Consider the following 72,089-nt stretch of genomic DNA (forward strand, 5'->3'; position numbering starts at 1 on the left):
TGCTTAATGTGTTGCGTTCTTTTATAGTCAATGGTTTTGGAGTAAAGACAACATCACTATTTACTCACCCTCTGCTTTCTGATTCTGGCTAAGTAAAGTAAAGTCAGAAGAAATAAATTAAGGTACCTTCGTGTCTACGAAAATGGACACTCATCATCTTTATTTTTATTATTATTATTTTTATAAAAATCAGAAACTCCACGTTTCAATGTTTCATTATATGACACGAAACCCAGTTCTTATCAGTAAACTGTGCACCGAATCGTCTCACAAATTTGCCATTACTAGTTGTTGGGATTTTGAAACTGCATCCGCAATATTAACATTAACAAGCCTCTTTCACTACATGTTCGTCGTTCAGTTATGCAGGTCTTGCTTGACCTTGACCATAGGAGAATTTAGCTATTGACGCGTATTGTTACCCTCTTCCCTCTTTTTTATTCGAACAACTGACTCACATATTAATTGATTTTACTCTTTTACAGAAGAACATTTTTCTTTTAAGTTTGTAACATGTCTAACTATTCTTCTTTGAGTGTTTTTTAAGAGTTTAATTTTCATAAATATTTTATTAATACAATAATTTATGATTAAATGATAATACATTTAAATTAATTAAAAACAACTTTGACCTCAGTTCACTTAATTTACGATTGAGTTGATGGTGCACAATTCTTATATTTCTGCTACCATCAAAAGTTGAAAAAGTGAAAGAAAAAAAAAATTACAATTCTGAGGATAGAATTAGAGGCTGTAGTGTTGGAGTTTTGCATATAAATTCACACCTTCTGCATCAACAATTATATTCTAATTTTGTAAAGAAAAAAGTGTGTCTTTTAGTGTATTCTCTTATCATATTATTATTTTCTCTTTATTTATAAAGAAAACTTATCTCTTCATTTTATATAGTAAATTTTTATATTTTTTTCTCATAATTTTTTTGTCGTGATAAATTCTAGATCTGTTTTTATTTTGGGAATAGTTTTTTTTTCTCTTTTAATAAATAATATTAGTATGGAAACTATTTTTTATAGATTATTTCTCTATTTAATTTTTTTTTTACTTTATTTTAAGTTTTGCACCTTACAAAAACAAAACCTATCTTGTGTCTATTAGTCTTGAATAATTTTATTATGTCTAATTTCTTTACAATTTTGGCATGAGTATGACCCTGCAACCTTAAGTGAAAAAGTTATTGGACAGGTTATGTCTCTCATCATATTATTAATTTTATATTTGACAAGTATTTATTGTAAAATTCAACAATTTATTTGATTAAATATCTTTTAGTAATATACCACTCTAGTTAACTTCTATTCTTTATATATCTTTTTAAAATCTTTATATATAATTCAATAAGATACATCCATGCAATTTTGTTTTCTTAAATAAATGGGTGAATGAACCGTGACATTAAAGAAAAAAAAAGGTAGAAAATACATTTCATTTGGAAGTTTTTGACAAATGGTTTACCAAAGATCTAATCTCATAATTTTCACACAATTTTGTTATGATATGCTTAACCTCTTCAATGATCTAATCTTATTTTTTCAAATAAAGACATCATCGCTCTTCAGAACTTTCATTAAAAGCTCTTTTCATACTTCTAAAAGAATAACATTCTTTTGACAATATTCTAATCTAATATAATATATTTTTCACAACATTTCAGACATGCACATTATTCTTGTATGTTATATCTCAATAAATTGTCATATGCTAAAAAATCATTAATTATACCATATAATATTGTCTTTAATGTGAAAATTTCTTCCTTGAACTCATCATATACTTATATGTCAATTTTTCATAAGAACTTCAAATCTTCAACTAAAAGAGATAAATATACATTAATGTTATTTCTAAGTTGTTTGGGACCACATATCAACAATCAAAGCATCATATATTTTCTCTTCATGCAAAGCCATGAAGATAAGTTATAAATTATTAAAGTCACAAGTCATTTAATATGAGTGCTACTTTGCATCCCATAGGGATTCATTCCATTGGTTCTTAAAGAAAAAAGTACATTTTTTTGTTTCTATTGCAAATTTTTCATATTCATCATCAGATTCTTTTACTAAGGAGAATCTATTGGACGCCTAAGCTTCTCATCTCGATTCATTCCTTTCACATGCCATGTCAAATGTTTTTCATTTTATGCAATGTGAAACATGAGCATTAATCTCAGTATACTGGAAAATACAATATCACCTTCATTGGTGTAGATTCTTTCTATAGGTAGTGTGACACATTACACTTTAGGCATTATCTTAGTTATGTATAACCATTTTGAAACAAAATACAGTTGTTAAGACAAACATGTATCTTCTTATGGGTCAATCCAATGAAAGCAAGTATTTGTTTAGCAACATGTGTTCTTCAAGGAAGAATGTTACCCTCTAGTAGCATGTCATTCAATAAACTTAGTAAAAAGGAATGAGACAAAGGCTAATATAGTATGAAGCCAATGGTTGTAAGAATATTCACTATGTATTGATGAATTCAATGAATACATTTATATATAAAGTTGTGACCTAAAAGGATAAGAACAAAAGATAAAATAGAGAAAATAGAAAATAAAAAATATATAGATCAACATATTCTAGAACCAAACATATATTTATTGGTCATTTCTAGTCTATTTCATTATTGTAAAATTGTACGTTGTTGTACAATTACTATGATGGCCGATTGGACTTGTCTTCTTGTACCTCCCCCTTCCCCTCAAGTTGGCAGTAGGAAAATGTCAATTAACTTCAGCTTAGATATATTGGAGAAAAACAACCATGGAAAGGGAGCTTTGGTAAATATATCAGCAAGTTAGTGTGAAAAAAAGATATGGGGCAAGTGCACTAGACCAACTTGAGACTTTTTTCAAACAAGATAACAATCAATCTCTAAATGTTTGATATGTTCATGAAAAATTGAGTTTATAACAATATGAAACCCACTTTGAGTACAACTTATTTAGAACAAGAAATATGCAAGTCACTAAGCAAGTGTGAGAGTCATTGCACATGTAGCAAAGGCAAGTGCATAATTCTTGACTTCAAAAGAGGACTAAGAAAGGGTTTGTTTCTTGGTCTTCCAAGAAATCAAAGAATTGTCAATGAAGAAATAGTAATTAGTGATAGATCAACATTAATCAACACATGTGGCTCAATTAGCATCAAAGAGTAATCCCTTACCAGGACAACCTTTGAGACACCAAATAACCTTCATTACAGTGCAAAGATGAGCTTGAGTGGGTTTGGCCATAAATTGGCTAAGTTGCTAAGTGGAAAAAATAATGTTAGGACAGGTACTAGTGAGGTATACCTATCGACCAACCAAGTGTCTATATGACACAAGATTAGCAAGAGGTGTACTTGAGTCATGATGCAAGCACAGAGAGTTGTCCATAGGTGTGGATGATGGCTTAGAGCCCATCATTCCTAAATTAGCAAGCAAATCTAAACAATATTTTTGCAGACATAATAAAAATCTTGCATCTGAATGAGCAACTTCTATCCCTAAAAAATATTTCAATAGCTGAAGATCCTTAATATGAAAATGTTTATGAAGAATGTGTTTGACATTTGTAATTTTAGAGACAGAATTTCCATTCAATATAGTATCATTAATATAAACAATCAAAGCAATGATTTCATTATTAGTAACATTTATAGATAAACATAGGCCTGTTAATACCCATCAAATAATAGCAACACATATCATTTTTCATACCATTTATGGCTAAATTATTTTTTTTATTATACAAAGACTTTTGAAGCTTGCAACATTATGATGGACTATGACCAATAACACCATGAGGGATGGTCATGTATAAAGGTCCCCCTTGTAGGAAAGCGTTGCTAACATCAAGTTGTTACAGTTGCTAACGATTGAACAAAGCTAGAGCAAGAACAAACACGGATTGTGACCATCTTTATAATAGGGGAGAAAGTTTCAAAATAACTCCCCTTAATTTGATAAAAAAAATTTCTACAGTTCAAGCTTTGTAGCATTCCAATATTCCATTAGGTCTTTGTTTGATTTTATACACTCATTTCCAACCAATGAATTTGACATTCAAGAGAGTATCAACAATGTCCCATGTTTTTATTTAAGACCAGGGCCTGTATTTTGCTTTCATGTTGTTTTGTCAGCAACTATATTTGATGAGTTCCTGATAGCTAGTGGATTCAAGCTTAGAAGACAAGCACATCAGGTAATGACGATGAGAAGAAGACAGTTAAGAATAATCGAGAATCGATTGAACAGGATAGGAGCACTTTGTGAATGACTAGTTTGGTAATGTTGAACAAGTGTTGCATGTGTAATCAAAGAGGTAAGCACAACAGGCAATAACCCAAGTTGAGAATCAGAGAGGTGAAGCTTCAGATGGGGATGAAGATAGTGATGATGTCAAAGTAAATTAGGGCATCTTGAGTAGGTTACTGTGAGAAGATTTTGAGTCCAAATTTGGTTGTGTTTCATTTGAATTTGTGAGAGGTGGATCATGTGAGATGAGCCCATGATGTTGGGAAGATTTGAGGGAGTCTTGGTTATTAAGTTCAAAGAGAAAACTTTCAGAGAGTGATGGGCTAAATTGGATTGTGGGTGTGATGGTAAAGGTGAGCTAATTGGGTGAGAAGGATTAGTGTTTTCAAAAGAATTTAGTTGTGAAAAAGAGAAGACCATTTTATGGAAAAAGACATCACAAAAGAGAAAAATTCTTTTATTTTTAAATCAAGAATAATGTATCCTTTTGTCCTCATTTAAAAACCCAAAAATGCTCCTCAGTGTGAATAAGTATCAATTTTTAACAAGAAGAATATGTGGAGACATAACATAGACAACCAAAGACCTTGAGCATTGAAAAATTTGGTGTTTATTTGTGTAATAATTCAAAAGGTGTTTTATTTTGGATGATAGGAGATAGAAAATGGTTAATGAGATAGACAACATGCTTGATAGCATAAGAACAAGAATGTTTAGGTATGTGTGATTGAAACATGAATGCATATGTCACATTAAGAATGTTTTAGTATTTTCTTTCAACCTTTCTATTTTACTAAGGGGTGTAAACATAACTTGTTTGGTGTAAAATATCCCTTGAAAACAAAAAATCTTTAACAAAAAACACAACTAATTTTCAACAAAAGTAATAATTTTTTTTTAATAAGACAACCCAGGTATATTTGATGTAATCATTAAAGTTAAAAAATATTTATGACCATTAATAGATGTCTTTGAAAAGGGACGCTAGATATTCATATAAGCCAATTCAAATATTTTGAAAGCTCTATTTTTTTGCTATGTGAGTATGGCAATTTTCTTTGTTTGGCTAAATGGAAAATATCACAAATTTCATTGACAAGTTTTAAAATAAAAGGAAATTTTTTATGAAGAAAATTGAGATGATTTCCAAAAAGTTGTCCTAACCTAAAGTGCTAAATATTGGAATTGCTAGCAGAAGGAATGGCAAGATTATTTAACAAAGGAAGGTTTAGGTGAAAACTTGCTTTTTGGTTGACTTCTAAGTGATAAAGACCTTGGTTCAAATTAGTCAAACTAATCATTCTCAATGAGTTCACTTCTTGTATTTGACAAGGGACATAAGAAAAACTAAGTGTATATTTAAGGTAATAAATTAATTTAGATATGGAAAGAAAATTAAAATTAAATTCAAGAACATAAAGCACATCATGACCTGTTCAATTTTGACAAACAAATAAGTAGTAATAGTGGCACCATTCGATAGATTAATTTTGACATGTTCAATTTTTGAATAACTTTAAAATAATTTAAGGAAGAAACAATGTGATCAGTAGCCTCTAAATCTATGATCCAAGGAACATTGTGTGAATGAGTGACTGAAAGTGAGTGTGTTAATGATTTTTGGTGTGTTGGATGTGACTTGTGCAAAAAGCAAATAAAATACTAAGACTTGAGTAAAAAAAACATGTTGGACCATTTTTGAAGACTTGAGAAAGATTAGTCCGTTTAGCTAGACCTCCACCATCATTATTACTTTGCTATTGTAGAAATAAACTCATTATGCATTGATACTGGGCTTGGGTTAAGTTAAAACTCGGTCCATTATTAAGACTCTCTTTAGGATTACCATCAGATAACCCTTTCATGAAGGCGCTATTAACAAAATAGGAACATAGGTGGGATTGTGGTATCATGGTATCATGTTTTAAGAGAAAAAACATCTTTCAAAAATAAAATATTTTCTAAAAAATTAAAAAAGACCTCACCAAAGTTTATTAAAAAAAACTTTGTAAATAACTTTTAGAACGTTATAATATTTGAAACCAAAAATAAGTTTGAGAATTGTTTACGTATAGAGAAGTTATTAGTACCTATAACACCTGTTTAAATAACGATTACCTTAAATTAATTGTGTATATTTATTTTAATTTAAAAAATATTTATTTAACCCCTAAACAATAAGTGTTACTATTTTTATTTTCTAAAAGAAGAAAATTTATTTATTAAAATTAATTGGTATCTTAGGAAAGATAAAAATTATTTTTTAAAATTATTTTGACTGGACGGGTCTAATTTCTGCTCCTACGTATGTCCAGGTCCAATGGAGAAATAAAAGTCATGTAGTTATATAAAAAATATTTTGAAATAGATTGATTAAATTATGTTTAGTAAAAAAAATTATTTTAAGATAAAAATTATTTTTATAAAATTATAAGGTTTAGAATTTAAGACAACGTGATCATACACGTTTACGATATAGAAGGTGAAGTAAGATAACACAACTATATTACAAATCATTAAAAAAAATGAATAATTTAAAAAATATATTATTATTTCTAAATGAAAAAGTTTGAATTTATATTTGATTTGAAGATTTATATTGAAAGAGAATTCAAAACAACGGAAGTTATACATAAATTTCTTATAATTTATTGGACAATAGAAAACAATGTAAATTACACATCAATATTGCAAAAAAAAATAGTAAAATAAAAAAAATAAGAAGTTAAATAATTAAATGTTTAGTTGTTTAATTTTAAAATATGACTTAAGAAAATTTTAAATATAAAATTAATTTCATTTAATTAAAAGAATAAATATATTTGAATTAATTAGTAAAAAGATTAAAATATCATTAGATGAGTTTATATTACATTAGACTCAAGATAACATTGGTACATAAATGTCCTAATAATTTAAAATATATAAAGGTAGAAATGTTATACAGTAATGTTATGAATCACTACATTAAAGTAATTCTTCGATGAATCAATTAATAATTTAGTAATTAAAAAAACCACCTAAAAAACTATATTTTAATTAATTTAAAAATTATTTAATTGATTCAAGTTAATATGTATTAGATTTTTATCGCGCAAGACCTAGGTAACATAAATACGCATAGATCTCAAAAAATTATAACACATGACAGTAAAGTAGTTACATGTTAGTGTTATAAATTAATGCAAATTCAATATTATTAATTTATTTAATTAAAAAACTAAAAATATAATTCATGAGTCATTAATATTTTAAAATTATACAATACGATAAAGGATAATTATGTTTTTAAAAAAATAATAACATAAATAAATGAATAGGATCTAAACAATGAAATAACATATAAATATAATAAGAAAAAATATAATATAATTGAAAGAATAAAAATTTATATTATGTTTAAATCAATTTTAATAATCTATTATTATTATTATCATTCTAATTATTATTGCTTAAAAAAAGGAAAATCAATTAATGGAATTAAGAGAATTATTTTTTTTAAATAGTAAAAATAAAAAATAAAATAAAACTAAAAATTAAAGTATGTTATTTAAGATAGGCTACATAAATAAAATAAAACATGGACAAAAAAATAACATAAATAATAATAATAATAATAATAATAATAATAATAATAATAATAATAATAATAAAGAAGATAAAAACCTCCATTTTTTAGACAAAAATAAATAAATAAAAATTAATGGGATAAATTAAAAAAATAAAAGATGAAAATTAGACTAAGACAAAACAAAATAAAAATAACATATTTGGATTAGAATATAATGAAAAGAAAAAAAGATTTCAGACAAAAGAGAAAAAAAATTCTAAAAAAAAAGTTGACGAAATCTTATTTAACTTTCTGCAAGGTAAAAAGGTTGATAAAATCTTATTTAACATTCTGCGAAGTAGCATATAACAGTAAACTTCAGTCGACCATTTTATTCAAATCAAAATTACATCAAATGAAATAATATTATATTATAAATAAAATAAAAAAGATAACAAAATTGAAAACTTTCAAGGACGTCCTTACTGTTTTTTCATTTTTTTTAATGCAACTCTTAATGATGGACAAAAGTAATTCAAAAAAGAAAAATAGCTAGAATAGTAATTTTTTTTCTTTTGATTTATAATATCTTTTTTTTTTGTTTTCTCTTTCTCTCTCTCTCTCTCTCTGATTGTACCCTCTTCTAGTTACTACTTTAGAAATTTTTTATATTTTTCATTCATTCTTTTTTTTTTTTTCTCTGATTTCTCATAACTCTCTCTTTCAAAAGAAATTTCTCTCTTCAAATTTTGTTATGGCCTTTAAAATGTTGTTGCTCTCCTTCTAAAAATTGATTTTCTCTTCTAAAATTTTTTTTACTCTTTTTTTTTCTGAATCTTTCATTTATTTATTTATAATGGTCCACTTCTTCAATTTAGGATTTCATAAAAGGACAAGTTTTCTACTTTTTTTCTTCATATATTTAAAGTTTACTCTAAGTGTTGGGTATAAGCCTCTATGGTTCAAGACTTCCATTTCCAAGAACTAAGCTTTTTTTCTAAAGTTTTCTATTTTTCTGTTAAAACTTTACTATTTTATTTTTATATTATTTTTATTTGGAGGTAATCTCTTTGTAAGACAAAAATTGGTCTTCACACTGGATAATGAGGGTGTCCTAGCGGGTACCCACGCTTGCCATAACACATGTTGATCGTGTGTCTAGTGTGACCATAGTAAGTGCACTTCTTGTTGGAAGCACCTTTGGCAACACTATTTTGGGAGGAACTGCAACCTATACCATATGAATATGAAAAGATGATGTTGTAAATGGTTGTTGGCATTCTTGTTGGATAACCATTGGGAACACGTGATTAATGGAAGACAACTGGTTCATCAGAAGGATTTGAGAATGCACTATAGAAAAACAATCATCTATGCCTTTTAGGAAGTTGGATGATGAAATTCTATTAGTGGTATGTCTTTGTAGAACGATTGCAAAGAAGAAAAAGATAATTATTGAGCTCCTTCCAAAGAGATTTAAGATCCATGTAATAATCAGAGACATTGTCGGCACCTTGTTTCAGGGCATAAATTTCTACCTGGAGCTCTACTATACACAACAAGTCACTTTGGGAGAAACACTCGCGGAGGTCAGCCTAGATGTCAATGGATCTATCAAAGTATATTGCACTTTAGGCAATGGAAAGAGACAAGGATTTGAAAAGCCATGACATGATTAAGGTGTTGCAACATTCCTAGTAAGAAAATAAGGAGTCAATAGCAAAAGGAACATGTATGAAACCAATGACAAATCTCATTTTGTTTTTGGATATAAATGTCATTTGAATGTATTTGGACCAAGAATGATAATTGTTGTCGTTTAAGACTGATGTGACAATAATAGAGATGGGGTTCTCCCTTGAGTGAATATGATAGGGGCTAAAAGGATTAAGAATAGAGTTATTGACGATATTGTCTTAGGTAGAAGTAGAATTTTCATGGTTAAATGTATTAAAGATAGTGTTTGACATTGTGTGAAAGGTTGTGTATTTGCATAGCTTTTATATGATAAAAGGAAATGAGACAAAGGTTAAGATAGTATAAATGCAATGATTATAACAATATTCATTGTGTATTGATAAAATTAAGATTTACAGGTCATATTTAGTCTATTTAAGAACTACAAAATTATGTGTTGTTGTACAATTACTGTGATGGGCCAAATTAGGCTTCTCCTTTTACTTAACAAGTTTATGAAACTTTTATCACTCTATTCACTAAAAGCTCTTAGGTTATAAAGATTTAACACAATATTCAATCTTATGAAATTAATACATCCATCATACAATGGTATTTCTGCTGAGGTCAAATGATATCAATACTAATTGTAGCTCTTAAGCTTGATTTATTAAATGGAATGAAATGGCTTTATATAGCCAATATAGAAACAGAAAAAGGAGTAAAAGAAGGACCCATGACTATATCATGGCTATTTCTACGGAAGAACAAATTAACTAAGGATCTTATCCCTAGAGAATAGGTTTATTCAAAAACAAACAACTAATTCTAAACTTGAATGAGTCAAAACATGTTCCACAAACAACTGCACTCTTCCACCAAACCCTCTGTTAAACTGAGTTGTTATTCAAGTAAATACAGTCAGTTTATCCCTTCAATACTGCACATTCTAAGTCTTTCTCTCAATTTCATGAATACTTCCAGTTTCAAGACCTTGGTCATAATGTCAGCTAGCTGATCCTTAGTAGCACAGTGTACTAATTCAACTTCTCCTTGATTTGTCAACTTCCGAAGAAAATGAAATCAAACATGAATATGCTTAATCTTACCATGCATAACAGGATTTTTTTTTACAGTTTAATCATTGAACTATTATCATAGAAAATAATGCACTTACTTTGCTTAATCCTCAACCTCTCAAGTACACGCATAATTCAAATGCTTTGAGCAGCACAAGCTGTTGCAAAAATAAATTCGGCCTTAGTAGTGGACAGTGACGCCACAGGCTACTTCTTAGAACTCTAAGCAACTAATCCATTCGACATCTTAAAAACATACCCTGAGGTACTCTTTTGGTCTTCAAGATCTTCGGCATTGTCACTATCACAGAAAGCTACTAAATTCTCATCTCTCTTTTGTAAAACAACCCCTGGTTCCTCTCAAATAGCACATGATCCTTTTCGCAGCTTGTTGATGCATAATCGTTGGAGCTTCCATGAAATGAGCCACTAGACTCACAACATACATCAGGTCCGGCCTAGTGGCAGTTAAGTACATAAGACTTCCCACCATTTGCTTATATGCAGTAGCATCAACCTTCAACCCTCAAGTATCCTTTGTGAGCTTGCACCTTGGAACGATTGGAAATTGACAGATGAGCAATTTTGTAAACCAAATCTCTCCAGTACTTCATCAGCATACTTCCTCTGACAAATAAAAATGCCATTTGAGGTTTGTGTGACTTCCACACCAACAAAATATCTCATGCATCCCAGATCAGTCATCTCAAATTCCCTTTTCATTGAGCTCTTGAATTCTTCAAACATTTTCTCACTGTTTCTTGTAAAGATGAGGTCATCTACATACAAATTCACAATAAGAATATATGCTCCCCCTTCCTTCTTTGTAAACAGAGTGTGATCACTCGTGCTTCTTTCAAAACCTTCCTTGACAAAGTATGATTCTATCTTGCTGAACCATGCTCGAGGGCCTTGTTTAAGCCCATAAAGAGTTTTCTTTAGTTTATAAACTTTGTTTTCTTTGTTATTGTATATAATTATCATTTATGTGTACAGATTATTTTTATATACTTTAAATAGGTGTAAATGCTCGATTGATTAGTTGTAATCCTTACATATTAGTTTAGGAATTAGCCTACCTAGAAATAAGCATATCCCTTTAATTTAGCCTAAATATCAGTCTTATTGTTTGTATATTGATCTATATATTGAATGGAAAATAGAAACATGACAGGCAAGTCATTCAGCCATATTTTTGATATGGTATCAAGAGCCTAAATTTTGGGTGGGGTGTTCGTGTCTTTTTTTTTCTGAGCCTTGGTTTTCTTGTTCTTTGTTCTCTTAGGGGTTTTCTTGTTTGTCAAGGTTTTTTTTTTTTTTCCATTCATTACTTTGTAATGATTGGTAGTACACCTGAATTTTGTGTCAAATTTACTGGAAAAAATTATGCAACTTGGGAATTTCAGTTTTAATTATTTGTTACTGGGAAGGAGTTATGGGGACATATAGATGACACTGTCTCAGCCCCCACAGATGCTACAGAGTTAGTTCAATGGAAATTCAAGGATGCTCGGGTTATGTCATGGCTTATAATGTCATGTGATCTTCAGATTGCTCTTCATTTACATCCACACAAAACTACCAAAACGATGTGGGACTACTTGAAGAAGGTTTATAATCAAACAAATTCAGCTAGAAGATTTCAGTTGGAGTGCGAAATTGCTAACTACTCTCAAGGAAACTTGTCTATTCAAGAATATTTTTCTGGATTTCAAAATTTATGGGCTGAATTTTTTGATATTGTTTGTGCTACTGTTTCCACAACTTCTCTTTCTGATATATTGGTTGTTCATGAAGTTAGCAAACGTGATAAGTTTCTGATGAAACTTCAACCGAATTTTGAGAATATTCGTTCTCATTTGATGAATCAGCATCCCTCTCCTACCTTGGATGATTGCTTTGGTGAGTTGATTCATGAAGAACAACGTCTCTTTACTCAAGCCTCTCTTGATCAAGACAAGTTGACTGCTGCACCTCTAGCCTTTTTGGCTCAAAGAAGAGACAAATGTAGGGATATGAGTAAAGTTCAATGTTATAGTTGTAAGAATTATGGTCACATTGCTACACAATGTACCAAAAAAATCCTGCAATTATTGCAAAAAGCCAGGACACATTCTCAAAGAGTGTTCAATTCGACCTCAAAATCGCCAGCCTATTGCCTACCAACCCACTATAGGAAATTCATCTTTTGGTCAAATTACAGATGGGACCTCACCTCCTTCTGTAGTCAATAATAGTGTTGAAACCACCTTTCTTACTACTGACATGGTGCAACAAATGATTATTTCTGCTTTCTCTGCTTTGGGGCTTCAAGGTAAACGAAAATCATCATATAATTCTTGGCTTATTGATTTTGCAGCCTCAAACCATATGACTAGCTCAGAAAATTATTTGCAAAATGTTCGCCCATACAATGGTTCCAAACAAATCCAGGTCACTAATGGACACACTATACCCATTACTGTTGTTGGAGATATCACTCCAATTTTGAACAATGCCTTTGTATCCCTTGAAATTTCTAATAATCTCATTTCAGTTGGACAATTAGTGGAAAATAATTGTGATGTACATTTTTCTCTTGATGGATGTTGTGTGCAGGATCTAGTGTCGGGGACAATGATCGCAAAGGGACCTAAAGTTGGACGTTTGTTTCCTCTGCAATTTTCTATTCTTATCATGTGGCATTTTCTACTCATGTCAATAAAAGTGAAGTATGGCATTGGCAGTTGGGACATCCCAATTTTGTCATTTTGTCTCGTTTGTTGAATTCTAGTTGTTTGGGAAACGCTAAATCCGTGTCTTTTGATTGTTCTATATGTAAACTGGGAAAAAGTAAAATACTTCTGTTTCCAATAATTGGTAGTCGTGCAGAATACTGTTTTGATACTATTCATAGTAATGTATGGGGGATCACACCTATTATTTCTCATGCCAACTATAAATATTTTGTGACATTTATTGATGACTATAGCCGGTTTATTTAGATTTATTTTCTTCGCTCTAAATCTGAGTTTCTCTCTATTTTTCAGACTTTTCTTACATATATTGAAACTCAATTCTCTACAGTTATTAAGGTACTTCGATCTGATTCTGGTGGAGAATACATGTCTAATGCACTACATGATTTTTTTGAATAAAAAAGGTATTCTCTCTCAATGTTCTTGTCCATACACACCCCAGCAGAATGGAGTGGCGGAATGGAAAAATCGTCATCTCTTAGATGTGGTTCGTACTTTGTTGCTTGAATCTTCTGTTCTACCTAATATTTGGGTAGAAACTTTATCTACTGCAGTTTATCTCATTAATCGTTTACCCTCCCAAACACTGAATTTTGACACACTATATTTTCATCTTTATCATAGTCATTCGTCCTACAAACATCTGCATACTTTTGGTTGTGTTTGTTTTTTTCATTTGCCACCTCACGAACGTCATAAGCTTTCTGCTCAATATGTTAAATGTGTATTTATGGAATATAGTGCTCATCACAAAGGTTTTGTTTTCTATGATCCTAATTCAAAAAGACTACGCGTTTCTCGGAATGTTGTTTTCTTTGAAAATCAATTTTTCTTCCCAACTCATGTTTATTCATTACTTGAGTTTGTTACTCTTCCTATTTTGATGACATGATATCTCATATAAATCGATTCAAGCTTGGATTGGTGTACACACGACGTCCTCCTTCATCACTGTCCCCTTCTGATCCAAACCTACAATCTACTGCTGCTCCATTAGTTTTAAGACGATCCAGCCGAGTTTCTCGTCCTTCGGATAAGTATAGTTCTTATCATACATCATATATTGTTGCTTTGACTTCTATTTCAGTTCCATCTTCTTACTCACATACAGCTTCTAATGAGTGTTGGCAGCGAGCGATGCAAGAGGAACTTCGTGCTCTTCAAGAAAATCAAACTTGGGACATTGTTCAATGTCCACCTCATATTAAGCCCATTGGGTGTAAATGGGTTTACTCAGTCAAACTTCATTCCGATGGGACTCTGGATCGCTATAAAGCTAGGCTGGTTGCTCTTGGAAATCGACAAGAGTAATGGGTTGACTATGAGGAGACATTTGCTCCTGTGGCAAAAATGACTACTGTTCGCACCATCATTGCCATTGTTGCCTCACAAGAATTGCTTATTTATCAACTAGATGTCAAAAATGCTTTTCTCCATGGTGATCTCAAAGAAGCTATATACATGAAGCCACCTCCTGGTATGTCTTCCTCTTCTACTAAGGAGGTTTGTAAGTTGAATCGCTCTCTTTATGGCTTAAAACAAGCACAGCGAGCATGGTTTCAGAAGTTTCGCTCCACATTGCTTAAGTTTCAGCTTGTGCAAAGCCAATATGACTCCTCCTTGTTCCTTCGTAAAACATGACAGGCAAGTTATTCAGCCATATTTTTTATATTCTTCACCTGTCACCTTATATCCCTTCGGTTGTTCCACATACACTTCCTCTGCTATCTCTCCGTGTAGGAATACACTCTTGACATTGAGTTGATAAACTTTCCATCCTCGACTAGCTGCAATGGACAAAGTTAGTTGAATGGTATCCCATCTTGCCACAGGTGTAAATACCTTAGTGTAATCAATTCTAGCTTGTTGAGCATACCCCTTTGCTACAAGACAAGCCTTACATTTGTCTACTTATCCTTTTTCGTTTATCTTAGTCCTAAATACCCACTTAACACCAATCTTCTTTGCTCCTGTTGGCAGATCTATTAGTTCACATGTTCCATTTTTCTCAATTGCTGCAATCTTATTCTCCATTGCATCCCTCAATACCTAACTTTTGGCTGCTTCCTCAAAGGTGGTGGGATCATTTGACACAAACATAGCAAGTTGTTGCATCTCCTGGGTGAGCTGCTCCACTTCTTCTTCTTCCTCTTCTCACAATCCGGCTCCAGACTCATAGTCTCTCATCCACACTGGCAGTCTTCTTCTCCTTTCAGGGACATTGCTTCTCTCATCTCCTATAGTTTCTTCTTTCTTGTCATTATCTACTTGATTTTCAGCTTTTGAATCTTCATTTTTCTTATTCTCTTCGTTTTCTTCGCACATAAGATCAAGAGAATTAGTCTCTCCTGACTTCTTCCAATCCCACTTTTTCATTTCATCAAAAACTACATCTTGACTTATGATAATCTTCTTTGTTTTCGGATCATACATAAGAAAAGCTTTGGACTCTTCACTGACTCCCATGTACACGCACTTGATGCTCTTCTCATCCAACTTCTTCCTTGTGACATCAGGAACATGAACATATCCTATGCATCCAAACACCTTGAGGTGTACCACTAATGCATGTTTGGCAAGGCTGAGGTTGGACATCTATTCAGAACATGAGTGACTAGGTTTGCTGCTTCCGGCCAATATTCCTTTGGAACATCTCATGCTGCGAACATACATCTCACCATAATCAACAAGGTTCGGTTTCTTCTTTCTGCAACTCTATTTTGCTACGATGAATAGGCAGCAGTGAGTTGTCTTGCGATTCTATTAGTGCTATAATAGTCATTGAATTCTGATGAAGTAAAATCTCCACCTCTGTCGGTGCATAAACAGATTATGTTGTATCATGTCACTTTTTCAACTAATGACTTGAACCTTTTGAATGTATCAAAAGCTTCGGACTTGGCATGTAGAAAGTAGGACCACATTTTTTTGCTATAATCATCTATAAAAGTAATGATATACTTTTTATGACTGTGAGATTTAGGAGTAATTGCACCACATATGTCTGAGTAAATGAATTGTAAAGGTCTGAATGCTCTTCAAGTGCTTTTCTTTTGAAAAGAATCACATTGTTGCTTTCCTGTCGTACATATGGTTCACAACTTGGATTGATTCTTCAATATTGGCAGGCCTTGAACCATCTTTCTATAGGCAAGAGTCTGCAGTCCTTTCATGTTATGATGGCCAAACCTTTGATGCCACAAGCTTGTGACATTTTCAGAGGTTACATTGAGATAGGCTACTTTTGATACATTAGTAGAGACAGAGGGGATAGATGTCAAAAGCACAAACATACGATTTGCAGATATCATAGTTCGTATGATCAGACCTCTAATATCATGATAGATGCTACAACATCCATTCTTAATCAGTATAGATAGATTTTGTTCTTGAAGCTGACCAATGCTAAGCAGGTTTGATTTGAGATCAGGAATGTAAACTACCTCTGTGATGACCACAACTCGTCCATCTATTTCCATTCAAATGCTGCATTTTCCCATGACATTCAATTTGGAGTCATTTCCCAGCTTAACACTATGTCTGATAGAATGATCAAGCTCAGTGAACCATTTCCTATCTCCACTCATGTGATTACTACATCCAAAGTCCAGAAACCATATTTCATCTCGTGTGGCTCCTTGCATTTCCACATATGACATAAGCAACATCTCTTCTCCTTCATCAAGCTCTGTGTGTTCTGCATAATTAGCATAAATGGGACATTCGTACTAGAAATGTCCCAGCTTGTGACATTGATAGCACTCAACTGTGGATTTTTCAAATGCTCTGCCTCTGCCTCTACCTCCACGCCCTCTGCTTCTGTTACCGAATTGTTCATCAGCATGTAGAGCAGAGCTGTCTCTTGTAACCTTCAATGCTTGTTCAATCACTTCCTTCCGTTTTATCTTGTGTTCATGTATAAGCAATGAACTGTGCAGCTCATATACTGTCATCTCATTGATATCTTTGGATTCTTTGATTGAGCATATAATATAATTGTATTTGTCAGACAGTGTGCACAGAATCTTCTCAACAATATGTCCATCATCCATGGTCTTTCCTGCTCCTCTCATGTCATTTGCAAGTATCATGACTCTAGAGATATAATCATTCACGCACTCACCATTTTGCATTTCTAGAAGTTCAAACTCTCTGCGTAGCCTTTGGAGTTGAGCTTGTTGAACTCGAGCATTCCCCTGATATTTATGCTTCATCAAATCCCAGAGTGCTTTGGAGGTGGCTTTGTTGGTGATCATTTTCAAAATATTCTTATCAATAGATTGAAACAGATAATTCTTGGCCCTCAAGTCCTTTAGCTTTTGCCCCTCCAAGGTTCGACATTCTACTCCTGTGAGTGACTCCAGTGTTTTAGGCTTTTCATAGCCTTGCTCCACCACGCTCCAGTACTCTTTTGATCTCAGCAATTTTTCCATTAGTATGGACTAGTGATCATAGTCTTCATCAAACTTTGGAATACTAAGGAAGCTATTGTCGTCAGCCATGTGTTTCACTCAACTCTTCTTCTTTTTTGTTTTTGTGCTTTCTAAGTATCAAGCCCTTGTATGGGCTCTGATACCACTGTTGAGGTCAGATGATATCAATACTAATTATAGCTCTTAAGCTTGATTTATTAAATGGAATGAAATGACTTTTTATAGCTAATACAGAAACAGAAAAAGGAGTAAAAGAAGGACCCATGACTATATCATAGCTATTTCTGTGGAAGAACAAATTAACTAAGGATCCTATCCTTAGAGAATAGGTTTATTCAAAAACAAACAACTAATTCTAAACTTGAATAAGTCAGAATGTGTTCCACAAACAACGACGCTCTTCCAACAATTTCTGCCCATTTTTCAACCTTTCAAATATCTTTAAACAATCTCTAAGATTTTTTCAACAACATTTAAAATGTCTTCAACATGATCAGTTTCATCTCTAATTAATGTCTTTGAGTATCTAACACTATACTCCATGTTATATGCACTCTCACCTTGTATCTCACCATACTTTGTCTAACAAGCATATTTTTCATCAATAACATTACATATTAGATGTTCTTTCAAATCCTTCACAGTTACTCACATCATATTAAGACAACACCAACAAGGGCATGAAATAAGATTTATATCAATATCATACTCAATCAAAAACCTAATAAATTCTTTCACTCCTTCGTATCGTTGTGTCAAACAATCAATAATCATTCAACTTCAATCCATATGCTGTTCAAACAAATATTGTATCATATGTTATAATCAATACATTATTTTATCTCACATGTAAGACTATCCCATTCGAGAAGATAGTTTTTTATATATTAATCAACATTTACTACTTAAATATAGTATTTTATACTTAGAGAAATTTTAGCATCATTTCACATTAATCTCTAAATACATAATTGAATGTGATATCATTTACCATAATTACGCATGCACCTAGAGACAATGGCAACAGTACCAAACCAAAATTTCATCACATATAACATACATCATTTTTAGAAGCATATGTTAATCAACCAATAAAAAAATTTGTTTTTAAATTGTTCAACTTGGACAATTTAAGATTCAATAGAATAAATTCTTTAATCATTATTTTAAATCTAAAACAAAATAGGAAACTAAGGTTTTTTGAATTCAAATCATAAATTTAAAGTACACTTAGATAATAATTTACATGCATATTCACAATATTTCATAAAACATAATTGTGTACAATCTTAAATTAACAAATACAAACAATTTTAATTCTAAACCCATTAAACCAAATATAATTTGACAACACTTTATAGCTTGCAGATTTTTATTCTCTGCCTAAGACGATATGCATTATTAAGTTCTATTTCGTCAAAACATAATTATTGTAGATTTCTATTTTCTGGCTAAGACTATACAGAAGGCAAAATTATAATACATTGAAGTTAAAAATTAAACTCTATTTTTGTGTTATATAAACCATATGCTCTCTGCGAGTACAATTACTAATTACGTAAATAATGCTAAGTCCACTGACCTAAAGTTCAGCATTTGCAGTATGAGGCAAAATTAAAATATATTTTTTTTTAAAAAATACATAAAAATTCAATGTCATTGACTTCAATCAAATGTACTTCCAGCTTAGGTGATGTTCACGTCATTGCCAGAGACGAGAGTGCACTATTCATTTCAAATATTAATGGTGCGTTTGAGTATAGGGAGCAGAGAGTATTATACATAATGATAAAAGAAAGAGAAGTGTATACCTTGGCAGTACAAATGCAGTGTTGCAGAAGGTAACGCAAACACATCTAATCACAGAAAACTAAGAGAAATATGAGAGTAGCCGCAGCAGAAAAAAAGCGAGAACAGAGAATAGATGACCATGTTTTGGTAATTAGTGTTCCATTTTAAAAAGTGATTTGAGTAATTAGCAGAAAATCACATTTATTTCATTGTAACATGATTTTGTATTAAAAAAACGATATTTGGGTGCTATCAATGAAAATTAATTTTCTCTTAAAAGCACATTTAAACTAAAGTGATAAATTGTAGCTTTTGTGTTGAATTGAAAAATTTATACTAATTTTTACTACAAATTTACTTTTAAAGGCAAGTTTCGAAACATAAATCACTTGATTTTAAACTCATTTTAAACAAAATCAATTCTTCTTAATCAAGTTGATTCTAACTCAATTTTACAAAACTTCACCCAAGGATAAATCCAAAAATTAGGAAAGTAAAAACTGCCACATTTCAAGGCAAGAGAAATGCTTAACAGCGATTCCGTCAGCGAGAACTATACCAAGACCTTATTGAGGAGGCTGAGTAATTCAATAAATAAACCAAAATTCATTAGTTTAATTGTATCTTACCTTATTAATTTATATAAAAGCTCACACATACCGCAGCTAAAATCAAATTAGTGCATCCTTTCCAAAAGTCACATTCATGATACTGAGTTTTTTTCCTATGCATTGAGATCAACTAAATCATTTATAATATTTAGGGATATAACAAATGATACATAACTCAGGTCATGTTGAATATTATGTATGTATTCCAAAAGTTTTAAACACAATTAATTTTACTTTAATTAATTTATTATTATTTTAGATTTCATTTTCTCTATATTTTGTTGAAATAAGATTTTGAAGGATTTTAATGGAGTTCTATTATTACTCCCATTATAACTCGTCATTTAAGATTTTTTTTATTTAAATACTATTATTATTAATTTAGTTAATCAATAAAAAAGAGTATTTTATATTAAAATTATTTTTAAAAAAGTGGTAATATACATTTTGGAGTAATAATAGACTCACCTAAAATATCTTCAGCTCTATCTTTCTCTCGTTCACACACTTTCTCTTTTTCATCTTCTTCCTTTTTTTCCTTGGTGATTACGTTAACAATATTTCTGGTTCAATGAGCTTATGAACTTGAATTTATTCAATAAGAGCCCGTTAAATTGTAAAGGATCGTCGCATGAATATATCGTTAAAGACGGCATTCGATGGCCCTGTCAGGCTGTAACTTTACAACAGGTCATACTATAGAAAACTGCATGGTATTGCTGAATCAATTCATATAATATAATAGAGTGTATTTTTATGGTGCATTACTATGCATGTCTAGAACTCAATAATTATCTTCCCAGTTGCATGACCATCAATACTCTTAGCCCAGGCATCTTCAGCCTTATTTAGAGGAAATTTGGAGTCTATAACTGATTTAAGCTTTCCTTCCTTGACCAAATCAACAAGATATTGAAGGTCCTTACCCTTTGGAAATAAAAGCAAAGGCACAAGCTGTTTTTTCGAGAACGTAAGCTTCTTCATAGCAAATGTCAACATTGAACCAGAGTTTGGAGTTATGTCCACAACCTTGGCATGCATGCTCAAGTTAGGCTCAAAGGTGGACCAAGGAAAGTGCACTGCACAGTGAAGCACAGCATCATATTTCTTACCAGATGGACTCTTCAAAGCAGTACCATCTGGGGTCTTATAGTCAATCACCTCATCAGCACCTAAGCTTTTGACCAATTCAATGTTGCGAGCTCCACAAGTGGCTGTCACATGAGTGTTTCCCAGCTTTGCCAGTTGAACTGCATAAACACCTACACCACCTGATGCAGCAGTGATCAAAATGTTCTTCCTTTCACCACTTCCATCAAGTTTGATCCCTATGGATTTTGTTAGTGCTTGAAGTGCTGTGAGACCGGCAACAGGTAAGCCAGCACATTCAGATGCTGAGATTTCTGATGGTCTTGAAGCAGTGACACACTCCTTAACAACTGCAAACTCGGCTAGTCCTCCTCCATTCTACCATAATAAAATTTCATGAATCATAAAACAAAGTCTTTTCTTTGATGAGTCTGGTTGATATTGGCATATGATAAGTAGTAATACACCACTACTGAAAATGTATTTGTAACAACTTATATTACTCATAAAAGATAAAGCTATTTAACAATATTGGTAACATCTTCCCATTACTCCACCAAGTGTAGTCAATTCAAATGCAGGAATCAGATACCTTACAAAATGTATATGGTTTTGTTTCCTGGTTATAATTTAAAATAAGACGATATGTGGATCATATGCAAAAGAAACATGATAATTATTAAGATTTAGCATATGGGCCTCGTCTAGTAGTAAGGAAGAGTGTTTGGGCCCAAGTTTGAAAGACCTCTTTATCTAAAATGCCTTAAGCAATTTTAGAGTAAAGTCATCTTACTTATATACTCTTTGATATGTTACTAACATATTAACATAAGACTTAATGCCTTAACAGTAATTAGCGATGTAAGACAGTATCTTTGGATTTAAATTAAGATAACTTCTTCCATAAATCATTTTTTTTTTGGGCTCTTAAAATGCAAGAATTCAACTTAAACATTATGATCATAGAAAATACTGTAAAGTTAAAACGGAAGATTAAGAAAATTTTGGCGCAGAGTGGAAGATCGAATTAACTTCAAAGAAATGATGTTGATAGACCTATGGAAGAGACTGGATACTAGTAGTATTCTTTTCTAATATACATGACAACTTACTAACGGGTTAACGATGGCTACAACTTTGTCACCCGGTTTGAACTTTTGGACACGTTGACCAACCTCCATGACCTCGCCTGCTACATCAGTGCCTATTACAGAATGTAGTACCTTCAACATAGTACTCTAAAGATTTGGGATACATAAGATAAAGTAAAACTGTAAATGATTCAGTAACTCAGGCTGTAAACTACATTGTAATTCAAATCCAGTTTCAACAATCGGAGAAGATTTGAGTAAAACTTGTACAATGCAAATAATTTGAAAACAATTTCATCTATTGCGCTATCTGATTCTCGATTTTTAGTAGTGCAATTGCAAAGTGAGATCTATTGCAAATTATATAAACCAATAAAATCTAATGCATGACTACATGATTTGATTAAGCAGTTACGCATTCAAAACAGTAGTAATGGACTATGAGGATGAGAGAAAGGCATTGAAACAGAAGGGATAGACAGTATTTTAAAAGAGCATAAGATCATCACACAACAAATTTTACACAGTTATAAGAAGAGACAGATATTCAACAGATTCTTGTCCAAGATAACTGCATGAAAATATTACTAAAAGAATTTGCTGTAAAGTTCTAAAGGTGAAGATGCCTGTTTAACTATGAAATACTAAAATCTCTCTAACAAAAATGAATACCTAGAGAGAGAGGTAAAGGAAAGGAAGCTACCAGGTATATATGGGAACTTCCGAGGAAGAAGTGGCCACAACATGCCTTTCTGTACTTTCCAATCAAATGGATTTATACTAGCTGCTTCCAATTTAATCAAAACCTCATCTTTACTGGGAGTGGGTACGGGAACTTCAACATGCTGAAATAAGTATAAAACATAAATTATAAAGCATCGTAATGTACTCACACTTCTTTATGTCTTTGATGCTTTCTACACACATAAGTTCAAATAAAATGCCTTCGCTGCATTAGATTGAACATTTTTTTCACAGGCAACAAGAAGGGTGCACTGATAAAGTCATAATAATGTTTTATTCTATAGATATTAGATAGAGAAATGGAGGGCAAGATTCTTAGTTATTGTTTCGAAGCTGCTAACCCCAAAAAAACTTGTATGTCACTTGATCCGGCGTAAGATACTTGACCCTGATCAAAATAGCATAACCGTCATCACTCCACTAAGATCCAAGGGCAGAAGTGAAACTCACCATGGACCACAGTCATACATTCAACCTCGCCATCACATCAGCTACTAAAACCCTTATCCACCATGGGCTAGTCCAAATTCATCTCGAATTCAGCTGCAACCCAAGTGGTCTAACTGTGATACACATACCCCACTATCTAACATTTCTGACAAATGTTAGTTTTATTGGACATGTCATGACACACCGTACAAGCACTAAATGCATGTCTTGCCTGACAATTACGACATCAAGTATAGAAAATGACAATCTCATCCTTAGGACCACCGATACCTATATAAAAAGGGAATTTCTTGACTCAGATACGCAACCTTTATGTACTAAACCCCTACTCTGGTCAATTATTCTGACTTGGACTTCGAAATATTTCTTACAAGAACACCTCCCATTGAGCTGAACAAAGCATCATGAGAGGCCACCAAGAACCTCCAAAAACCATCACTCTTAATTCACAGATAAACCATGTGTTGGATGATGACTGAGGAGCAAGGTAAACAATGCTGCTGAAGATTTATTTTTATTTTGACAATTGATAGAGACAAGCACAAAAGGATTGTCCAAAAGGGAAATTGACCCAGTTAGGATAAAATTTGCAACATGTATTCATACAAGTTTAAAATTAAGTAATAAAATAAATCAAATATTTTTCACAAGTTAATATCAACTTATACTTCTCTGTTTTTTTAAAAGTTCTTTCATTTAATTTTTTTTAAAACTTGAGAAATATAAGCTATTTTTAACTTATAAAAAAGCTTTTATTTATTTTTAATATTATTTTTTTCTCTTACAAAAGCTTACCCAATCTGGCCCATTGTATATAACAAAGGCAAAAACAACCAAGTCTTTTCTTGGTTACATGGTCCAAGGAACACCCTGTAACCCAGTAGATTTTGACAACCAAATATGTAATCTTAGGACAAGGAAGTTTCCCATTAATTATATTTTTAGTTAAATTTTATTATAATTATACTTTTTAAATAATTTTTTTCCAGAATTTCAAGTCCAATATACAATATTAGTGATATTAATAAAATATTAAAAAAAAATATTTTACTTGATAAATTTTGCTATACCTATGTCTTCATTTTTTTTATATATGTTATCATTTTTACATATCGTGTTATATCATATCAAATGTGATACTCATACTCGTGCCACATAGATTACCATGAAGAGAAGGAACATTTTTGAAGAGGGTTCAGTCTACAATGACACAGTCCTAAACAAAGAGAAGATCAAGATAGGATCGAAAGAAGTCAAGGTCCTTTCCACAAAAAGAGAAAGAAAAAATCAATTATTATAACGACATTTTATTCTCTATTTTTTAATTTTAGAATAGTCAAATTACAAAATATAATTATCAATTCATAAATCGGTCCATGAAGCCATTTTCTCAATCTCTCGCACTGTGTTCTCTGGTAAGAATCAATACTCAATTCATTTCAACAGAAACATTGTTTGAAACACAACGTCAGTGTTCGTAAAACCAAAGAATTGCCTACTTTTGTTTTGCAGTCTTGGTACAGCATAGAAGGAATTAACCAAAAGGTTTCAACAGTAAAAAAAAAAAAAAAGAGATGTGAAATATAATAGGAACCTTGATGCCAGAGGGTCCTTCACCGTAGCAATTGTACTGAACCGCATGCATGTGCTTTCCCATATCTACAGCAAATGAGCAAAGAACGTGTTGTAGTGTGTAGCACAATTTGGGGAGCAAGAATTAGAGTAGCACAGTCACAGAAAGAAGAAGAAAGAAAGAAAGCTAAAGCTAACGTGGGGATGAGAAGCCTATCAAAAAACAACGTGGGGATGAGAAGAAGACAAGTAATCGCATCGCGTGTGTCAAGGTAATTTGCCGCCACAAATAAACAATCCCACGTGTCGCATTGCTTTCACCGTAATCTATATCTATATAAAAAAAAAAGTAAAAATAAATATTACGGCATTAAATATTGTATTTGTTAAATAAACTATATAATTTATTTAAATATTATAGTCATTGTATATAAATATATTTATTAGAATTTTATTAAATGCAACTTATGTTTAATAAATATATATTTTCTAAAATTATTTAAAATATATTATTAAGATAACTAATATTAAAATTTAATAGCTAAATTTTAGAAGTGGCAAAGCGAGCTGGTCAGTCCATTTAAGTTGTCCCATGGCATGTAGTGAATTATAGTAGGTAAAGCTAAAATGAGTAAAGTCTGATTTTTTTTACAGATCTTTGTGATAAAATTAATTTTATTTATAATAATTTATGATAAAGAATTATTATAAAATATAATAAATTAAAAATTATTGATATGATAAAATATTTTTTATATTGTTATTTAACTATCATTTTAAATTTTATGCCTATTATATATTCTAATTTATTGATAATATTAAAAATTATAATCATAAATTATTTAGTTTTAATTTTTAAGACATTCATGAATATCACTTTATAATATAAAAATATTAGATAAAAATTAATTTAAATTATATTTAAAGAAATATATATTATGATATTTTTATTATCATATTTTTTATTGTAATAATAAATAATTATTTATTATTATATTTTTAATATTATAATTATAATCTAACATTATATTAATATTTTGTTAACTTTATATTATAAATTACAGTATTTTATCTAAAAAATAAGACAGATTGATTTCAGTGATGTGTGCAATTAGTTTAATTTTAACTTAATTTTTTATTTCCTTTTATATTTTAAAAATAAAATTTATTGCTTAATTTTATTATTATCTTATATATATTTTTATATTTTTTATGAATATTCATATATGAATTTATAAAAACAATATTTATTATGTTATATTTTATGATTATAGAATTAAGTTAATATTTTTTATTATATCTAATTATTTATAAAAATTAAAAAAAATTAAATATTATATATATTCTTTTATATATATATATATATATATATATATATATTATAATTGGAGGGAGGGAAAAATAAGTAAATAAAATGTGCTCTTTCCCTTAAAATACTAAAAGGCATCACAATTTAATTCATTTAAGATTTTTCATTAGAGCATCAATAATACATTTGTTACTAAAATAATTTTTTGATAAATTTTATACTTTTTTTTGTTAATTAGAAAAAAAAAAAAAACTCAATCAGCTCAATATATTTTTTGACTTAGTAAGTATTTGCTATTATTATAAGAGTTTTAAAGGCTTATCTTGAAATTAAAAATAAAAATAAAATTAGAAAAATTTTCACTTTTGATTTAAACATAAAAGATGTAAATGATTTGATAATTAAATAAAATATAGAGCATAAAAAAAAATTTAAAAATAAAAACATGCAAGTAAACATTAGACTATGTCACTACAAAAAAATACAATATTTAATATTGGTTCATCAGTCGGTTAACAATAATTACGAGCAAAATATTTAAATAATAATATTTAATATCCATTTTAGTAATTGTCGAAAAAAATTAATTTTATTAATCGTAAAAAAAATATGAAATTTAGAGACAGTTTTACTTAACTACCATAAAAAAAATTGTGAAATTTAGTGGTAATTTTGTGAGCAAAATTCTGCAATTTTTATAAAAAGAATAAATAATAAATATTTAAAAATTAAAAATAATATATTCATATATATCATTAAAAAATATTTTTAACACTGTAAAATTAAGTGAAACACACAATATTTTTATATTAAAAAAGAGGATAATATAATATTTATATCTAGCAGAGTTCATATTATAAATTTATTTCATATTAATATAATACATATTAAATAGTAAATACATACAATAATTTATGTCTTAATTTATACGTTTAGTTGTTTTTTTAAATGAACATTTTGGGTTACTCTAAATTTTAGATATTGTTATACATCAAACCATTTTCAAAATAATGCAAATTAAATGAATATTGATTTACTTAAAAAATTATATATTCATAATCTAACTTAAACATTATTTATTTTTACATATTAATTTTTTATTTTTTATAATGCATTTTTTTTACTATTTACAAAAACAACAAATTAAACCTTTAATGAACATATATAACATTTTCAAAAGGAATATCCAATGCATTATATTCAATGGAGATAGAACTTAACATTACATATTATTAAATAAATAATAATATTTAATGTTACTGTTCAGTCAATTATACTTATATATATATATATATATATATATTATAGACATGAAAGGTCATATATTTAATACTCGTATATTATATTTACCAAAAAAAAAAATTAATATAATATATTCAATGAATATAGCATCATTTCCTAATTGATAAAAGTATGATTAATTAATATAATTTTACTTAATTTGTTTAATGTTTAAAATAAAACGGAAATCATATTAAAATATTATATATCTTATAGGTTCCTTATATTTTAAAAAAACTAAATTTCATTGTTTCAAATAATATTAATAAAATGATAGGATTGAAAAAATAATTTATAAACACTAATAATAAATTCAACTTTTTTTTTTGAAAGATTCATGCTGTCTTAAAATTACTTGTTTTCAAAAAGAAAAATTAATTAAATGAACTCTTAAGTTAAAATAAACATAGGTCAAACTTGCACTATTACTAAAAAAGAAAAACCTGGCTTTGAACGCATTGGCATGTCATTTAGAGACATAGTTTTTTATACGTGAGTTAGTACCTATAATTTGTCATGTACAGTTAATATATGTTAAATTCTCAGCTATGATATCATCAAAGAGATACGAATTTTTATTAAGTACCATGAAAATAATGTAACTTGTATTAAAATTTAGTGTACATTAAAGAATTGAATAAATTGCATTGTATTGATATTTTAGTCGTATTCTTTGACTTCATAAACTGGCATATAGTATAGGATATTTAGTAAAAACTTATAGTTAACAAAACAAATAAAATAAACTAGAGCTAAGATTTTTGTTAAATTTAGATACTTATGTAATAATTTGTTGTAAAATATAAAATTAATTAGTTTAACTATTAATTCATCTTATATTATGTTTATCATTATATATATTAAATCTCATATAATTTTAAATATTTGTAGGTATGTTATTTTAAATTTAATATTTATTTATATTTTAAAAATATATATAATATCTATTAAATAAAGTAATATAGCAGGATATTTATTATTTTTATTTTTATATAAAATTTTACAAAATTAATCTATTTGATAAAAAATTTCAAACTGACATATCATTGTAACATCTAATAAAAATTATTAAGTAGGATAAGTATTAAGTTTGAAACTTACTACAATATTTTTTAACTCAATAAAATAAATTATTTTATATAAAAGTTAAATAAAAAAATTAAATTAAAAAAATTTAAAGTTGTTTAAAGATTTACCCGTTTTAAGAGTTGACACTGAATATGAATTTTTTAATATTTTAAATTTAAATTTTAATAAAAATTTTATAAAAAATTATTATAAAATGTGTTGTATTTATAAAATTAATAAAAATATTAAAAAATACAACTCATGTATTCTAGAGAACTATCTTAAAATAAAATAAAATAAAATAAAAACAAAAACAAAAAAGAAAGAAAGGAACTGTCATAAAAATTTACTATCATTTTGTTTCGACGGATTTAATAAAAATAAGTAAAAGGCTTTTAGTGCTTTGTTAAATAAGAACTCTCTCATATTTGTAAGCTTCTTCTCTATTCTCTTTCTAACATTGCCTTTTGATAGCCTTCCTCGCCTCACAGAGACGGAAGAGGCTATGAGAGATTAATAAAACAGAAAGGTTTTTACTTTCTAATGGCTTGTTTTCGGAAATAAAACACGCCTTGGCTGGACAATAAACTTTTCCTTAGCTTCTGTCAATCAAAGGTTTAGTAGCCCCTCGTATTTTCGTAAATAATTATATATATAGTAAAATTATTTTAAACAACAATTTTATTTAAAAATTATTTTAACTTAATTTTATAACTATAATATTTTTATCTTATATTGTCAAAAAACTTTTTCTACATGATACTATAATTCTTGAAATTAATTCTTTTTCCACACCAATGCTTTGATAACTAAGGAACAAGAGATGAGATTGCTTTTCTTATCTTTTTTGTTCATGACTACTGAATAACGTGCAATTACTGCAACTACCTCCTACGAACTAGGAAAATACAACTTGGGACTTTCGTTTTACCTAAGACTCAACTAAATTGAACTTCTCTGCTAAGAGAAGCTGGTTTGTGCTATTCAAATCTTTCTCTATTCTAGTTTATCGTAAATTCCAGAACAATTCATGCGCAAATACAAAATAATGTTGCAAAAAAGAAAGAAACTCTATACAACTGCAGCAATATGATTCAATTGGTGGCACCGAGCCAACTGAAAACCAGCAAGACATTAAGAAATATACATATCATTGTTACTAGCTGAAAGATAATACTAGCAAATCATGTAAAATTAACCTCAAAACTCATGCATTCTCTGTAACATAACCCACAGCATCCTTATAATTGTTCCACAATTCTGTTACCATCTTTGATGTCATGTTTGAGAATTCCTGAAACAGCTCTGGCACCTGCTTCAAAGCCTCATCAATTGAAGTCCTGAGTTTCTCTCCAAGATCTGCAGCCACAGATCCTGTCGCAGCCACTGATCCTGTGATGCTATCTTTAAGAACATCAAACACTTTAGAAATTACTAAATGTATTAAATCAATTATTAGTTTAAGGATGAACTCAAAACACCCCTTTAGGCCCTCTGCAACTTGTTGAAATATCCCAAGTGATCCTTCACCAGATCCTTTGAGACCTTGGAGTAGCAACACAATTGTGCAAGCAATAGTGTTGAATATTACACGCGTTAACAGACTCCATAAGGTTACTACAAGGAACGTTAATGGTTTCAGAAGAAGAACCAACATTTGAACAAGGAATTGAACTTGATGCAGCAAGGTTAGCAAAGAAAGCAAAATCAAAGCTCTATACACAATTATACCTCAAAATATTATAAAGTTTCAGGGAATTGAAGGTTTCAAAGTCATATTTTATATATAAGTAATTTATACAGCAAGTAAACTCTTGAAGCCTATTGGTTTGAGAAGCTTCAAGGAACAAGCTAAGGAACTAGTTTTCTCTTACGCACGCGTCATGTAAGAAACTTGCAAGGATGAAGCATTGAAATTATTATTAGTTCAGTTCTTATTTTAAAAACTTGTTCAGATCGAGGAATCTAATTATTTTATTAAAATTTATTATTCAATATTTTAAATTATCATTTATTAGTTGATCTCATTTTGGCTCTTATACTATTTAGATAATATAAATATTTTAGAGTTTTGCTAACTATGTACTTTTATTTAAAGAATTAATAAATACCAATTTTTTAATTATATTGAAAATCACGAATGTGTATTTATTTATGTATTACTTTTAATTTCTTAACCAATATCTTAAGAACAATGATTAGTATATTTCAATATTTTATTTGAAAAAAAATATTAATTAAAAAACAATAACTAATATAATTTAAAATTTCTATATAACTTTAGTCATTACTTTAGAAACAAGTTGTTTGCGATATGCTTTGAAGCAACTCCACTTAATGTATGTATTAATGAGGAAAATCTATGTGTATTGGCAATAATGAGGTCCAACACAGATATGTGTGTGATCTAATTGGTGAATGCACAATAACAATATGACCAGCTGCGGAATCAAATGTCTAACATCATAATTTGGCAGTACCTAACTTGTAGAACAGTTTAGTATGTTCTTAATTAAATGAGATTAAAAAATTTATAATTAAAGGATGAATTCTGAATCTAGTTCCTACATTGAAAGAATTAGATGGGTTAGTTGATTCAATTGCAAAAATAGTGAATCGTGGTATTTGATCTATTTAACTCAAAAAATAATTGGTTGATTTCAAAGTTGATGAAAAATAGCTTCAATTAGTCCTGAATTGATTGTAAAGAGACAAATTGGCTTAGTGATTTTTAAATATTATTATTATTATTATATTAATTAATTTTTTAAAAAAAATTGTTATATTAGCAATTTTTAAAATTTTATTATTTTTATTTTAAAATTTTGTATCTATATTAAAAATCACAATAGCAATTTTTAAATTTTATATTCTCATAATTTTTTTAAAAAATCGTATATATTATTTTTTAAATATCTTCTGTAAGAAAAATAATCCCTAAATAGTATGATTTTTTATTTTTCCAAAATGAACTGATCCGGCGTATCTGAGGCTTTTACATCTGATAGGGTCGTCTGCGATTTGGTTTTTATTTTTATTTACTTTAAAATAAAGAATTATTTTAAACGCTGTCGTTTTTGTTTTAAACAAATGAATTTGGCTTTTTCCATATAAATATTACATGCACATCTGTCAAAGCAGTCGACTTAGGATAGATGCATAAAATTTTAAATAAATAACGGTTCTTGGATGACCATCCACTTCATATATATACCTCTGTCCTACATTGTTTTTTATTTAAACAATTTTTTAATATGTATTAAAATATATGATAAAAATTAATCAATAATAATGTTTTACTTAAAATTATAATATTAATACATTAAATTATGTAATATTCTATCATTTTTAATAATTATGTATTTCGTTTTTTATCAACCTTTTTTTTCTTAAATTAGGGACTTTTTTATTAACTTAATTTATTAGAGACTACATTTTTAATGCAATAGAAAAAAACAATTTTTATAAGCCAATATTTAATTTAAGTATTCTACAATATGTTAAGATTTAAATTATATTTTAGTTTTTCAAATGTTTGTAATTTTTTTATTTAATCCATTATTTTAAATTTTGTCAAACAAATTCTCTAAAAAATGTTTTTTTATATGGTACTTTTTTAGTAATTTGCTAATGTACCTATCTAACATCCAATTTAAAATATATAATACAACATAAGTTGATGTGAATATAATATAATATATATACTTTCATTTCTTTTAAATTTCAAAATTCAATTCCATAAATTATAACTTTATAAGTTATAATTTTATTGAAACAATTCAATTTCATTTCTTAAAAAAATATTAATTACATAATAAAATAGTTTTGACAAAAAATATCCTTGTTAAAAAAAAGATTAATTGTGAATCATTTAAAGATTTAAATGAGATTCCAAAAAACGAAAAAAATTACAAAAAAATTAATTCATGCTTAATTTTTTAAATTGAGAAATATTTTTATGCAAGATACCTAAAACATGTAATAAGAGACCTAAGAAGTATTCTGCTTTTCATAAAGACATCATAACCAGCAAATATCCCAATTGTACAAACCTTAAAAAGCCATGTAATATGAAATGTAAGAAGCATTTTCTTTTTTCTGTTTTGCACAAAATTTAAACATAGATCCATATACAGTGAACAACTTTGTGTTTATTTAAACTATCAATCTCAAAAATTTCTCAGCTAATCAACCAAGCAACTAAACTGTACATTATTTAGATTTACCATACTATACAATATAAACTTAACCCAAAACTAACTCACTTTATATACACACAAAATCTCCTAACAGTGGGAATTTATTTAGCAAAACTTGCTTAATACTATACTACTTCATGATCATTAAGCTTATATATATTGTCAATGTAATCTTCTGTCTCCCAGAGGAAAGATCCAAATGCAACAGCTTCCAAAACTAGCCTCCTCAGACTAGAATATGAAGTTAAAATAACATCATGCTCTTTAAAACCAGATTCTTCTCCATTCCCAAAAAGTGCATGACTATGAGACTCTACCAAATGCACAGCTTCCTTAGATCTCAGTTTGGCGCATCTTTGCAATGATCCAGGGTGAAACCCCATAGCATAACACTTCAAATCTTCAACTCCCTCTTCATGCCTGATTAAACCATTCCACACAGATTGTATGTCACCCTTTTGGCCAAGGGCCACATGGTTGGAATTGTAACGACACATATCATGAAATGATGGGTGAGTCCTATGACCATGATGAAGATCATTAGACAAAGACAGGCTTCGTTCTAGGTGATACCTTAACGAAACTGACTTCAAAAAGTAACCATATAATATGGAGGCGACATAGACTCGGGCTAACCAGAACTGTCTGATCGAAGTCGTCGCCCAACTCTCCTTCACACTAGAATTTGGTTTCAAGCCCGTTACAGTGTTGACGTGATCCCTAATGATATCCAAGACCTCTACACAGTGAATAGACTCCAGATCCCAGTCCTTAGAAGGCAATATCTCTAGCCTTCCATTGTATAGGCAACTAGAAAGCTTTGGAACTAAATGGACCCTAATCTCAGAAAACTTGTATAAAATCAGCAAATACATAACATCTTCTATAGCAAGCATACACTCATTCTCTTTCACTTGTGCAATCCTCCTGGCATTCAGAAAACTTTTAAGTCAACACATTATTAAATGAATATCCACCAGTTTTTATAGTATTATGTATTTTCCATTATTGTTAATGCACAAAGTTCTAAGGTATGGTGTGCACTGCAGCAGATGATTCTAAAGAAACAACTTAAAATCTTGTAATCAGTTATGGCCGCTAATTTCTAAACCAAATAGCTTTCAACCAAATGTGAGGTACTGCCAAAAATACCCAACTAAGAACAGCTACATTTTGGTTAGTTGAAACACCAGGGAACAGGCTCACCAAAATAATCTACTTCCAGCAGGGGATGAAGAGAACCTTAGCACACTCAAAGAAACATTTAAATGAAGAAGAAAGTGTAAGTAAAGAAATACTGTCACTCGGAACTCCAATTTCTAGCACACATATATAAATGGAAAGTGAAAGCTATTATCAAGCCATCTAATTATTATCTAGCCATCTATCTTAGTAATTAAAAATGAAAACAATTTCTTAAGGAAAACAGCCCATTTTAAACATTATCTTTCAATTTTATCTTATATTTTTTTTTTCCTGATGAACAAGCAAATGTTGAAGAATATGAAAAGTGACAACAATCATTTATATATGAAAGTTTCAAGTGTCTTAGATCTCGATAGCAAACAAATGTATATGGAAATGATGGAATTGAAAACAAAAGCCTTCTCAAATCCTGTGCTTTTCAAAGAGTAATATTTTGATAAAACACTGATCAGACTCCTGGGTTTGAGGTCAAACATAACAGATAATACAAAATCCTATACAGAAAAAGTTAATGTTGTTATCTCTACTGATAGACCAAACGAATAATCACATAGATGAATGTAGCATTGATTACAACAAGTGATTGATGCCCAACCATTATGTCCTAATATTATATAATACATGGAAACAACGAGGAAAAACATGACAAGAATCAAGACATCTTTTACAAGCTCCTTTCAAAAGTTCTTAAAACATAGGTGACCAAAATGATCAGCAGATGAAATCCTACTTGTGCAATTGACTTTCTAAAAGAAAATCAATCTTGTTGGATGATTATAGAAAAGTTACTAATGTAAGATTCCTTTGAAATAAGGAAGAGGTGTAAACTAAATCGTTATTCTTACAATTTACAAGAATGCACTCTAATATTTTCTGAAATAGTTGGCGTGCCTTCAGTACAGTATATGGCTCAATAAAACTAGTGAGAATAATTAGGCCAATCTCTATGTCGTAAAGACAACTATCGAACATTTTAATGGTACAGGAAAACTTTATTTGTACTCATTCTAGTTCTCTAGAATTCAGAAAAGAAAATGAAATCATCCATTATATGTTTCTCTGGTTAGTAGACCAAAGCAATCCAAACTTGACATAACAAGTACAAATCTAGTTTGCAGTTATCTGCCTCAATTCTGAACACAAAACCAACTCACCATCTAATGACCATCAGTGTTTATTGAATGAACAATATCATCAAAATATGCCAATACTGTGCGAATTTATAAGATGAAATTCAAATCATCAAAAGTGTCTGTACTTGTCAACATCCTATGTGATAAGATAGTCTTAGACTTTTCTTTGGTATTCTACTCATCTCTATTTCAAGGGAGTTGTCATCTCAGATATTTGTAGGCTGCTCTTGATTCATTTTTTGTTCTTTTCTCTTTTTGGGGAAAATCTCATCCACCCTTTAGTAGTAATCTCTCTCTTTCCTCTATGATAAAAATTCCTTTCTCTCAAAAGAAAAGATTAAAAGGCACAGTAAAGGTGGCCATAAAACAAACCATATAAGCCTGTCAAGGATCATCAGAAGTTTTGTTCACCGTTTGTTAACATTCATTATCACTAGCCTCTACCAGTTTAGAGGAAAATTCAGCACAACCTTCTACCTTAAATATGAGGTCAGCCTACACAAGTAGCTTCAACCTCACATAGATACTAAGTCAAATGCCTCACATAAATACATCTACATCTAAGAACAAAAACAAAAACCCCATATAAAGATATGACAAGTTTATATATAATATATAATCAGTAGGTAGGGAGGAGTGAAATTTAAGGGACAAGACACTGACACTGAAATTTCCACACGGAATGGCCAAAATTTAACTAAATAGCAAATTTCTTCTCTAAGTCATATGCTTTATGAAAAAAAAAAAAATTACATCCCAACCAAGTGTGCAATTTGGCTTATAATTGAAAAATCAATTCTTGCTATCGAAAAACACATCTTCCAATAAAATAAATAAAAACTATCAAAAAATTAATTTTGACACATATCTCAATTACCCTCAGTAATTCAAACTTACTTATTTAAAAAACACATGCACGTGCATTTTGATTACAAACAAGATACACACACAAAAAGCAGGTTCAGAAAAACAGTATGGTGAAAAGAGAAAAAAGAAGGCATAATTGAAATTGGTGAGGAACCTGTGAAGCAAGGCTTCATCAGAGTGATGGGTGAGAAGCATGCGAGCAACAGCAGAGTCTCTGTCATCACTCAAGAGCTTGAGTTCTTCCTTGGCAACAACGTGGAACAATTGGCGGTGATTCTGAAACACACCACTGAGAAACTTCCCCACAAGTGACTTTGGCTCAAGGGGTGCGTTTATGCTGCTGAAATCGCAGTGCCTTCTTCCTCCACTCGCTCTCACCCTCATGCCTTTGCCATAACCCACATGTTTTCTGGGCAAGAATCTCAAGTGGGGTTTGAGTGATGATGATGATGACGATGATGGTGTTGGAGATGGAAAAGTGACCATAGTCCTAAGGTGGTGGTGCTGCTGCCAGACACAGTTTTCCATTGAACAAGGTTAAAAATGATGTTTTTGTTGTGTTTTGCTCTCTTTCTTGGGGTTCGGTGTGAGGGAATGTAAATGGGTTGGTTCGTGATGATGTTGCAGAGTAACTGAAAGGATAGGGTTTGAGACTTTTGAGGAACGGATGTTAGTGATGAATGATAAGTTGGTGTTCTAATATATAATTAGAAGTGGATGTATGGATGTGTATGTGATGATAATTTTAGATTCTTTTGGACTTTGAATCCTAATCTAAATATCATGCCATTCCATTCCTATAAATATCCAGCGCATAATGTAATTGTGCATATCGTTAACTTAAAATTCTAATTATTATATTACAAGATTTAAGTCAAATTTAACAATTCAAAATATTAGTAAATTTTTTAAGACTGTATAAATATTGTTGAATTAAAATAAATTTTTAAATAAAAAATAAACACATATTATATTTTATTGTTTTAAATTGAAAAATTATAAATTTAAAATATAATTTATTATTAATAATAAATATTATATTACATATTTTTATTTATCTGTCGGAGTAAAGAAATAATTATACAGACTAAAAAATTTAATCATTTTACTGAAATTAATTATTAAACTTATCCATTTACTTTTTATTAATGAAATTCTTTTTTTATTCTTGAACTACTTAAATAATATATATTATAAATAATTAAAAGGATAGTAACAGAAGAGTAGTATATTATACAAAATAATGATGATTAATATTATTTTAAATTTTTATGTCAACAGATAAAAAAAATCTTTAGATAGATAAATGAGAATAAAAATAATATTAAATAAGATTAAATTAAAAAGATAAAAAAAAAATTAAAGCAACCAACTACTCAATGCAGTAATAAGAAAAATAGCTGTTAAAAGCATTCTTATTTAAAATAACTTTAAAAATATCATTATTTAAGAATAAAGATTGATTTAATATATAGAAGTAGGAATTTTTTGATTAAGCAGATAATTTAATTCAAAAAATTTGTACCATTATTTAATCATTCATTATTTAAAAATATTTAAAAATCTATTTTATAAATATTCTTAATGATAACTTTTTTAGTAACGAAATGATTATTGGTAATAAATGTTTAAACAGATTGAAATATAATTAATTAATAATCATCGACATTTGGTTTGGATATGAATTTAGGATATTTTAGTGAGTATTAAAGTATATCTTAGTCCATGGACGAAGTTTACTTTTTAAGAATGTAAAAATTATTGAGGTGAGTTTTACTTTGAGAGATCATGTTCTGATTAAAAAAAAAGTATAAATTATAAATTGTTCATTAATTTATTTATTTTGAAAAAATAAAAAATGATTAAGTTATCAAAATTATGATATCCCATAAAACATTAATACATTTTGGAATTGATGAAGTGTGGATCAATGGGGTTTAATGTAAAATAATAGTTCATTGTTGAAAATGATGATTTCTAGATGAGGGATGAGTGCAAAAGCACAGGTGGAAGCTGCAGGAATTGAATTGAATTGAAAAGAATAGAAAAGAAAATAGAAGAGGCCGGCCGAGGAAACACCGTAACCTTTGGGAAAGGTCACCTTTCCAAGAACAGATAAGATTTTGTTTTCGTCCCAAGATAAGATCCAATTGTATTCATCAAAATTCATATTTTATATTCAATAAGTACTTTAATAAATTAAATATTTAAGTTTATTCTAAATTTGAGTTGAGATTTTTCATGTCAATTATAATTATTCTTTCTTATTTGAGTCAGATAAATTTTTTTATATTAATTTTTTATTTATTAAATATCATTTTTTAAATTTAATATTTTAAATTTTAAATTTAAGCACTTTTTATCTTTAAAAAAATAGAGAATTCATGATTTCATCATTATTTAAGAATATTTTTTAGGTTTAAATACCTTATAACTATCTTCAAATAGAGTTTATTTCAAAAAACTACCTCAGAATTTTTTTTATTTTAATATTTAACTAATTTTTTTTTAATTTTATACCTAACGTTAATCTCTGTCAATTAAATGGTGACATGGCTAACAGTTTGTCACATCATCGTCAATCTCTCTAATTCACTTTACCATTAAGCCACATCATCAGGATTTCACATCAATATTTTTAAATTTTAATCTAAACGTTGCGTTTTAGGTGATGTGAGGGAAAAAGAGCTAAATCTAAAGCCCTAATTAAAGAAGAAGCACATAATGAAGACGTTGAAGACAAACTTGAAAGGAAGAAGAAACTGAAAAGGAAAAAGAAGGTTAGGATTTTCTATCGTGTGTTGTCGTTATCCATCTCGGGTTCTATTTTGATTCTTTGTCTTGACGAAATGAGTAGTGTGAATGGTTTATCGTGCTCATCTTCTTCACAAGTTGTAACTTGTAAATGTAAGAAGCCCGCTATAATTTTGACTTCACAAAGCAAGAATAATCCAGGTAGAAGGTTTTGGAAATACTCTGGTTGGAATGTAAGTTCAACTGGTTGTATTTGTTCTGGATTTGTGATTATGTTTACAAATTTGTTTGTATTTAGTTTGCAAGAACCTAATTCTTGCAATTATTTTCGTTGGGTTGAAGATCTTGTAGATGAGGATAATGAGTCTGTTATGTCAAAAAAAAAATTATACAATTTAAGAGTTGAAGGCAAGAATGTCATGATCTCTATCAACAACTTGCATTAATGAAGCTTAAAATATCCCACAAAAAGAAAAAGATTGTTGTTGAGAGGAATAGGGTAAAGATTTTAGGATGTTTAGTGATTGTACTTTGGTTTTTCATTACCATTGTGAGGATTATAGTAGCAATGAATGTTGTTGGTAGGAAAGTTTTAAATGTTGATAGTTTGTAATTCAATGGAGTGAAAGTTGTTTTGAATATGATTTAATGAATTCAATGACATAAGATTGGTGTATAAAAATCGAGTATTGGGCAAGTGCACCCATTGTCAGAGTAATATTACAAAAAAAAGAAAAAAGTAGAGTACCAAGTGTCGTATCCACAAGGACTATTACTAAGATTTACTTCCTTCATTATCAAGGGATCATTTTCTCACAAAAGTTTAATTCTGACGTACATTAAAAGTACACGCCCAATATACATGGCCATGTACTTTGACCATGTACATCTTTAGTCTCTAATATTTACCCTTCACAGCTTTTCTGAAAAGTATACGGCCATATACACAGTCATGTACTTCGATCGTGTATATCTCTCGTTTTAATGATGTGCTTCAATTGACGTGACCAGTGAGGTACACGTTTATATACAAGGGCGTCTACTTGCCCGTATATATCTCTGGTCTGATTATGTGCTTCAATTGATGGGACCAGTGAGGTACACATTCATATACACGGGCGTGTACTTACCCGTGTATATCTCTGGTTCTTCTCTTACTTCAATTTTCAATATCTTTTAAGCTCCCACTGCTTGATCCTTTTTCCTAAAATATGAATAAAATGTACTTAATAACAAATTCTCTCACTGAATAGCTCAAAAATCTCAATTATCATTCATGAATTACATTATAGGATCAAGTATAGAAGGCATTTATCAAAGATTTCTGCTCGTGACTTTGTTCACTGTGTTTTTTGTTCTGTTCAGCCTGTTGAATTTGATTGTATTTACTGTAAAAATTGATTATGATTTGACAACAATTCACAATCAATGTACTGTTGTGATTACTTATTAACTACCTCCATAAATTGAGTGTTGTATAACATTACGTATAAATATGAACCATTTATGTTTAACTACCTCTATAATTCAATTTTTTCATATTACTACCTTAAATTTCTAAATTTGGTAAATAACTACCCTATTTTTGTAATGAGTAACAGATTAGAAAATGTGTGAAAATAAGACATCAACATACAAAACAATGGTCTCAAAAGGTGCGCATGCTGCACATTGCTTAATGTAATCAAAAGGTACATAAAGTGGTCCATAAAAGGGTTCTCATTCACATGAATGCTAACTTAAAGTAAGCTGTTGCACATTGTTTAAAATAAAGTTACATTACTCCCAATACAATATAACATAAAGTATTATTCTCCCTCCCAAAATGGTTCCCAAAAAACACAGTCTTCATTCAAATTTGGTTGGTTGACTTAGTGGAGTTGATAAAGGTGGTGGAGTTGGCCCTTTATTCAGATCTGTAGCAATGGCTTGATTCATCTTTGCAGTAGTAGATGTTCCCTATGCTCTTGCACTAGATCTTGTGGTTGGTCCCATACATGGTCTTGTTGGCACCATTTTTTCTTGTAAAGGTAAATCATTAACAATTTTACTAAAGCTATGAAATGATGAGGCTAATACATATATTTTTTTTCAGATTGGTAAAGATGGTTGTGCATCTGCTGTTACAGGTGGAGAAGGTACTGAGCTTTCAACATTTGTCTCAGTCGTTTCAGTGTGTTGGTTGTGGATTGGTTGGCTGTGGACATGTTCTTGTGTTATGACCATGTACACCACATCTTTTACACTTATATTTATCAATATCTCTTGTCAATCTTGTCAGATTTAGATTAATCTCATCAGGTTCCTTTCTTCTCAATTTTTTAGGTCTTCCAGGACCCCTTTTATTTTTTTTGGGGTGGGGGGGGGTTCATCAAATTCAGTTTCAGGCCACATGTCGTGGCCATTTGTGATGATAATCTTGTGTACATAACACATGACATAAGTATCCCAAGAATAATGGTCATCGACATACTTTATCAAGTCCAATTTTTTGAATTGCAGGGTAGTCACAACATGCCTACATGGAATGCCCACTAGATCCCAGAAATTACAACTACAGTAGTTCCTATTGATATCTATTATAAACTTCTCACCAGAATGTAAATGGGTCACTTCCAATGTTATCAATGGCAGATGGCGGCTCATGGCGGAAACCAAAAAATCTACCATAAAGTTATGATAGTTGTCATGGCAGGTTATGGCGGATTTAATAAAATATATAAAAAGTATTATAATATGCATATATAATATCTATGTACACATAAATTTAATATAAATGCTCAAAAAATTCTTAAGATTACATCATCATTCCAAGTAACAATAACAATGTAAAAGAGAAAAACAATGCAGCGTAGATGTTATATTAAACAAAAAATGCTAAACAAAGCTTGAATAACAAAATAGAGGATGAATAGCAAAACAGATCTTGAACAGAAAAGCAAGAATGATCAGTGAATAGTAAAATAGAGCTCAAACAGAAAAGCAAAGTAGATACCGGAAAAACTGATTTTTCCAGCGAAATGGAGTGGGTGACCCTCTGGACTAGCTGATTTTTTCGGCGAAATGGGGTGGGTGAGTCGATGAGGATGAGAGAAATTGCTATGTTGAGGTTTTGGCTTTTCATGCAGAGAGGAAGAGTGTGGAGGAAGATGAAATATATGTTTTATCAAGGGCAAATAACCTTTCGACCCTTACAAATAATCAAAACGGTGTGTTTTAAGAAAAATAGAAAATGGTTTCTTCCTTTCCCCAAAATCGTATCCAGTTGGTGACTCACTTCAAAGTCTTCATGCCTTCTCCAACTTGCTACCCAAGTCTCTGACTTCTCAACCTCCATATCCAGTCATTTTAAAGGCTTAGGCATAATTCGTCCCTTGTATGCACTAACTTTCTCCCTAAGGCTAGAAAACTTATTCATCAAATACATCCTTATTCCCTCAAACATTGTAATAATTATTTTGTCCCTTGCAATCAGATATGTGCTATTAAATGCTTCACTCAAATTATTCAATAGTATATCACATTTTGGATAACTTGAAAATTTATGCTTACACCATGCTCTCTTGTCCATTAAACATCCACCAGCAGGCAGTCTCATTCAAATCTCTGATCTGCTGCATGTAAGCCCTCCAAAGTTGTTCATATGTTCTCCTCCAAAATTCTTCTTAAAATTATTGTATCGGTGCCTCAAATAGAATCTATGCTCAACAGGAACAGAAAATTCTTCAAACACTTGCATCAAGCCCTGTTAAAAATGAACCAAAAACTCAGCAAAAATATTGAATGAAAATGAACCAACACCTCAAAACGAACCAATATCTGAAAATGGACACTTACTTTTTGTTAGTCACTCATAAAGACCCACTTGTTTTCCTCAATGGAGCCAATATCTTCTAAGAGCAAATTCAAAAACCATCTCCAAGTATCATTTGTCTCAGTCTCCACCACAGTAAAAGCTAAAAGAAGGTATTGATCATTTGGGTCTCTCGCAACAGCAATGAAAAGTTGGCCACCAAGTTTGTCTTTTAAGTGACATCCATGCACCCCTATCAATGGTCGACATGCCTTCTTAAAGGCTAATTTTGGACCTTCAAGGCACATGTAGAAACTCCTAAACCTTGGCAAAATCTCCAAAGAAGGCCTAAAAACCCGAATCACACAGGTATTGCCTGCACTTCTTTGTTTAAGTTCAGCTGCATATCTCCATAGTAATCCATATTGTTTGTCAAAGTCACCATCAATCACACTTTTAGCTATCTGTTTAGCCTTGAATGCTCTTGATAGTGTTATCCCAGTGGAATAGTTAGATTTAATTTCTCCAACAATATCCTTTAATGTCATGTCAGTGGTCCTGACCTTCATCTTGTTAATCAAAACCTTGGCAACCTAAGCTGACTTCACACTCTTATTGTGGAAGACCCTTCCACATGTGTGTTTGTCAACTAGAGTGTTCACCATATAACTCTTTGAATTGCTGACCTTACTAACATACATAAAGTATTCAACACAATGCGTACATCTTGCCTTTGCACTCCTTTTGTCATTTAAATCGAATCTGATTTTCTTTCCATTCAGCACATTCTACTCTTGAATTGCGTCCTTAAACTCCTTGATAGAACCAAACTCTAAACCCAACTTCCACTTGTAATCCTTATTAATTCATCAGCATTAAATCTGGAATATTTCCTTCTGTAACCATCTTCCTTAGAGTCACCATTGAGCAGCTCTTCACTTGTATAACCATGTTTAATGTCATCAGCTTGTACTTCTTGTACCTTATAAAAATCATCTTGTAAACCTAGGCTACTCTGACAAAAAAACATTCACTCTTTTTGATTGCCTCTTCCTACCACCCTTTTTTTTATTTTTTTTCCCACCTCCCGATTTCTCAATAGCAACATCACTCCCAACATCATCATCATCATCCCCACCCCTAACAGCACCATCACCACTCCCATGTTTAGCATCCCCACCCCCAACAACAGCATCCCCACCCCCAACACTTGCAACACCACCACCAATAGCCACCCTTCTTTTAGACTGACCATCACTCTGAAGCGCACTTAGAAAGTCTCCTTCAGAGGTTGACTTTTCAATAGAATCTTTATCCCCAAAATGCAGACAAACTCTACACAAACATTGACTTTGTCAGGCTGATGAACACTCTAAGCAACATCTACCTCATCAGCCTCAACATCTTCATTCACTTTCTTTGCAAATGACTTCTTCCTTCTGCATTTTACTCACTCAAATTCTGGAATGTTTCTGTCAAATCCATCATCTATGTCACCAGCCTTATCCTCCTCACTTTCATCTAAATAAATTTCATTTAGAGATTCCTCCTCACTACTGAAAAAATTGTCCCAAACAACACCCTCGTTGCCTCTTCCACAAATAGCATATATTTCAACCTACACACTGTTACACATGGCAAAATTAGCCATGTCCAGGGCTACACTATCACAATTGATTTCCTTGAAGTTAGAAAGATCAAATTTCCACCATATCCTCACAGGGTGCTCTCCGTAACCTAAGTCTTCTTTTAAAATCTTAAGTGCTTTAAAGTACGACCACCTGTCTATATTAATATTCTTCACAGGAACAGCCTCTTTGCCCCCAACATAGTGCATCACAAGGTCAAGTTCAAAATGACCCCCGTGATGAATTATAGCATTGAAAGCCATCTACATACAAAAAGGAACAAATATTTATGTCAGGTAAAGCAAAAATTTACAAAAGAAAACCCTAACCTACAATAATCTAATCAAATAACACTTGCCTTCAACAATGTCGACAATGTCCACAACGTCACCTCTGTTAACAACTACAGTGCTTGAGAAACAAGAAAAAAACAACAACGCCGATGTTTGTTTCGAAAAATAGCAAAAGTGAAGATGCAGATGAGAAACAAACTATAATGTCAGATAAGGGGTTCAACGATTTTTTGCTTTCTATTTGGAAATATTTCACTTGAAGATTAAGAATGAGTAACTGTCCAATGGTAGTTTAAGCTTTCCTTCTTCAACATTTCCCAAAGTGTTAATACTGCATGCTTAAATTTCAAATTTTTGTTTTTTTCTTTTTTAAATTAAAAAATACTAATATGGAATCCTAATGTGGTAGTTTAATGATGAGGTGGATGAGAGAGATTGACGGTGACATGACAAACTATTAGTCACATCACTATTTAATTGAGAGAGGTTAACGTCAAGTATAAAATTGGAAAAAAAAATTAGTTAGGCATTAAAATGAAAAAAAAAATTCTCAGAAGTAGTTTTTTGAAATAAATCTTATATAAAAATAGTTAAAAGGTATTTAAACCTAGTTTTTATCATTTTAATTTATATTTACACTTTTTCAATTTTTATTAAATTTAAAGATATATGTATAAGATGAACAAAGATAAATAAGTAAAAATACAAAAATGAGAGTTTAATTGAATTTTTACCTTTTTTATTTAATTACTAAATAAAAGGTTATTGTTCAACGAATGTTTATTATAAAGAGATGACAAGTATTGTAAACATTTTTAAAAACTTCTCTTTAAAAATAAAAAAATTTAAAATTTAAAATTGTTTACATTTGTTGGAAATGAATAATCAAATAAATAGATAAATTAAAAATGAAAAATATATATCCAACGCATATTGCTTATCATATTCCACACTTAGTACTTGAAAATCATTGACTTTAACCCCCTTTAATTTATAATTTGATTAAAAAAAAAAAAAAAACAAAAAGTTTGGGCTAAAAGTTTTAGTTCCACCAATGAATGTAGTTGCATCGTCAATAATTAAAGGCAAATGAATTATATTTTAAAAATTTTAATATTGTATCAATATAATTGTTTTCATCTCTCACTTTTATTAGAAATGTTTTACCTCTTTAATTTGACTGGGTTTATTTATTTTGATTTTTTCTTGCATCACTTTTTGGGTTATTAGGTATTTTTTTATTCATCGCTCCTAACGTTGTGTAAAGTTATTAAATTTTAAAACTCATCAATAGCATTTTTAGATGTGAAGAAATTCATTTTTGCAATAAAAAAATATCAAACATATTTTTTATCAATAAAAATCGTCAATGGCATTTTTTCCATTCATCAGCTATATAAGTGGGTTATTGCTTATTCTTATTTATGCAAAATTTCTATTGTTCAAGTTTTGTTTGCCCTTTAAGGAAGAAAAAAGAGTGAAAATATATTAGTAAATTGTTATTATAATATTCTTACAAATACGAGTAAAGGTGTGACATTTAGATGCAAGAAATCAATATGTTTTTATATTTTATTCAATATATCTTTTTGAGAACTATTGAGTGTGCTTTGTCAATATATTAGAGTTCATAGTCCAAAGACAGTGAAGAGAATCACATATAGGTGTCCAATATTAATTTTTGGTAGTTTTATGCAATTTTGATAAGTAACGACGATAATTTTAAACAAAATATTTTAGATTCATTAGCAACATCCCTCAACTCTTAAGAGTTGTATGTTGTTTTTAAAGAAGTTGATATTTCCTTTTAAAAGGAAGGTAAGGACGAGGACTTTAAAGTAGAATGTGAAAGTGGTGATGATAGTGAGGATGACAATATAGATGATGATGAGTTCTGTTTCTTAAACCAAGGGGTGAGTCAACATGCAGTTACAGAGTCATCTTTCATACATGTTTTAGATCTTGAAGTTATGCATGTGGCCAAGTTGTTAAAATATACAAACCTCGGTGTGTGAAGTTAATTTTATTGTAAATAACAATAGAGTTGGTTTTGTTTTAATTTTTATGTCTTCCCATATCATAGGTGATTCTATTGCAAATGGAGAATTGTTTGTTAGAATAAAATTCAATGATAAAGAAGTTGTTATACAGGTAATTAAGAGTTATAGTATATCAAAAGATGTGGATTATAAAGTGTTTGAGTCAAAATTAAGTATATTTTATTATAAATGTGTTACCTATGACATAGATTGTGGATGGCTTGTTCAAGCTAGTTTGTGGAAGAATAAAATACTATTGGAAAATAAGGAAATACAATGGCTCGCACACTTGCACTAGGGCTCAAATTTTGCATGATCATAGATAATTATATACAAACACAATTGCAGAATGTATCAAGCCAATGATAGAAGCTAGCTCTGCTATAAAAATAAAATATATGATTGTTGAGGTTTAGTCTCAATATGAATACACAATAACGTATCAATAAACATAGATAATAAAATAAAAGGTAGTTGAAAAAGTATTTGGTCAGTAGGAAGCCTTGTTTAAGCTTTATTGCAATGGTGTGTAACACCCCAAGATTTTACTCCTTTCACATATACACGTATCTTTTTTTTTTTATTTCTTTTTCCTTGTTTTCGTTACTCCTTCTCAGCGATCATCTTAACCTTGAACATGGTTGGAACTATCCATATCAAATATCCACTATATTGGCACCACATAAGATTCCTTGCTCAATGTTTCATTTTTACAAACTTTGGATTTCGATAATGGTCATATATGCAAGCGTCTGATTTAGTGTGTAATCAAATCGCATTCTTTCACATAGCCTATGGTATGGTGAATAATTATAAATTGCATAAATGGAGGGTGAGCTGTTACTTTAAAAGAATTAAGACTGATTTTTGAGAGGTTACAATTTTAAAACCCTTAAGTCGTTGAATCACTTCATGAAGCTACCCTCAAATATGTCTCCTTCCATGCTTGAACGCATAACGTAACCAAAGAACATCAACTCTTATTCTGTTTCTGCATGGCATGAGTTTGAGTGCCCATTCTTTAGCATTGCACTTGTACTCCACTGTCCACTCTCCTCAGTTTTGCTAAATAGATAAATTCTGCACTAATGTTAATATGTGTTAAGTAACAAGCATAATTTCTACCCTAAATCCTGGTGAAATAGAGTGCAAATCTTAGAATAAATGCTCCATCCACTTAATCACAAAACGTGTCCCCTTTTCATCCATGCAGCTTCCACATAATTGTCCTAATTCAGCCTTGAGACCATTTCATTACACGTCTCCTCCGTAATTATAACTCAGTCGTCCCACTAGTCACTCACACAAGCTAAGTGGCCTTGAAAATCTCGATGAGTTGTTTATAGTCCCATCAACTTAAGACCTTACTACACTACACTCTCGGGAGCTCTACTTACTAGAAAGAGGCCATTACAAAATATCCAACTAATGTATCCTGCATGTAAATAAGAGCGAAAGGTGTATGATGATAAGAGAATAGCCTTCGATTCCTCACTTTTTTTTAAATACTCAATCACAAAATCTTAGTCTTTCCTCCTCTTCTCACACTCTTCCATCTCCCTACATCTTGTTCCTTGCTTCGTCACTTTGAAAAATTTCACTAAGGCCCTCACCGAGCTGGACCAAGACCCTTCACACCCAACAATTCCTCCTTCATCACAAGAGTCTAATTAGCAAGTAAGGGAGGAGTCCATAATTGTGTGAAACTTTATTGAAACTCTTTTCTTGTTATGCTTTTGGCTGAATCATTATTGCATAATAGTTGAGTTTATGTAGTGTGTCTAGTTAAATCTTTACCGTGAGTTCAGTTGACTAATCGTTGCATGTAACTTAATGAAAGTACATCTACTATAGAAAGGAGAAAGTGAGTGACAAAATATGGAAAGTGGATTTATGAAACGGAGCTGGACAGAATATGAAGGACCTGAAATCTTAGTCCTTGTAGGAAAATATATATATATATATATATATATATATATATATATATATATATATAGTGGAGTGTAATACATTTCTTACTACCTAGGGAACTATTAGGTGACCGAGTGAAGAATGGATAAGAATAATGAATGATTTAGCAATAATATAGTTAATAATCTTTTGTAGACGAAGTAATAAACGTGAAGTTTTTTCTTAATTTTTGATAACAACCATATGAGTGAAGTTAAGGAAAAATAAGTAAATATGTCGTGAGTAAAAAGAAAAATTGAGTAAGTAGATTATTTGTTTTGCATGATGATTGTTTGTATGATGAATAAATGTCATAATTTCCTTTATGTGACTAAGATTATTGTGGATGGTTGGATGTTTACTGTGATAATTTGAAATTTGATTCTTGGAACCTTGGGTGAGAAAAATGGTGAGGATAATGTTAATAAACGAAATTGGTTCTCTTCCTTGTACCAAAGAAAAATTTCTGCAGTACACATAATAAAGCAATTAGTGTAAAGGCATGTACTTAATGGCAAAACTAGGCTAAAAGAGAATTAGAATCCGAAAGCTAATATTTAGTGATAAAATTCCCTGAACCTGCTGAACAATTAAGACAATATATAAATTGGTTAATTTAAGGGAATACGCGTTGAATTTACCTCAAAGACGAAGGTAGGAAATCTACATAGATATACTTATAATAGGATGGCGTAAAATTATACTATACCAACAAATGCACCCAAAAAGTTGTGAGCAATAAAATGTGAAGATGGTTAGTGTAATAGTGAATTACGAAGTAAATCATGAAACAAATTAAAGTGAGATAAAGTAACGTAGGATTTAAATAGGACAAATCCCCTGAACTTTAGGTGATGATAGAAAAGAAAGAAAGAGAGAACTAAGTGGTAAAAACCCCGTAAACTAAAATGCTCATGTATAACCCACTTTAAATAAATGAATTATTAAGTAAAAAGTGTGTTATACAGTCCAACTAGGTGAACTGCATGATCGTCAAATATTCCCTAACAAATTAGAAACCTTAACACCCAGAGCTCATGGAATCAAGATAATAGTACAATGTGGGACAATTAGGAAGGATTCAATCTTAGATAACTACAAGTGAAGTCTCATTTGGATGTACTCATGACATTAACTAATAAAAGCCTATAAAGACTAGTAAATGGACTAAATAAGAACTACGAAATACTCATGAGAAAGAAAGTTAACTTAAGGCTACAGTTGGCACAGTTGTGGGACGCTTGTGTTAGGATCAACGATGAACCTTAGGGTGGCAAAAAGGGGATGACCCAATGGTGCAGAGTAGCTCATTGTGACCGGGTCACGTTGCCAACAAACCCTTGCCAAACTTGATATGAACACCTATTACCAGGATCGTAATAGGCCCATTCCTGAATGACACTTTTGAAGTGTGAAATTGATTAAAACGTTTTAAATGTGCTGGATGTGACAGTAGGGAATGGATGTCATTCAATCGCCTTAAGACCGGAAGTAATTTAAATAGGAAGGAAGGATATGGAATCCCCAAGCATTGCATAAAGACTATTCAATGAAGGGACATTCCATAATTAATCTGCATCACACATTATTTCATTCATATTATAAATAACCTTATCATATTTATCTCAAATGTTATATATATATATATATATATATATATATAATGTATAAGGCCTATCTGTATAGCTCTTGTATGATTTGATTGAACTATATGGACTCAGTTGCTATTTCTCCTCTTTTTGTAGTGTATGGACGTTTGTTTGGTGTATTGCATGTGTGTGTGCAGATGGGATCCGAGATGGTCAAGATGACAGTTCTCCCGATTGCGGACAACCTCTGCATATATGATGACGCTACTCAGCAGACTATCTACTAAGGGTTCACCCGCTTGACTCTTAGTTCGATATCTGAGGTAGGTTGGGAACCCCGCTGCACCACGGACTTGCCTGTATAGATTATTTTTCCTCTGCCATTGCTGCTACCTCCATACCTTTCTCTCTTATTACCCCTAGGATCGTATCTGTCCCATAGACACCAATGTCCCTATTCCAATACCTGTTCCGGATGTAGCCCTGATGCTCATACATCTTGACCTTCCTCTCCTCCTCCTGTTGAGCCCGAGTGCATAAACATCCAGGTCATTGAGTCCACCGTTCGACCCCGTCCACCTACTTTACCGCGCAGACTTTCTCTTATCAATGAGGCTAGTCCTTCACCCCCTATGTCCTCTCCACTCTCCCATATACCTTGACTTACTCCTGGTTGGTTGGAAAATGTAGATGAAGACTTGCGCAGTCTGCCTTCTGAACTAGATGCTGCATATTTCACTTCACCAAACTCTGATCCTTCAGAGGAATACACTCATCTGGATTGATAGTCTTACATATATATATATATATATATATATATATATATATATATATTATGATAGGGCTGTTTTGGGAAGGAATATGGCTATAGTAGTTATTTTACTCTTTTCGCAAACTTGTTTTAACGATGAGTCCTAGGTGTTGTTAGCATTGTAGACTTTCATTTAGTTATGTTACGTGAATGACTACAAGTGGCTAATAAACTTATCTAAAAGGTGATGTGGTAGCACCTTCAAATGATTAAATCACATCTAGTATTTTTAATTACTAATCGACTTTCTATCTTTATTGATTACTTAAATTATTTTCTTGTGTGTATATGTCTCGTATTTAGATATTGCACTACGTTTACGTTTGTTTTGTATTTAAGACAAATACACTAGGATGTTACATTGTGTAATAATGTGTGATGTTGTTTGAGGATTATTTGTTCAATTGGACACCATGAAGGCCTACCGCAACAATTAGTTTGTTCTCAATGTTCAAATATTGTGTCGAGTGATTTAGAATTTTGTTTTGTGCACATTAGAGCCTTCAGACACTACAAACCACATGTGCAAGTTGATTAAGACACGTTTATATGTCAAATACAAAGGAGCTCTTTTAGTGGTAGTTGCACAAGATGACAATTATGATACACCTAATTTCTCATTTAAGAATACATAATAATTTATGAATAAATAAAGTGATAAAATCAATTTCTTTAATTTCAAGAGGTCTAAAATGTGATAAAATGAGAACCTTCTTATAAATAAGTTCTTTCGCAAAATTTTACCAAGTATTAAATGATAAAAGATAAACTATGTACCAATAATTACATTTACAAGAGAATAGGGTAGAAATATATATGCAATGAATTTCATTTATATACAAAAGATACATATTTACAAACTATTAGCAAAATATAATAAGACTTAGAACATATATTTACAATAACAAAAATAGGCTAAGTCATATAAGTTGTTTCTATCCACACCCAATGTACTGAGGACTCAGTCCTAATTGCCATTACCATGTCTACCCTCTATCTCAGCCAACTTCTTAGGAGTTAGATCTTCATTCTCTCCAAGATCTCTAGAATCAGCCTTAACCTCTACTGCTATAACTCGTTGTACAGTTAACCAGGTCAATCTTCCTTATAGATCGTGATCTAAGAAGGTATACAAATAGCTCACAGATGCTGAAGTCTTCACTGCCCTTCTATAAACATTAATACAAAAAGTGTGATGGATCATATTGTTTACAGAAAAATTTAAATATACACTGTAGTCTAAAAACATTTCTAAAGTATAAACATTACTTTGTACATTATCACAGTCTACAACAAATTTAAAAATAATAGACTAGTTGATATTTCATAAATACATAGTTAATCCTATAGTTTACATAGTAATCTATTAATCTAATCAGCTCTCATGATTCAGTCATCCTTGTTCTTTGAATTGTTTAGTAAGGATGGGCATCTATCTTACCATTCAACATAATGTAGTTACATTATTGAATATCATAACATAAACTTTGCTCACAAACCAAGGAAAATCATACTAGAGCTTATGAGAATCAAGGTAAGTTCATTGAAGACAAAAGCTTAAAGGCATTGGAAGGGCTTCAAGGACCAATGACAATGACAAAGACAAAGAGGATAATAATTGTTGTCCTATTTGAAAGAAAATTTAATTTGGAGTTAGAAGAGTCCAAAATAGTCAATTACATATGCTTAAAGAACTTGTACTCCAATGTGCTCTATTAAGATTTAGTTATTATATTTAATTTATTTATTTTAATATTAATTATTACTTATTTTGAACTTTTATTTAGGATAAAATCTTGTTATTTTATTTAGTTTATTTAAATTTAGACTTGTTGTTACAAGAAGCCCGTTAGGGTTGTATTTGTGTTAGTTTATGAGCGTTAGACATATATATGCTCTTATATACACACTTTTAATCATTCATTTTTAAATACAATTTGAAATTGAACACTCTTGTGAAAGCTTGCGATTCTAGATTCTTGAGTGAGCCAATTTTCTTTGATTTTATCAAGAGGCCAAGACTTTTGTAGCAATCGTTCCTTAACTTATAAATTTTGCGATTGTGACATCATTTTCCATCTTTATTCTATTTTCACTTTTGTTAATTCTCTTCTAATTTTTAATTCCTATTTGTGCTCTAATAATTTATTTTTGTCGTGTGAAATCCAATCTAAGATCATTTAATTCGGCAACATGGATTGTGATTGTCATCAATAGGTATCAAGAGCTTTGGTTAGAATTGAATTAAAATATACTATTCACGATTATTGTTTAGCTATTATCGCGTAGTGTTCACATAGTGCTAATTGAAAAAAAAATACTACAAAAAAGAAAAAGAGAGAAAAAATTTGCAACACATAAAAGTAAGTTTTGACATATTTCTTGCAATTTTAAGTTTGCTTTTTCTTGGTTTATGATTGATTCTATACCCAAAAAAAAATTATTTGTCGTTATTTCACGTTACATAATCTTCTTTAAATTCTCTATTTTTGTCGTATTTGCATTCCATTTTTTTAGTGTACTTATTTCTTAGTTTTGCCTTAGAGTTTTCTTTGTTGGCTTCACTTATTTTCTGTTGATTGATCATCTTTTGGTTTTGGTTGATTGTGTGAATTGAAAGTTAACTTCCTTAAGAACTCTTAAGAATACTTCAAGGGAAAAAGACAAGAGAGAAATCCTGACACGAGTTAATTTAGAGTGAAACAGGAGTGAACATCTATTGAGTGAAAACACTTAGCGAGTGGAAAGAACATTTTCTTTTTGCATTAACTTTTATTGTCTTGTAGAATATCTTAAGAAGAAAGATCAAGTAGGCAGAGCACTCCTCCCTTACAAACTGAAAGACATGCACAAAGATTTGAAAGAATGTTTGAGAGGCAAAATGAAGCAATAAGGAATATTTAAGAGACTTTGGCAAATAATGCAAGAAAGTGGTTATCTGATTGTTCTCCACATGCCCATGTAGATTCTAGTAATCATCAAGAGAAAGAAGAAGAAATAAGAGAGATAATGAAGATAAGAGGTATGATAGAAGGAGAGATAATAGAGAAAGGAGGAATTAAAGCACGAGAAGAGAAGAAAATGTAAGAGTGAGAGAAAATGAGAGAATTAGTGAAATTAAAATAAAGATTCCTAATTTTTATGGAAGGAATGATGTTAAAACATATTTAGAGTAAGAGTTGAAGATAGAGCAAGTATTCTCATGCCATGACTATAGTGAAGAAAAGAAAGTGAAAGTAGCTTCCCTAGAGTTTTATGACTACACTTTGGTGTGGTAGGATCAAATTCAAAGGGAGCGAAAGAGATATGACGAGGAGCCTATAAATACATGAATTGAAATGAAGAACATAATACGTAGGAGATTTATTCCTACATACTACAATAGAGAGAGCTTCATACAAAGCTTCAAGATTTAAAACAAGGTAAAAAAAATGATAATTATCACAAAAAAATTGAAGTTGCTATGATAAGAGCTAATGTAGTTGAAGAAAGATAAGCAACAATGACCCATTTTTTGAATGAGTTGAACCATGGCATAGGTGAAATATTGGAACTTTATCCTATGTAGAACTTGAAGATTTGATTCACCAAGCTATTAAAGTAGAAGAACAACTCAAAAGAAAGGATACTTTGAAAAGGAGTGTCTCTTCGTATAACTCAAAAATATGGAAGGAAAGAGTGAAGAAGGAGGAAACATCAACTAAAAACACAGTTGTCCAATGTAATAAATCATCATCTAAAACTTCTTTTAATAATACTAATACTTTTGTTTCTTCTACTTCTGGACACAGGAAATCAAATGCTTTAAATGCCTTGGAAAATGTCACATTACATCCCAATGTCTAAAGAAGAAAACTATGATTTTGAAGGAGGATGGTGAAATCTCAAGTGCAAATTCATCTCAATCATCACATGCTTAAAGTGAAGAGGATAGTGAGTTTGAAGCTTTATGTCATGAGGGAGATTTGCTTATGGTAAGACGTCTATTGGGTAGTATGGCTAAAAAGGATGATATTATGCAAAGAGAAAATATTTTCCATTCAAGATGCTTGGTTCGTGAAAAAGTTTGTTCTCTTATTGTTGATTGTGGTAGTTGTACTAATGTGGCTAGTGTTAGACTTGTTAAAAAATTGAATCTTATTACTACTCCTCACCCTAAGCCCTATAAGTTACAATGATTGAGTAATGAAAGGGAGTTAGTTGTTAATAAACAGGTTTTGATTACTTTTTCTATTGACAAATATGAGGATGAGGTCTTATATAATGTAGTGTCTATGGAAGCAAGTCATATCCTCTTGGGAAGACCCTGTCAATTTGACCAAAAAGCTATTCATGATGGTCATTCCAACAAGGTCACATTTGTACATAAAATGTGCACAATCACTTTAGTGCCCATAACTCTTAGTCAAGTACATGAAGATCAAATAGTCATGAAGTTAAGAAGAGAGCAAGAGAAAAAATATGAGAGAAGAAATGAAAAGAAAAAGAGTGAGTTTGAGGGTAAACTTAAAAAGAAAGGGGAAAAAGTGAAGACACTTACAACTTAGAAATATTAGAGTGAAAAAAAATGTAAAAGGAGAGAAAATTTGTTTGTGGGAGAAAAAGAAGTGAGGAAAATTTTGTTGGCCTCTCAACCTATATATCTAATTTTGTATAAAGAAAGTCCTTATAATAAATTTAGTGATTCCTTTGCTAATAATATTTTGCCTAGTGGTATTTCCTCTCTTTTGCAAGATTTTGAAGATGTCTTCCCTAAAAAAGTGTCACACGGCTTACCTTCAATTAGAAAAATAAAACATTAAATTGAAAAAAAAGTGGAGCAACAAGCAAAGTATGTCAACAAAGGAAGGAAGAAAGTAGTATTTGAACCTGGGGATTAAGTTTGGGTACATATGCGCAAAAAAAAAAAAAAAATTGTGCAAGGGAAGTTAAAGCTTCAAATAAGAGGGATAAATTATTCAAGCCTTAGAGAGGATTGAGGATAATGCATACAAAGTGGACTTACCAAGTGAGTATGGTGTTAGTGCTACTTTTAATGTATTTGATTTCTTTCTCTTTGATATAAGTAATAAAAAGTTAAATTTGAGGATAAATTATCTTGAAGAAGGAGGGATTGATGAAATCAAAGAAGGCCCATTGAAGACAAAAAGGCATTGGAATGACTTTAAGGACCAATGACAATGGTAAAGACAAATAAGATAAAGGGAGACTTACAAAAAATAATTGTTGTCCTATTAAAAAGAGAGTTCAATTTGGAGTTAGAATAGCCCAAAATAATCAATTACATATACTTTCCAATGTGCTCCATTAAGATTTAGTTATTATGTTTAGTTTATTTATTTTAATATTAGTCATTACTTATTTTGAGTTTTTATTTAGGATAAAATCTTGTATTTTATTTAGTTTATTTAGATTTATGCTTATTGCTACAAGAAGTCCGTTAAGGTTGTGTTTGTATTGGTGTATGAGCATTATACATATATATGCTATTGTATATACACTTTTAATCAATTTTAAATACAATTTGAGATTAAACACTCTTTTGAGAGCATATGACTCTAGGTTTTTGAGTGAGCCAATTTTCTTTGATCTTATCAAAAGGTCAAGACTCTTGTAGCGATCGTTCATTGACTTATCAATCTTGCGATTATGGCACCATTTTATATCTCTATTCTATTTCCACTTTTACTAATTCTCTTCTTCCTATTTGTGCCCTAATAATTTCATTTTTGTAGTGTGAAATCCAATTTAAGATCATTTAATTTGGTAACATGGATTGTGATTGTCATTAATTGGTATCAAGAGCTTTGGTTAGAATTGAATTGAAATGTATTGTTCACGATTCCTTTCATTACTTTGTATTCATTTCACACTCCTTTTCACATCAATTCATTATTCAGCTAAAAGATCGTGCTTAGTAAAACACTTACAGACTAAATCCACAACACATAGGTTTCAATATATTATGAACTTTCAAAATCATCCAAAACATACATTATTAACCCTTCACAATAATAAAATATCATTCGACTAAAAGATCATGCTCATCCAAACATTTCCAAACTAAGTCCTTATCATATGTACCACAAAAATATAGTACAATCATCAAAATCAACTAAATGTACATCATCAATATCCACAACACTTGAATACCATTCAATCATATATTTTCATACAAGAAAACCTACAATAGTATTTTCATGAGCACAAAATATACTTGATGTTATAATGAAGAGATAGAGCTATTCTTACCTTAAGATGAAGTTTTGGAAAGAGATTTGCGAAAGATCTTGTTCAAAAGACCGAGTTCCTCCTAAATATTGCAAGAGAGAGCACTTTAGAGAAGACAAAAAAAAAAGAGAAAACAAACAAAAATTGAAGGATTAAGCTCCAAGAAAAAATTTATTTATTTTTATACTAATTTTGTTTTATTACTCAAACTTCTCTAAAGTTTACTCAAACTGGTCTATGTAAAAAAGTATACAAATAAACTGCTAAAATTTAAAAATTTATCTATATTAATACTAATTTTTCTTTTAGATCTTTATTATCAATAAATATAAAAATTCATTAGTATTCATTTGAAAAAATTTATCATTATCTTTTATTTTATGTAACAATTCTTTTAATTTACTATTAATTTTAATTTAATGATTTATTATTATTTAATATAATAAAATATCATTGTTATAATTTGCATATGAAACTTTGATTATAGGCAAAGCTACTGAGCATACTTTGTGGAGGATCAAGGCTATTCTACAATGTCTTGAGCTTATATCCAGACTTAAAATTAATTTTCATTAGAGTTGTATTATGGGGTGAATGTGACACGTGATTTTCTAGACACAACATCTCGATTTCTAAATTACAAGGTGGGATCATTGCCTTTTCGATATTTAGGCATCTATATTGAGGATAAACCAAGAAAAAAAAGTACTTGACAAAAGCTTATTGAAGTGCTTAATCGCAAACTAGCATTTTAGAAGCACAAATACATCTCTATTGGGATAAAGTAACACTTCTTAATGTTGTTTTAAATAATCTTCCACTACATTATTTATCTTTTTGAAAAATGTCATCGGATGTAATTAAGGAGGTAATGAAGATTCAACGTCATTTCTTTGAAGTGGCATAAAGGAATCACTAAATATAACTTGGTTTAAATGAGAAAGAGTATGCATGCCAAAGAATGAGGACGATCTAGGGGTGAGAAGTGTAGAATGGTTCAATTAGAGCTTGTTAGGTAAACGGGTTTGGAATGGTTTAAAGTCTCCAAACTCGTTGTGCTTTGATGTGTTACGGGAGCAATATAGATCATGTGCTGATATGTTAATTTCTTTAGAGGTAGCTCATAGTGCTTCAAATTCGTAAAGAGACGTGATGTGGGTTTATAAATAAACTAATGGTGGATAGATTCTAATGTCACAAGAGTACTTAGTGATGGTTGTTCTTTTAGTTTTTGGAAGGATAAATGGGCGAAAAATATTGCATTGACAATTTTATACGCAATGTTTTCAGCAACGACTAACAAGGAGACGCGGGTGATAGATAACAGACAATTTGAAATGAGTCAATGAGTGTGAGAAATTCCTTGGAGAAGGCAATTGTTTTCATAGGAGGAGAATTCACAACAGTAGTTGTGAAAGTGTGATAATGACAAAAAACATAGTGTGCAATCCGCTTATCACTATATTCATCATTTCTTTACTGCAGGTAGTGGTTTGGAGTCGGGTCTAGTGCAGGCCTTTGATAGATGATGTCAAGTCACTATCAAAACAACTAAGTTTTCTAAAAGTTTTGTAGTATAGAGTCAAACCTAAGTCAATTCACGGAGACACATTTTCAGTCAAATTCAATTTTAGGTTTTATTTTAAAGAATGCAAATAGGTTTTTTGGGGTTTTGAAAATTGTAAATTAATTAAATTAAATTACAGATAGAATTAAAGTGAGTAAAAATGAATTAAGAAACATCAATCCACAGAATACCAATTGCATGTAACTCTGACTATCACAGTATCTAAAGATTTAAATTCGCGTTTGAACAATCACCCAATTTAATTATTAATTCAATCGAATATCCTAATTGAATAGAATTACGAATTAAATCAAATAATCATTTAACCTAATCTGCATTAATTATCAAATCAGAGCATCAATTGAGTCCTAATTTGAATTCTAACAATAGAAAAGTCAATTACGATCGCAATACACAATTATGATATTAGAGAGAAAAGAGAACAAACTTAGAGCAATTTAGCGCATAACTTAAGTCAGAGTTATGACGTTTGGATTCCACGGATTGAACGAGAAGTTTAGCCTTCCATCGAAATGCTTACCCCACGCAAGAACAAGAAAAGAATAAGAGAGTTCAAAAGAAAGTAAAAACAAAGATTCTTATTTCAACCAAGTCTCAAAATCTCAAAGTGTCTAATCACTTCCCCCTTAATTCATAACCTTATTAGTCTATTTATAGGTTCTGATTAGAGTAAATTAAGTGGCCAAAATGTAGGCCTCAATAATATCTAAAAGCCTAAATATAATTTAAATAACAAGGGTCCAAATGCAATCCCATAACAATATTCAACAAATCTACTTCAACTTCAAAAAATCATAAAAAAACAAAAATAACTTCAAATCCAGTGATCCATATATGCATTTTGAAGCCCTAGATGTGTAGAATTCAATACAACTGAAATAAGCCAAAAATAATATTTGTAGAAAAATTTATGGCCAAAAGAGTAGTCAGATGTCAGAATAAACCAAAATACAAAATTAATGCATTTATTTGTAATCGACCCAATTTATTTAAATAAGTAGAAAATGGTAAAAATTATAAAAATAAAGCATATGAAAAGTGTTTATTAATCAAAATAAAACATTAGATGTAAACATAAAATATGTTACATCAAATTCCCCCACACTTAAGATTTTTTCCTCTGGGACAAATCACAAAATTAAACCATATAGGACCTAAAACAAATTAGGCTATGTACAAAGCCCATTAAGTTCAAATATCATGGATAAAATAGAAATCAATCCTCACACTTCAAATTGACAAATGAACTTATCAAATCAAGTGAATAAACCATAAGAGATAGAATCCTCACACGATATACTCTCAATCACTCAAGTGTATAAGGTAAAATGTGTCATTCAAAATGCACAACATGAAGCATGATCATCCATAAGCTTGGTCATTGCCTACTTCTCCGCTAGAATTCACACATACACACAAAAATCAAGAGGACTTTTCTAGGTTATAAAGGGGCATAATGAATGTAGAAAATTTACAAAGGTAATCAAACTAAAACCAAAGAGGATATAAGAACGAGAGATTTAGCCTTCTATCGAAATGCTTACCCCACGCAAGAATGAGAAAATAATAAAAGAGTTCGAGAGAAAGTAAAAATAAAGATTTTTATTTCGACCAAGTCTCAAAGTGTCTAATCACTTCTCCCTTAATTCAGAACCTTATTAGTCTATTTATAGGTTCTGATTAGGATAAATTAAGTAGTCAAAATGTGGGCCTCAATAATATCTAAAAGCCCAAATACAAGGGTCCAAATGCAATCCCGCAACAATATTCAGCAAATCTACCTTAACTTCAAAAAATCATAAAAAAAATTGAAAACAACTCTAAATCCAGTGATCCATATATGCATTTTGAAGTCATGGATGTGTAGAATCTAATGCAATTAAAATCAGATAAAAAAGATATCTGTAGAAAAAGTTATGGCCAAAAGAGTAGTCAGAGGTCAAAATAACTGAAAATACAAAATTAAAATATTTATTTGTAATAAACCCAATTTATTCAAATAAGTAGTGGTAAAAACTATAAAAATAAAGCATATGAAAAGTATTTATTAATCAAAATAAAATATTAAATGTAAACATAAAATATGTTACATCAGCCTTAAGCAAGATTTGGAAGATCAATGCGTCGAGAAAAACAGTGGTATTCATTTAGCACCTACTGCTTAATGCAATCTTGATGCGGAAGAACTTGACCAAACATGGATTGATGATTTCCTCATAAACTTGTGGGTTATGTGATATTGAAGATGATGACATATTGCATCTTTTTTTGCTTTGCGGTGTCTCCATGAAACTGTGATACATGGCGTTTGAATAGTTTGATGTTAGTTTATACTTATCTAAAAATTTGCACGAGACATTGTTAAGCATGTGTGGAGTCCAATGTAAAAAAAAGAAATAAAAGGGAATTGTAATTGTATAATTTGCAGTAGTATGGATAATTTAGCTTCAGCGGAATAAAATTTTCTTTGATAACAGTGTGTTAAATATTAATGAAATATTTAATTTTATTAAGTATCGTTCTTGGAAGTGGCTTGTAGTAGGGCTTCTGGAAAGATTGATTGTATATATGAATTGGATTAATGATCCCTTAACATGTATTGTTAATTTTCTTTAGAGTTGTAATATGTTAGAGTATCTCTAATACTCTAAATTTATTCTTAATAAAATGTTGATGTTTAACAAAAAAAAATATTTATTAGAATTATTTCATTAAAAAATTTATTTGCATTATAAAAACAAATATTTATTTGTTAAAATAAATAAATTTTAAAATTACTTTAATGTTACTAAAAATTTATTAGTTTAGTAAATAATATCTATATTTATTAAATTAAATTAAATTAAATTTACAAATGATAAAAATATCTAATTTTGAACATTTTGTATACAACTTGAGAAATTAAGTTAAAGATATAACACGAGGTTTACTCAACTGGTATTAAGGTAATTATATCATTTAATTAGGAGCTTTTGACATTATTTAGATAAAAATATTTCTTTATTGAATGAATTCAATTTTAAATTATTGTTGTCTTAATTAATTTTAATTTAACTTATAATTTTTAAATCTTGATATATCACATATATACAAATAATGTGTCTTGATTTTGATAATTTATTTGTATAACATTTTTTAAACTGTAATACTGTTATCTCTTTATTATAATGTTATTTAGTTTAATAAAATATAAAAAAATATCTTTAATCGTTAAATTATAAATTAACATGTTGAACAAAAATAATTCCAATGAAAGATACTGTTATCTAGATTAAAAAAATTATAAAATACTCATTTGAAAATAAAAACACATCTACATTACCCAAACTCATTAACTAATTATTGGAAAAATATATATAAAGTAGAATGCAATGATAAAGTAAGGAATCCTCAATTAATAAAAAAGTAAAGAATTGCCTTAGTATAGGTGTTAACAAAAATCTAAAGGACGACAATGTATGAATATAACAGACAACACCTAAAAACATTTATCAGCAATATTTTATTTTTTGTGTCAAAATATTTAATGATGTGTATTTCTCTTTTAAAATTATAATGATAAAACTAGCTTCTAATCTTATAAACAAGTCACCCAATTTAGGCATCCAGAAAAATTCAAGCAATCTCGTATAAAAAAATACTTCTTATAAACGCCATCTAAAATATAGAAGTTCTTTGATGTTCCAAGTTTTTTTACAATTTCTTTATAATATTGTAAGTAATCTATAGGATAAAAGTAGGATAAAATAAGCCCAATGTTCAATGCAAACTTAATAATATCATAGATAACTTTAAGATATGATATAACTATGCAAAAAATAACAAAATTGCTCTTTTGTTTTACTAAATTAAATTTTAAATTTTTATTTTATATAAGTTATTTATTTTTAATTTATAAAAATATATAAATAATTTAATATATATTTTAAACTTTAATAGAGAGGAGAGAAAAGTAATATAATAAATTAAAAACGATTTAAAAAAAATAATTGTTCTCGTTTTCTTTCTTTTCTAACTCAAGATAAAAAAAACATTAGTCCAATAAAATAAAAAAGGTAATATTCTTATAATTTAACAAATACTAAAATTAAGTAAATATATAAAATATATGTTATCATATCTCGCGAATTCTGAGTCTTCCCTATTTTACATTACAAACATACTTTGGTATTATCTTTTCAAAATTAAAATAATATTTCAACCGACAATCTTTAATACAAAATAATAAACCAATCTTTTCACTCTGGTGTGTGTCTCTAGATAAAGATTCGAACAATTTTTCCTTCTAAACTGAACCATATCAATCAATGTACGCTAGTTTTATTACTTTAAACAAAAATCTCAACCTTAAACAAACCCACCAACTCCATCCCAAAGCAAAAGCCATTACAAAAAGATTGGATAAGACGCAACAGCTTTCTCAGGTGTGGTTGACTACATCTTTCACTTAAAAGATGTTTAACAAATGTCGTTGAAAAAATAAAAATTGCCTAAATAAAATTTAAAAATACCATGAAAATTTGAGAAAATAGGAATGAATATCATGCAACTTTGCTTGAACCCTCATGTTCATTATGTGTATATATTATTTTTTTAAGAATAAAAACCTAAGTAAATTAAATTCTCATAATATATACATTTTTTATATGCTAAAAATCAAACCTCTATCCATTTTAAAAAATACATCTTGAGGGATAGGAATAAAAATCACTCTAACAGATCTTTTTTTTTTTCCTCCAAACGACAAGACTACAGTACAATATACACAAATTTCTAAAACATCTCACTTTTATGGAAAACTTTTAAAGAAACAACTTAAACATATGACAAGATTGAGCCATTTCAAAAGTACATAAAGAGGACTACGAAATTGGCAAAAAAGAATAGTGACATTACATAGTTTGCATAAAATTTGATCGTGCAAGAACTATTACATAAAATGGTTATCGTACTTGGCAATGGAAAAATAAAAGCATGTTGGGTAAATAGTGAATAAAATGATTGCACTTGATCACTTATTATAGTAGCATGATGTCAAATAATGGCGATGCAGTCGTGGGAGCATTAAATTCTAAATCATTCATCAATGTAAGTTCCTCCTTAGTGGGTTCGGGTGCTAGGCTATAGGAGGAACATACATTCATGAAATGAAAGCAACATTAGACTACAGTAAAAAAAGGAAACCCCACAAAATTCAAAATTCCTAATGTCCAAATAGTCAAATGAAAGAATCATTATACGATTGAGTAACCACAACTTCATTAGCTTGATTTGATTCCTCCTTCAAAGTGTCACACTTGGGAACTTGCAAGATCCATAACCTACAACAATATAAGTGAAAAGGAAAATGTTAAGTAAGCAGTAAATTTAAAAGAAAATATTAATTACATTAAAAACATAAAATTATATAAATATTAAAAAAAAAAAGCTTATTATTTTTAGATAATAAACTAAATTATTAAAAAAAAATACTTACTTGGATCCTTTGCAGTTTGAGTTGCAAGCCCATTGAAGTAACAAGTTCCCCCCGTCTTCCTAAACTGCGCCCAGTAAGAACTAAATGCATAGCTCGCATGCCAGAAAAGCGAATCGGGTTTAAAACATGCTTTCCCGGGTTGAATCGGATCACACGTGCCATTCCCCTGCGAACAAGCATACGACAACGCCGCAGCTAACGCCGTCGCGTTATCCCGACGCGCGGCCACGCACCATATCTTCCCCTTGAACGGCGTGTCATTCTCCGGCGGCGGCAACGGTCGAAACTCCGACTCCGGCGTCTTCCCAGACAAATCAATATCATAAACCCTCGATCCGTTCGGGTACAACAACCCGAAATGCCGCTCCGTACCCGGACCCGGTTTCTGGTTCTCATTAAACAAAGCGAACAAAAACGACGGTAGAACTGCACCCGGTCGAGCCGGAGTCCCCACCGCGGGTTTTCTCATAACCTTCTTGACAAAATTACGATTATAAGTGGCAGCGTTGTAAATATTGGCTCCAATTTGGTCAATATCACCTCCATTGGGCCAACCCGTTTCTGCAATGAAGATCCGAATACCCGAAAACCCGAGCCTCTTGATGGCAAAATAAACCGCATCCACCATCTGGTCAAAAAGGTTCGTATAAACCAAACCCGTACCCGGATCCGTAACGGTAATGTTCCTGGACTCAAATAATGCGTAATCCAAGTTGATATTAACCGGATCAGAAGACCAAGCGAAGAAGGGGTAAACGTCTAAGAAAAAAGAAGACTTCGTTCGGTTTAAAAACTTTAACATGGGTTTCATGACCCGAACCGCTATGTCTTTACGAAACGCAGCGTTGGAGGGAGGGAAAGAGGTTTCTAAAACGTCCATTGCGGAGGAGGTGCCGACTTTAACCTTGCGGATTCCGAAGGCTTTGAGGGAGTGTTTGATGCGGCGCATGGCGGGTACGAGGTGGGGCCAGGTTTGGTTGGTAGTGGAGGAGATTATTTCGTTGCCTACTAGGAGGTAACGGATGAGGGTGTGAGGGTAGAACGGTACTACGTTGGTGAGGATCCATTGGTCCGAGAGTGTTTGGTTCGAGGAGATGTTGGCGATGAGTTCGTTCGGAACCATGATTGAGACTTGGAGTGAAGAGTTCCTCAGTGCGTGCAGGATCTCTGGGTTTGCGTCGTAGATCTTCACGCGCTTTGCTTTGAGGGACTTTATGAGTTCCACTGATTCTTTTGGCGGTGGAAGGTTGTCGCCGAGTTGGCCGTAGCAGATTCCTGGTTGGGATGAGAAACCTGCGTCTGTTTAGGAAAATGCCAAAATGGGAATAGTGTAAGCTATCATTTATCAATAATCAAAACCAGTATTTTTATGTGCAAGCCAAAAGGAGCTTACTCGATGTGCTGAATGCCAGAGAAAAAACTAACAATGGAATAAGAAGCATAGCCATTTTGTGTTGGCTATGTTTCTTGGGTCCTTTGTTGAGGGTAAAAGGGAAATTTTTTTCTGGGTAAATTGAATGGAGGCTTGATCTTAGGCCATTTGGTCTATTTTGCTATTGTGTTTCTCTACAGGTGGCACGGCGTGTGTAATTTAAGATCAAGCTGCAAATATAGCTAGAAACAAACAATGTTGATGAGGGAAAAAGCCAAGGATTTTTTCAGGGGAAGATAAAATAGAAGGTGTGTAGCACAGAGGGTAATCGTTCAAATGGGTAGGGTGTGGGATGGGAAGACGAGCCTTTGTTGGGTTTAAGAAAGTGAGGAAGCTATCATTAATGAGTTGAAGTATTGCAACGACTATTCGCAATTGGGGGAATATTTATCTTTTTCTTACTCGATACTGTTCTTTGCAAAAGTCATCGCTATTTAATTATTTAATAGTAAAAATAGATTAAACAACTAATAGAGTGATAATAGGAGAGAATCTTGAAAACAAAAAAGTGGGGACCACTTTCTCGTTAAGCTTTGGATAGTGAGAATAATTGTATTTTATATATTCGAATTAAAAATAATAATTTTAAAAAAAAAAATTTATTAATTTATATATATATATATATATATATCTTTTTAATAAAAATTAGTATTATTAATTATTTAAATTGAGTTCTGATTATTAAGATTAACATATTTATTTAGACTTTAGTTTTAATCGTTGATCTACTGAGAATGTGTGGTAAGTTTCGATGAAGGTGGGGAAAAGTGGATGCGATAGTGAGTCTGAAAAAGGCAGCACCGTACGTATATATGAGGAAGAGGAAAATAGCCGTTTGGTGTGAAAAAAGAGGATCATGTGCTGTCTAATGTCTACGTAGGATGGGTAATATGCATAGTTTCCGAGGGCCTTTGTGATAGAAAAATAGTAAGTGAAAAGCTATTGATGCGCATCAGACAGAGAATGCTTTATTATTAGCCTTTATGGTCGACGACAGCCATACACCGACACCGCTATCCTGAAAAGGAGATATTGAACAAAATTATGTGTTAATATTCATAATTATTTTTCTTGTATCTATTATCGCTAAAACGTACAATAGTATATTAGGGTTTTTTATATATTTTTATCAAAATTATTAAAATATAGTTTTTAAAAAAAACATCAATGATATCTCTTATTTACAAAATTCAATTATAAAATAAAGGTCGCACAGGATAAGTTTAGTTTTTATTTTATCTCTCTTATTGCTAAAAGGTTATAAATTTTTTAGAATAATTTTTTTAGAATTCTTATAAAACTGTTTAAGAAAGGAGTGTTCAAGTGTAGCAGCGAGAGCTATTTAGACATTGATCAATCGTATTGTGTAGTAGTTCCAGTAATAAATCCAAGGGAGTGGCAGTAAAATTATTGATCAGTTATGGTGGTCTCGTCGCAGTAAGGTCACAAAAGTCTTAAAAATGACTAATTTATTAAGAACAATGAATAAATTAAACCTAGGAAAATATAACCAAATAGTAAAAAGAGAAATAAATAAATAAAGAATCTCAAACTTTAATTCAAATTTTAAATCAGTCCCATAGCAGATTACTACAAAAGAAATAGAACAGTTTTTACATTATTGGTTAATACTAATAATAAAAGAAAAAGAAGTATATAGTAAAAGAACTTTTTGGAATTTTAATAGCAACGAACAAATTCACAAGATAGAGTATTTATATCCAGGAATTCAGAGTAAAAAAGACATACAATTATTAGAAAGTAACTTATTAGAAAAATAATAAAAATAACTTTAACTTTATTCATTTAGAGTTAATCCAACTAGCATTAAAACTAAACTTTAGATTAAGAATAGACTTTTCTATTCTAGTATTATTAAGAGACATGAAATTTAATAAAGTACAAGATTTGATAAAAGCAGCATTAGAAACAAATTTACATGATGGACCATCCTTTTTTAACTGTTATCCTAACTTTACTACGAGTCTTAATAATGAAAAAATAGCAAAAACAATAAAAATATTTATTAAAATACTAGACAATATAGTAGATAATTCATATGATCCTTTTTATTTAATGTATAGGGTCTATTATAAAGTTACAAAAGTAGATTATAATTATAGAGCCCTGTACAAGATTCTAACTAGTGAAATAATAGTTATACAAGCTAATTTACAAAGAAGCCTAGTACAAACACCTAAATAGTTAAGGCATGATGAATTAACAATTCCTGAAAAATGGGAATTAGAAAACATTAAAGAACATGAAAAAGTTATCAATACAGAAATAAGAGACATAATAGAATTTGACGATAAAATAAGATTAAGAATGAATAGGCCCTCATCCGTCAGAATAACAAAATCCCGTATTTTAAGAGAGCCTCCAAGATACTCTGTAGATAATTCAAGAATAGAATTAAAAGGATTAAACAACATATCAAAACCAGGAATATTTATAAATCTGTATAAAATAATAGTGAAGATAATTACAGTCCAACAACATCTCAAATACTAAATACAATAACTAAAGTTGAATCTTTCATAATAGATAAACTATGGATAAAAACTGAGATAGATGCAGAATATAATAAAAACTTAAAAAAATGGTTTTTCAATAAATTTTTAGAACAAGAAAGAATAGAAATTAGAACAAAATTCTATAATTATCTAGAAGAAATAGAAATAAATACTCATTTTTTTCCATGGTTAGAACAATATTGTTTAAAAAATAACATAGAATATTTCCATACAAAACAAATAAATAAGATCTCTAAAACATGAAAAACAACATTAGAAAGATATTAGAATCAGAATATCCCCTAGTGGAATAAATTAAATTAAGAATAGAAAACGAAGAAATAGAAGCAAGTCCATATAAAAAGATAAATTTAAATGATAAAAATATAGATAAAACAGATATTGACAAATTACATCAACAATTAAATTACTCTAATACAGTATTAGAAGTTATGACTAAGCATTTAACTAAAATATAACAAAAAGAAGAAGGAAGTAGTAGTTTAAAACTAAAATTTAATAATAAATTTCTTAGTTATCTAAAAAAACCAATGTATAAAATAACAACTTTTTCACCAGAAACTATGAAAGAATTCAAACAAAAAAGAGGTTTAGAATTAGACATAGAAGAATTAAAACAAAAAATATTAAAATTGAGTATAGAAAAACCATTGATAAATACAATAGAAGAATATGTTTCGAAAGTAAATAAAATAAATTTTAGTAATAATTATCCAAAAATTAAACCATATTATAATAGACCAACACTACTAGATGTTTTATTAGAACAAAGATCTAATTTTGTACAAAGTTCTTGTGGAGGAAATGATATAGTAGAATGAAACTTAGATGGTTTAAGTGAACAAGCTATTATAGATTTAACACAACAAATGATTATGGCAGCAACTGCTTATAAGAAAAAAAAATTATCAAATAGAGCTACGGTAGACGCCTTAATACAAGATTTTACAAGACAATTGAAAGGATGGTGGGATAATCATGTTAGCCTTGTTGATAAAGAATTTATCTTATCTCATGTAAAACAAGAAGATCAAGAGTTAGATGTAGTAATAACATTAGTTTTTAGTATTATACAAAATTTTATAGGAGATCCAACATTATTTAAAGAAAGAGCAGGAATATAATTAGCAAATTTAAGATATCCAACTATGTTGGATCAAATATATTTTTTTTAAAAGTTATGATTAGAGAAAATGCAGCGGCCCCTTATTGGAAAGAAAGGTTTATTGCTGCCTTACCAACTCTATTTAGTAAAAAAGTATTAGAAAATTTAGAAGTCAGATCAGATGGAAGAATAAATTAGAAACATTAACCTTTGGACAAATACATAATATAATAGTAGATAGGATTAAAAGTTTGTAATGATGCCAAACTACAGAATTAACTGATAAAAGAGAATTAGAAACTTTTTGTGAACAATATGGAATTGAGTCTATACAAGTCACTAGTAAACAGTATAAAAAACAAATAAAGAAACAAAATAAAGTTCAAAATAAAAAGAGAATATATAAGGCTCCCTCCAATAATCAAAATAGAATTCAAGAAAATAAATGTAAAAATAAATTTCGAGGAAATTATTGGAAGTGTGAAAAATATGAACATCGTGCTGAAAACTATAAAGTAGAACAAAAAAATAATTCTTTAGAAAATCCAAAATTAAAACAAGTATTAAAAATATTATTAATCAGTCCCAAACCAAAAGAATCAGATAATGAATCTCTAATAAAGAAAATACAATAGAAAATAAAATTTATCAATTAGATAATACAACAGATAAATCAAAAAGTGAAAATTATTATTTAGGACTAGGAATATGTAATTGCTAAGATTGCTTAATTCCCCAAATTAATACCTTAACAAGAGACCAAACTAATAATCTAATAAAATTAATAGAAGAATTAGAAGATGGCCTATTAAGAAATGATTTTATCAAAAAATTAAATGAATTGGTTACCAAAGAAGAAGAAAGACCTATAGAAATTAAACTAATAAGAATGAAAGACGTATTTGAAAAATTTAAACAACCAATAACTACCATAAAAGATTTACAGAAGGAAATAAAATTACTAAAGACAGAAATATATGAATTAAAACAAAACTAAACAATATTAGAATTTAAAATACTTGAATTAGAAGAAAAGTCTTTATTAAAAGAACAAAATAACAAGACCTCTAAAGAATAAGAGACAAAAAATACAGAAATCTTTAAAATAAAATTATTAACATTAATGACAGTACATAGATGGTATTGTGAAATCAATTTAATAATAGAAAATGAAAAATTTAACATGATAACACTAATAGATTTAGGAGCCGACATAAATTGTATACAAGAAGGGATAATACTAACAAAATATTATACAAAGACAATAGAAAAATTAGCTTCGGCTAATGGCTCAAAAATGAATATACAATACAAGTTATCATATGTAAAAATTTGTAAAAATAATATATATTTTACTACATCTTTTATACTAGTAAAAAAATGACAAATCAAATAATATTAGAAACACCATTTCTAACATTATTATATCCATGTAATATTTGTAATAAAGGAATTATTAGTCATGCAATAAAAGGGAAAACAATAGAATTTAAATTTTTAAATGCACTAAAAATTGAATAAATAGATAAGTTACAAGAGATCTCTATATCACAATACTAACTATTTATTGTTTTGCAAAATAGAGCATAAAGAATTTGGCAGGGTCAAAATCCCTGTATTACCTTTAGATACAAACAAAAGTTTTAGACCACCAAAAGATACAAAAAATTTAACAAAAATTTAGTTTATTTTACTTAATAAGTTATGGAAAGCCTACAATAGTTCACAAAAGCTCAATTGTATAAATGCTTTAGCATATTATTTTTCTGAAACAAACAAACAAGATATAAATATAGAATCTTTTAACTACTTTCTAGTAATAAATGAAAGTTATGCTAGAATAGTTAAAAGATTAGGAACAATTAATATTTTACGTATTAATTTAAAGGAGAAATATTCTCATTTGATGATCTTCAAGATGCATGTCAAAGTGCAAAATTTTTTGTGGGATTTAATTATTCCATAGAACCAAACTGTATCCAAACGGATGAAAAAGTTAGAAAAAGAGAAATAAAGAGCTTGAAAAAGAACTACGAAAATTATAAAATGTGATTATCAAACCTTCACAAAAAATATCCTCTCTACAAACCATCAATTTCAGTAAAAGAAATCTTATATCCAAATTGTTTTTTATGCCTATTCCCAAAATTTCTTTTTTTTCTCAAGAAATACAAGAAATTGTCTGGACAAAAGTCAAAACCAATTTCTATACCCAAGCTTTATCCATATACAATATTATATCCAATATAAAAATTCTTGAATTATATTTTAAAGCCTTTTACCTATAAAGACTCCAAAAAGATTTACCAACTACTTCCTGACCCCAAATAATCTTAGGTTTATCAATATTTTAAGAACAAGTTATAAGTTATACTCCCCCAGGAATGTCAACTATTCATAAAATGATAACAATACAAGTTCTTATGGATCTAGGATTTTTAGATACTATGAGATTTACTATCTTATCACAAATCTCTTCTTTGGGAAGACAAATAACAATTTCATGTAGTATTCAACATATTCTTAGCCATACTGATATAACAAAAGTCTTATTCTCACATATACCACCTGTATAGGAATTGATTGGGATAACTTCACCGTTCAATTATATATGAATAATTCCAAACAACATCTCTATTTCAACCAGCAGAACACCATTAGTTATGACAAAAGTCTAGAAAAATGTTTAAGATGTGGATGATACATTTT

At 30.1% G+C, this 72,089-nt stretch overlaps 4 protein-coding genes across 4 annotated transcripts; all 4 read right to left on the bottom strand.

Moving 5' to 3' along the window:
* Window positions 1–16,789: 16,789 nt before the first annotated feature.
* On the bottom strand, window positions 16,790–17,743 carry LOC113849412. The gene is made up of 2 exons (XM_027479312.1): window positions 17,113–17,743; window positions 16,790–17,007 (listed from the first exon to the last, which is right to left on the bottom strand). The coding sequence occupies exons 1-2, from the start codon at window positions 17,741–17,743 to the stop codon at window positions 16,790–16,792; spliced, it is 849 nt and encodes a 282-aa protein (XP_027335113.1).
* A 3,021-nt stretch (window positions 17,744–20,764) lies between these two features.
* Window positions 20,765–25,351, bottom strand: LOC113850089 (chloroplast envelope quinone oxidoreductase homolog). Its single transcript, XM_027480453.1, has 4 exons — window positions 25,114–25,351; window positions 23,029–23,170; window positions 22,347–22,438; window positions 20,765–21,612 (listed from the first exon to the last, which is right to left on the bottom strand). Exons 1-4 carry the CDS (start codon window positions 25,174–25,176, stop codon window positions 20,923–20,925), a joined length of 987 nt encoding a protein of 328 aa, XP_027336254.1. The 5' UTR covers window positions 25,177–25,351; the 3' UTR covers window positions 20,765–20,922.
* Window positions 25,352–32,741: 7,390 nt separating this feature from the next.
* On the bottom strand, window positions 32,742–36,929 carry LOC113849579 (UV-B-induced protein At3g17800, chloroplastic-like). The gene is made up of 2 exons (XM_027479581.1): window positions 36,309–36,929; window positions 32,742–33,875 (listed from the first exon to the last, which is right to left on the bottom strand). Exons 1-2 carry the CDS (start codon window positions 36,680–36,682, stop codon window positions 33,074–33,076), a joined length of 1,176 nt encoding a protein of 391 aa, XP_027335382.1. The 5' UTR covers window positions 36,683–36,929; the 3' UTR covers window positions 32,742–33,073.
* Window positions 36,930–63,706: 26,777 nt separating this feature from the next.
* LOC113850595 (probable glucan endo-1,3-beta-glucosidase A6) lies at window positions 63,707–66,098 on the bottom strand. The gene is made up of 3 exons (XM_027481180.1): window positions 65,700–66,098; window positions 64,307–65,605; window positions 63,707–64,151 (listed from the first exon to the last, which is right to left on the bottom strand). The coding sequence occupies exons 1-3, from the start codon at window positions 65,752–65,754 to the stop codon at window positions 64,114–64,116; spliced, it is 1,392 nt and encodes a 463-aa protein (XP_027336981.1). The 5' UTR covers window positions 65,755–66,098; the 3' UTR covers window positions 63,707–64,113.
* Window positions 66,099–72,089: the final 5,991 nt, after the last annotated feature.

This window comes from Abrus precatorius, unplaced genomic scaffold (assembly GCF_003935025.1).
Source record: "Abrus precatorius isolate BTA unplaced genomic scaffold, Abrus_2018 Scaffold9, whole genome shotgun sequence".
Taxonomy (NCBI): Eukaryota; Viridiplantae; Streptophyta; class Magnoliopsida; order Fabales; family Fabaceae; genus Abrus; species Abrus precatorius.

What these genes read in the sequence shown, in the direction of transcription:
- LOC113849412 (XM_027479312.1), bottom strand. Translation starts at nt 17,743, where the DNA reads ATGGAAAAATTGCTGAGATCAAAAGAGTACTGGAGCGTGGTGGAGCAA. An exon ending in CAGAAGCAGAGGGCGTGGAG is followed by an intron (nt 17,008 to 17,112) that starts GTAGAGGCAGAG and finishes CTAATTATGCAG; the next exon opens with AACACACAGAGCTTGATGAA.
- LOC113850089 (XM_027480453.1), bottom strand. Translation starts at nt 25,176, where the DNA reads ATGGGAAAGCACATGCATGCGGTTCAGTACAATTGCTACGGTGAAGGA. An exon ending in AAGGACCCTCTGGCATCAAG is followed by an intron (nt 23,171 to 25,113) that starts GTTCCTATTATA and finishes TACTTATTTCAG; the next exon opens with CATGTTGAAGTTCCCGTACC. An exon ending in GAAGTTCCCATATATACCTG is followed by an intron (nt 22,439 to 23,028) that starts GTAGCTTCCTTT and finishes ATTCTGTAATAG; the next exon opens with GCACTGATGTAGCAGGCGAG.
- LOC113849579 (XM_027479581.1), bottom strand. Translation starts at nt 36,682, where the DNA reads ATGGAAAACTGTGTCTGGCAGCAGCACCACCACCTTAGGACTATGGTC. An exon ending in GATGAAGCCTTGCTTCACAG is followed by an intron (nt 33,876 to 36,308) that starts GTTCCTCACCAA and finishes TCTGAATGCCAG; the next exon opens with GAGGATTGCACAAGTGAAAG.
- LOC113850595 (XM_027481180.1), bottom strand. Translation starts at nt 65,754, where the DNA reads ATGGCTATGCTTCTTATTCCATTGTTAGTTTTTTCTCTGGCATTCAGC. An exon ending in TCTGGCATTCAGCACATCGA is followed by an intron (nt 65,606 to 65,699) that starts GTAAGCTCCTTT and finishes TTTCCTAAACAG; the next exon opens with ACGCAGGTTTCTCATCCCAA. An exon ending in TCAAACTGCAAAGGATCCAA is followed by an intron (nt 64,152 to 64,306) that starts GTAAGTATTTTT and finishes ATATTGTTGTAG; the next exon opens with GTTATGGATCTTGCAAGTTC.